The 68597-nt window shown below is 54.8% G+C and overlaps 2 protein-coding genes, 1 long non-coding RNA gene and 1 pseudogene across 4 annotated transcripts; 3 read left to right on the top strand and 1 right to left on the bottom strand.

The window, feature by feature from the left end:
• The first annotated feature begins 2512 nt into the window (after nucleotides 1-2512).
• On the top strand, nucleotides 2513-7434 carry LOC134413779 (uncharacterized). Of its 2 annotated transcripts, none has more exons than XR_010026586.1 (6): nucleotides 2513-2651; nucleotides 3060-3207; nucleotides 4480-4578; nucleotides 6349-6537; nucleotides 6939-6986; nucleotides 7126-7434. It is a non-coding gene; the product is annotated as an uncharacterized LOC134413779 (long non-coding RNA). The 2 variants fall into 2 exon arrangements; XR_010026585.1 differs by having other exon boundaries at nucleotides 6362-6537.
• A 7964-nt stretch (nucleotides 7435-15398) lies between these two features.
• KRT80 (keratin 80) lies at nucleotides 15399-33543 on the bottom strand. Its single transcript, XM_063147777.1, has 9 exons — nucleotides 32992-33543; nucleotides 29769-29983; nucleotides 23316-23376; nucleotides 21816-21911; nucleotides 19189-19353; nucleotides 18566-18691; nucleotides 17298-17518; nucleotides 16822-16877; nucleotides 15399-16747 (listed from the first exon to the last, which is right to left on the bottom strand). The coding sequence occupies exons 1-9, from the start codon at nucleotides 33325-33327 to the stop codon at nucleotides 16593-16595; spliced, it is 1431 nt and encodes a 476-aa protein (XP_063003847.1). The 5' UTR covers nucleotides 33328-33543; the 3' UTR covers nucleotides 15399-16592.
• Nucleotides 33544-54680: 21137 nt separating this feature from the next.
• Nucleotides 54681-65262, top strand: LOC134413747 (keratin, type II cytoskeletal cochleal). Its single transcript, XM_063147776.1, has 9 exons — nucleotides 54681-55323; nucleotides 56038-56246; nucleotides 58875-58935; nucleotides 59560-59655; nucleotides 60311-60475; nucleotides 60936-61061; nucleotides 62439-62659; nucleotides 63179-63213; nucleotides 64088-65262. Exons 1-9 carry the CDS (start codon nucleotides 54940-54942, stop codon nucleotides 64270-64272), a joined length of 1482 nt encoding a protein of 493 aa, XP_063003846.1. The 5' UTR covers nucleotides 54681-54939; the 3' UTR covers nucleotides 64273-65262.
• Nucleotides 56340-58844, top strand: LOC134413745 (uncharacterized; annotated as a pseudogene).
• Nucleotides 65263-68597: the final 3335 nt, after the last annotated feature.

A 68597-nucleotide genomic window follows, 5' to 3' on the forward strand; every position in this document is an offset into this window, starting at 1 on the left:
TCGGGCTCCAGAGGAAGAGTTGTAAAGATTTTTAAGGATTTAGAGAGTTGGAAAGTGAAGGAATGTTTTAGTGAGAGTGGAAATGCCCATAAAGCCTCTGATCAGGTGGGGGTGTGGACACAGGAGCAGAGGATGGGACAGGGCCCCTGGAGGTTCCAGAGAGCTCTGGAAGCTTCCAGGCCCCTCCCAATCCAAATCCTTCTGGATTCCATGGTTCTCCCCCTGTTCCCTGCAAAATACCCCCAGGAGGGCCCCAGTTGGTTGATGCAGAACTTGGTTCCTTTGGACTCTGATTTTGGGTGCAGGGTGGGCCTGAATCCACTGATCCCTGAGGGAACCCCTCGTGCAGGAGCATCCCAAGGGTGTCAAGGCCTGAATCCACTGATCCCTGAGGGAACCCCTCATGCAGGAGCATCCCAAGGGTCTGCAAGGCCTGAATCCACTGATCCCTGAGGGAACACCTTGTGCAGGAGCATCCCAAGGGTCTGCAAGGCCTGAATCCACTGATCCCTGAGGGAACCCCTCGTGCAGGAGCATCCCAAGGCTCTGCAAGGCCTGAATCCCCTGATCCCTGAGGGAACCCCTCGTGCAGGAGCATCCCAAGGGTCTGCAAGGCCTGAATCCACTGATCCCTGAGGGAACCCCTCGTGCAGGAGCATCCCAAGGGTCTGCAAGGCCTGAATCCACTGATCCCTGAGGGAACCCCTCGTGCAGGAGCATCCCAAGGGTCTGCAAGGCCTGAATCCACTGATCCCTGAGGGAACACATTGTGCAGGAGCATCCCAAGGGTGTCAAGGCCTGAATCCACTGATCCCTGAGGGAACCCCTCGTGCAGGAGCATCCCAAGGGTCTGCAAGGCCTGAATCCACTGATCCCTGAGGGAACCCCTCGTGCAGGAGCATCCCAAGGGTGTCAAGGCCTGAATCCACTGATCCCTGAGGGAACCCCTCGTGCAGGAGCATCCCAAGGCTCTGCAAGGCCTGAATCCCCTGATCCCTGAGGGAACATCTTGTGCAGGACCATCCCAAGGGTCTCAAGGCTTGGGAAGCCCAGAGGAGCCATTGTCACTGTAGGACATGAAACAACACGAGCGCACATGTGGAAATCTACAAAATCAGAGGGTTTTGGGAAAGTTGCAAAAGGCAGCAATACGCACACACCGCTGCTCTCAAGGTGAAAAAAGGGAAGTTTATTTTTTGACTCTGACATTTCTAGATTTCCAAAAGTGACAGTGGGTTAGAGGGTGAAAGTGTCAGCTCTCCAATGACACTGGACAAATAGTCTATAAAATTTCTCTTCTTCTATAAAAGAATGCAAAACTCTAAGTTATTTACAGAAAGTGTGTGAGAAAGTTCATTGCAAGAATGTAAACATCAGAAGGCTCATAAAATCTTAAAAAATCAGGGCGACGAGCCATGGGATCCCATGGAGGGAGGTCCTGCAGAGTGGCTCATCCCAGCCCCTCTGTGATGTCCCATCACAGAAATCCAGCTTTGGGTGGTGGCAGAGCAGGGAAAGGTCCCACTCTCCCCATGACAGGAGGATGCTTTCCCTGGGCTCTGAGCTGTGGTTCCAGCATGGTTCCAGGTGGACTCGGGATTGGAGGTTGGCTGGGTCACAGTGAAGGGGTGGGAGATCATGGAATCACAGAATCCCCAAGGTTGGAAGAAAGCCTCGGGATCATCCAGTCCAGCCCCAGCAGCACCACCAAAGGGACCTTGGGAGGGCCAGAAGAGGAGCTCCAGGAGCCCCCCTTGCCTGGCCTTGGCATTTCCGTGCCAGGCTGGCCGGGCAGGCTCCGCTGCTGCCAATGTGCTGATGCGGGAGCTTTGCAGCGCCGAGATTTGCCTCCTGTGCAAAACCCAGCGAAAGTGGGCTGGGGCTGGAGCCGCGGCGTTCCCAGCCCAGGGCAGGGACGCGGGAGGATCAGAGGGATCGCAGCTCGGGAGGCTCCGGGGACGCGCCCACAGCGGCTCCCGAAGCTGCCCCGGGGCCGGGCGGAGCCGCCCCAGCGCCTTTCCCAGCCGGGTGAGGAAAAACGAGAATCCTCGCTGAAAACAGGGATGCGCACCTGGATTTTCAGGGATGCCCGTACGGGGGTGGGATTCAGGGATGATCCCCCTCGGGTGGGATTCAGGGGTGCCCCCACACGGTGGGATTCAGGGGTGCCCCCACACAGGTGGGATTCAGAGGTGCCCCCCAGGTGTGTTTACAGATGCAGGTTTCGCCCCACATGTTCCATTGCCCCACGCAGGTGTCCGTGTGTGTGATCCTGGGCCTGACATCCCTGGGTTCCCCCCTGCTCTGGGCAGGGTTTGCTCTCTGAGTCTGTTTTCTCTCAAATTCCAGTCTCTTGACACTCGGAGCTGAGCCCGTCGGGCAGCAGGGAGAGGTGAGAGGAGGGAGCTGGGTGGGATCTGGACGTGATCCAGGACTCCCTGTCAAAACATCCCCACCCCATTCCTGGCATGGTTGGGATGGTTGGTAAAAAACCTCCCAGTTCAGAGTAAAACACACAGGAATTGGCACAAAGAGACTGTTAAAGGGGCCCAGCTCCCAAAAATTCCACAGGGATTCATCCCATTTGTGCTGGAGCTGGAATCCTGGGTTTAAGCTGGCAGGGAAGGCAACTCTGTCAATGCCTCCTTCAGGTATACCTGGATTATCCCAGAATCCCAGGATGGTTTGGGTGGGAAGGGACCTTAAACCCCAAACCATTCCTGACACCTTCCACAACCCAAGGTGTTCCAAGCCCCGACCAGCCTGGCCTGGGATGGGGCAGCAGGATTTGGGGATGGGGCAGCAGGATTTGGGCATGGAGCAGCAGGATTTGGGCATGGGGCAGCAGGATTTGGGCATGGAGCAGCAGGATTTGGGGATGGGGCAGCAGGATTTGGGGATGGGGCAGCAGGATTTGGGCATGGGGCAGCAGGATTTGGGCATGGGGCAGCAGGATTTGGGGATGGGGCAGCAGGATTTGGGCATGGGGCAGCAGGATTTTGGGGGACTGGGAAGCACCATGAGGATGTCTGAGCTGACCCTGCCTTTTCCACGTGCAGCTGCAGCACCAGGATGGCCGAGCACAGGGAGCAGCTGAGGGGGGTCTGAGTGGAGAATTTGGGGCTCTTTCCTGGTTGGAACAGCTCAGCCTCTTTGGGAAGAAGAGGTGGGAATGCTGCCCCTTTCCAGGATGAAGCGAGCAACAGGGTGAGCAGTCCAAAGGCAATTCCCAGTTGTGGACTGGGATTTCATGCAGAGCAGGGGCTGGAGCCACTCGAGGCCTGTTTTATAAAGCCAAATACAAGGCCCTGAGCTGCTCCTTCCTCCACTCAAGGTGGGCTGGGGAGCTTCCAGCAAGGTGGGAATTCCTGTTCCTGGGGGACACTTGGGCAGTTTGTGTTGGAATTCGGTCCCACCAACCCCTGGATCCCCTGCCCTGCTCCAGGTGGGATCCCCTGCTGGGGTCCAGGTGGGATCCCTGCCCTGCTCCAGGTGGGACCCCCTGTTCCTGCCCAAGCTTTCCCTGCCCTGCTCCAGGTGGGACCCCTGCCCTGCTCCTGCCGCAGCTCTCCCTGCCTTGTGTAAGTGCAGAGCTGCTGCCAGCGCCGGGCGTGGGCCCATCCCAATCCCAGCTCAGGTCAGAGCGTGTCCTGTGGGTGTGGGCCATGGCAGGAGCTGCTGCTGGGAGCTGCCAGGAGCAGCTCCCATCCAGAGGCTCCATCGGTGCTCCCCAAAAGCAGCTGGGGGAGTTTGGACAGGGCTGATCCCGCGGGGGCTCTGAAGAGGGGAAACCTCGCATGCTCCTGAGTTTCAGATTCCCCATGGAAAATGCAAGGCTAGATGAACTCTGGGGTTTTTTGAGTGTCTTGTGATCCAGATATTTGGATTTATTCCCCCTGGCTTAGTCGGGGTTTGGGGTCTCAGTTTTTGAGGGTTTTCCATTGTTGGTTTGAACCAAGAGAGCAGCTGCAATTCCGTGAGGTCCTCACTTCAGAACTGGGATTAACACTGGTGTCACCACTGGGAATGCTGGGGGTGAACTGGTGCAGATCCCTCATTCTGGTGAATTAGCCAGGGAATGCTGAGGGAATGCTGGATTTACCCGTTGTGGAGGACAGGGGGTTTAAATCCAGAGTGGAGCTGGGGCTGTTTCACTCCTGTCCTTGCAATTCCAAACCCCCAGAGCTCCAAGAGCTTCCCAGTCTCCCCAAATCCTGCTGTCCCATCCCAGGCCAGGCTGGTCAGGGCTTGGAACACCTTGGGCTGTGGAAAGTGTCAAGAATGGTTTGGGGCTTAAGGTCCCTTCCCACCCAAACCATCCTGGGATTCTGGGACTCATCCAGGAGCTCAGTGCTGGGGTCCTCATCCCTACTTCCCTCCTCCCGCCCAGAGGAAGTGACAGACCCCTTTGGCTGCATGATGACGCTCTGTAAGCATGGGAAACAAAGCTCCAGGTGTTTCATATTCCCTTTTATCAAGGGTGAATTGCCTCTCTTGGTGCTGCACGGGGATTTCACCAGCCTGAGAAGCGCTGGGATGGAGGAGATTTGGGGACCCTTGGAGCTGGTTCTGAGCCAGGTAAAGGTGGGTGTTAAAGTGGGAGGTGCTTGGAGCAGCTTTGCTGCAGCTGGAAACATCCCATGAGCTCTGGGATGTTCCAAACCTCCCTGGCCCCCCGCATCCCTCCCGGGGCTGCCCGACCCTGTCCCCCCATCCCCAGCCCTGTTTGCTTCCTGCGTCAGGGCTGACTCACCCTGGGATTCCTCAGCTCTGAAGTGGTTCCTGCCGGCCCTGCCCCTCCCCTGCCCAGGTGCTGAGGGTTTTTTTCCGAAGCTCTGACTCTCTGGGTGTGCCCGAGCCTCGGCAGGTCCCGGCAGGAGCGGCTCCGCTCCGCTCCCACCGCGCGTTCCTGGCGGGGCTCCAGGGGCTGGGCAGGAGCGGCCCCGGCAGCTCCGTGCCCTGCTGAGCTGGGGCTTTTCTGCTCCTGCTGGGTCCGTCTGTGGACACAGGCACAGAACTGCAGCCCCAGAGCCCAATGGCTGCTCCAAACTCCTCCATGGACACAGGGCACTGTCCCAGATCCCGGTGGCTGTTCCAAACTCCTCCATGGACACAGGGCACTGTCCCAGATCCCGGTGGCTGTTCCAAACTCCTCCATGGACACAGGGCACTGTCCCAGATCCCGGTGGCTGTTCCAAACTCCTCCATGGACACAGGGCACTGTCCCAGATCCCGGTGGCTGTTCCAAACTCCTCCATGGACACAGGGCACTGTCCCAAATCCCGGTGGCTGTTCCAAACTCCTCCATGGACACAGGGCACTGTACCAGATCCCCCAGAGCCCTCTGTGGATCCCAATTCCCTGAGGTTTTGAGAGTTCCGGGTGAATTCGTGCTCAGAGAGATCCGTGGGGCTGGGAGGGAGCAGGCTGGGAGAAGAGAAGGCTCTGGAGACACCTTGAAGCCTTTTCCAGTGCCCAAAGGGGCTCCAGGAGAGCTGGAGAGGGACTAGGGGCAAGGCCTGGAGTGCCAGGACACAGAGAATGGCTTCCACTGCCAGAGGGAGGGATGGGTGGATGGATGGGTGGATGGGTGGATGGATGGATGGATGGATGGATGGATGGATGGATGGATGGATGGATGGATGGATGGATGGATGGATGGATGGATGGATGGATGGGATATTGGGAAGGAATTCCTCCCTGTGAGGGTGGGCAGGCCCTGGGATGGATTTCCCAGAGGATTCCCCATCCCTGGCAGTGCCCAAGGCCAGGTTGGAGCAGCCTGGGAGAGTGGAAGGTGTCCCTGCCCATGGTAGGGGTTTGGGATGGACTGAACTTTAAGATCCCCCACCCCAGAGTGTTCCATGATCCCTCTCCCCAGCCCATTCCATGATCCCTCACCCCAGAGAATTCCATGATGAGAATTCCATGATCCCTCACCCCATTCCATGATCCCTCACCCCAGAGAATTCCATGATCCCTCACCCCAGCCCATTCCATGATCCCTCACCCCAGAGCATTCCATGATCCCTCACCCCAGCCCATTCCATGATCCCTCAATCCAGACCACTGCGTGATCCCTCACCCCAGCCCATTCCATGATCCCTCACCCCATTGCGTGATCCCTCACCCCAGCCCATTCCATGATCCCTCAGAGCATTCCATGATCCCTCACCCCAGCCCATTCCATGATCCCTCACCCCATTCCATGATCCCTCACCCCAGCCCATTCCATGATCCCTCAGAGCATTCCATGATCCCTCACCCCATTGCGTGATCCCTCACCCCAGCCCATTCCATGGTCCCTCACCCCATTCCATTCCCTGGCTTCAGGGAGTCCAGGCCCAGCTGTGTCCCACAGGGAACTCGTGCTGTGCTTGGGGCTCCCTTCACCTCCTCCAGCACCGTGGTCTCCAGCTGATCCCGGGCAGGAAGTTCTGGGATGGTGCTCAGTGCCTGAAGGGAGCGGGGAGGACGAGCTGCAGACCCAGGATCCATCTCTGATCGCTGCTGTGCACAAACCATGGAATTGCTCAGGTTGGAAAAGCCCTCAGAGAGCATCAGGTCCAACCCAGCACCACCCAGCCACCCCCTGAGTGTGTCCCCAGGTGCCACAGCCACACATTTCTGGACACTTCCAGGGTTGGGCACTCTGCCCAGGGCAGCCCTTCCAGTGCTTCACAACCCTTTCAGTGAGGAATTGCTCCTAAATCCAACTTAAATCAGCCCTGGTGCACCTTGGGGCCGCTCTCACTCAGCAGATACCGACTCCACCCTCGTGCCAGGGGTTGTGAGAGGGAGAAGGTCCCCCCTGAACCTCCTCTTCCTCAGGGAGCAGGTCTGGGTCAGGGGGAAGGGAAGGCCCTGGAGCAGGAGCTAAGCCAGGGCCAAGGGGGAGCTGGAAATGGCTCCTGGAGTGTTAAAATCTCTTTTCCCAGCCCGGGAGTCGAGGAAGGAGTCAGGATTCCTCAGCTGTGCTTTTCAAGGTTGTTTATTGTTCCTTATCTGTCACATTCTTTCTCTGGCCTGCTGAGGTCCATCCAGCAGGTCAGTCAGAGGCACTCTGCCCACCCTTGGGCTGCTGTCAACATTTTATACTAAAACCCACGTGTACTTTATTTTCAGCTATTTTCCAATACCCATCACCTACGTTAGACAGTGTGTTCCTACCCTAAACCAATCCAAAAGTGCCACCATCACACAGAAGATGGAGGCTGGGAAGAAGGAGAAAGAAGGACAAGGCACGCCCAAATTCCTCCATCTTGGCTTCTGAACCCCTATTCAAAAAAACCCTAAAAACCCTAAACCCCCCCCAAAAAAACCCTAGAAAACTCCACCCTCCCCCAAAAAAAACCCTAAAAACTCCCCCCAAAAAACCCTAAAAACCCCAAAATTCTACTTTTCACCCTGTGATAAACTATCATTCTACTTAAACTCTTCTTGACTTGTAATTCTTCATACAAAGGTGGTAATTTTTTCCATGGTTCAAAATCAAAGGCACCGGGGTCTTGAGCTCTGTGCCAGGGTCTCTGAGCTGGGGCTGGAGCCATCCAGAGATGTCCTGGGTTCTGACACTGGAGGTGTCCCAGGCCAGGCTGCTCCCCCGTTGTGGGCTGTGCTCAGGTGTAAATCAGAAAAACCCCAAACTGCCCGTGTGCCCCAGGCAGGGCTGGTGCTCCCCTGGCTGGAACTGGGGCAGGAATTGGGGCAGGGCGGGGCTGCAGCTGCTGCTCTGCAGTGCCCGGCCCGGGGGTGGCACAGGGGGCACTCCCAGCCCCGGGGCTGGGCTGGCCGGGGCAGCACAGCCAGGCAGCTCCTCGGGTTCCTGGGCTTCACATTTGGGGTATTAGAAAGTCTCTTTTTTTTTTTTTTTTTTTCCCCAGAAGAAGTCGAGATTTGTTGGTTTTGCTTTTCAGGATTGTTTATTTTCTCTTATCTGGTACATTCCTTCTCTGACCTGCTGAGGTCTGTCCAGCAGGTCGGGTTATGGCACAGCCACTGCCCTTGGGGTGGTGTTAACTTTTTCTACTAAAAAGTTTATATATATACTTTATTTACAATAATTTTCTCATACATATCAACTATATTAGACAGTCTGTCTCTAAACGAACTAAAAAGTGTCACCATCTTAGCAGAAGATGGATGACAAGAAGAAGGAGAAGAAGGGCAGGACACGCTTAGATTCTTCTGTCTTGCTTCTTGAACCCTCATTCTAGAACCTTAAAATTCACGTTGTGCCCTTGGGGTGGTGTTATCTTTTTATACTAAAAACTACGTGTACTTTATTTACAATAACTTTCTAATACCTATCACCTATGTTAGACAGTCTGTCTCTACTCTAAACTAACTAAAAAGTGCCACCATCTTAGCAGAAGATGGAGGACAAGAAGAAGGGCAGGACATGCTTAGATTCTTCTATCTTGCTTCTTGAACCCTCATTCTAAAACCTTAAAATTCGGGTTGTGGCACAGCCACCGCCCTTAGGGTGGTGTTACCTTTTTATACTAAAAACTACGTGTACTTTATTTACAATAATTCTCTACAGCTATCACCTATGTTAGACAGTTTGTCTCTAAACTAATTAAAAAGTGTCACCATCACAGCAGGAGATGGAGGACAAGAAGAGGGACAGGACACACTTAGATTCTTCTATCTTGCTTCTTGAACCATCATTCTAAAACCTTAAAATTCTACTTTTCCACTTCGTGACAAATTCACTATCATTCCACTCAAACTTTTGTGCCTTGTAAATTTTCACACAGAGCTGGTCATTGTTTCTATGGACTAAAATGGAAGGCCCAGCTGTTTTTGACTCTGCGCTAAGCTCTCTGAGCTCTTTGCTGGGGTCTCGAATCACTCACGGCAGCCAGAGGAATGTCTTGGGTCTCGACAGCAACTCTGCTTTTCCCAAATTCTGGGGCTGGCAAGGACAGGACAGACACAGGGACAGTGCCCTGGGGTCCCTCCCATGTCCCCCCTGGGGTCCCTCCCGTGTCCCCCCAACCTGGTGGCACCTCAGGGCTGGGATCCAGGTGATGTCCCCGGATCCCAGAACCCCTGGGGCTGCGAGGGACCTGTGGAGGTCACCTGGGCCAATCCCCCTGCCCAGACAGGGCCCCCCGATCCCGGTGTCATGGCTGGAGCCCCAGGGCTGGTGCTGGCACTTCCCGGGGCTGGCACATCCCAGGGCTGGCACATCCATCCCAGGGCTGCTGCAATTCCTGGTCCCGGAGCCCCCAGATCCTGCTGGGGTCAGAGAGTGGGGCTGGGGACACCAGGGAGGGGAATCCTGGTCCTGGATGGGCTCAGGGGGTGAATCCCAGTCCTGGCCGGGTACTGGGGATGAATCCCGGTCCCAGGCAGGTTTAGGGGGATGAACACCAAACCCTGGTGGCACAAAGAGGGTGAATCACAATTCCAGCCGGGCTCAGGGGGTGAATCCCAATCCCAGGTGGGTTTAGTGGGATGAATCCCAATCCCAGGTGGGTTTATGGGGACAAATCCCTACCCCAGGTGGGTTTAGAGGGTCGAGTCCCAATCCCAGATGGGTTTAGAGGGGTGTATCCCAATCCCAGGCGGGTTTAGGGGAATGAATCCCAATCCCAGGTGGGTTTATGGGGACAAATCCCTACCCCAGGTGGGTTTAGAGGGACGAGTCCCAATCCCAGATGGGTTTAGAGGGGTGTATCCCAATCCCAGGCGGGTTTAGTGGGATGAATCCCAATCCCAGGTGGGTTTAGTGGGATGAATCCCAATCCCAGGTGGGTTTATGGGGACAAATCCCTACCCCAGGTGGGTTTAGAGGGTCGAGTCCCAATCCCAGATGGGTTTAGAGGGGTGTATCCCAATCCCAGGCGGGTTTAGGGGAATGAATCCCGATCCTAGCCGGGCACAGAGAGGGTGAATTGCAATCCCTGACGCAGGGGGTGCATCTCGGTCCCAGCCGGGTTTAGGGGGGTGAATCCCAATCCCGGGCGGGTTTAGGGGGCTGAATCGCGATCCCAGCCGGGCTCAGGGGGCACACGGGGAGAACTGTTCCACCTCCCGCGTGGGGAATGGCTGGCAGTGGGGGAGGGAACGGTGCCACCCTGCCTTAAAACGGAGCCGGGGCGGCCACCCCGGGGCCTCGGGGCCATCGTTGCCATTGTTCGCAGTGCGGAGTTCCCAGCGGACCCAGCTGGGCAGGCAGGGAGGGGCTGCAGCTCGGCTCACCTGGGCAGGCTCGGCTCCCCGGGGCGGGGCCGGGCTCAGGTGTTCCCCATTCCTGCCCGGATTGGGCCGGGAGAGCCCAACCTGGCCTTATACGGGCACAGAGCAGCGCCAGCCGCTCCCCGGGATGGGCTGATGGGGCCGGGCTCCCTCCTCCTCCTCCTCCTCCTCCTCCTGCACACAATGCAGGGATTTGTTTGCTGCCAGCCCGGGAATTTGGGGCTCCCGGAGGGGTTTGGGCACCCGGGGTGGGGCTGGTGATCCCCTCGAGCCTCGGGACAGGGACAAATCCCTGCTGAGCCCTTCCCCGCTCGCTGAATTCCCTGCTCTGTCCTGGAGCATTTCATCAGGAAAACAAAATTATCCCCCACCAAATCCTCCCCGAGGCTGCTGGTGAAAAAAGCCAGGGGAAACTGAGGCACGGTTTGGGCCAGGATGGTGCAGGAAAGAGAAATCCACCCCTGTCTTTTCCCCAAAGTGAGGGAGCTCCTTTTCCCACTGGCTGATTTCCTGGGGAGAGCCACTTCCATCCCTGCAAACAGCTGTGCCTGGCCAGGAGAGAGCCTGGAGCATCCATCTCCCTCCTCCTGTGCCACTGGAGTCACGCCAGGGGTTGGCTGGAACTGGGGGAGCAGCTGTGGGAGAACTGGGATGGGTGGATTAAACCAGGTTTGGAGCTGCAGTGGGAGCCCCAGGCCATCAGTTCCCCGTGCCAGGACATTTCCAGCTCCCTTCCCACACATTTAACCCCATGGCACACGTCGGGGGGGTTTGGCTCCCCTCTGGGGCTGAGCAGGACTCAGCTGGTGCTGGATTTCTCCAGGCTCTGGGAAGGACTGGGACAAGGCCTGGCTGCTCCCAGACTGAGGGTGCCTCCCTAAACCCACTGGGGAAGGGAGGAGAGGTGGAAGAAAACCAGGAACGCTCCCCCCTGGAGCTGTTTCCTGGGGAGCAGAGGGGCTGTGAGCTGAGAGTCCAGATGGGAAAAGGGGTTTTTCCCTGATAACGATGTTTTGGGTGTGTTCCTGGAGGATTTGGCCCTTAGAGGATAAAAAAGTGGAGTCAGAAAGGATCTGGGGATGTTTCAGCACAGCCAGAGACTGGAGTTACCCCAGCCCAGGGAGGGAAGGTGACAGATCCAGGTGGGATCAGATGCAGGGATGAGTTCCTCACCTTGGGAGCTGTTTCACCTTCCCAGAGTGATTCCAGGAGTGTGGGAGCAATGGAACAGCCAGGCTGGATCCCAGGAGTCATTCCCAGTTGGATCTCAGGAGTCACTCCCAGCTGGATGGGAGCTCCTGGTGGATCAGAAACACCCTTTTGGATCGCAGAACCAGGGAATGGTTCAGGGGGAAGACACCCTAAAGCAGTGGGCAGGGACAGGTCCCACCATCCCAGGGTGCTCCAAGCCCCGTCCAGCCTGGCCAGGGATGGGGCAGCCGCAGCTGCTCTGGGCAGTGGGGTCCCCTGTAGGATCCCCTGTAGGATCCCCTGTAGGATTCCCTGTAGGATTCCCTGTAGGGTCCCACGTAGATCCCCTGTAGGGACCCCTTTAGGATCCCGTGTGGATTCCCCTGTAGGATTCCCTGTAGGATTCCTTGTAGGGTCCCCTGTAGCATCTCAGGTAGGGTCCCATGTAGGATCCCCTGTAGGATCCTGTGTAGATTCTCTGTAGGATTGCCTGTAGGGCCTCCTTTAGATTCCGTGTAGGATTCCCTGTAGGAGGATCCCGTGTGTGATCCCCTGTATGATTCCCTGTAGGATTCCTTGTATGATTCCTGTAGGGTCCGCTTTAGGATCCCCTGTAGGATCCCCTGTTCCTCGCTCCTCAGGAGCCGTTTCCCTTTCTCTGCAGGCCGGGCCTGTGGAAGGAGGCCGGGGATTTTTGGGGATTTGAGGAGGCGCTGCAGCGGCGTCACCTGCCCGGCAGAGGGAGCCCGGAGCTCGCTGCAGGTGTGCACATCCCGGGATGCGCTCTGGGAGCCCGGAGCTCGCTGCAGGTGTGCACATCCCGGGACGCGCTCCCGGAGCCCGGAGCTCGCTGCAGGTGTGCACATCCCGGGACGCGCTCCCGGAGCCCGGAGCTCGTTCCTGGCCGCTCCAGGTGTGCAGATCCCGGGACGCGCTCTGGGAGCCCGGAGCTCGCTCCAGGTGTGCAGATCCAGGGATGCTCTCCCGCAGCCCGGAGCTCGCTGCAGGTGTGCACATCCCGGGATGCGCTCTGGGAGCCCGGAGCTCGCTGCAGGTGTGCAGATCCCGGGATGTTCTCCAGGAGCCCGGAGCTCGCTCCTGACCCGCTCCAGGTGCGCCCATCACGGGATGCGCTCTGGGAGCCCGGAGCTCGCTGCAGGTGTGCACATCCCGGGATGTTCTCCCGGAGCCCGGAGCTCGCTGCAGGTGTGCACATCCCGGGACGCGCTCTGGGAGCCCGGAGCTCGCTGCAGGTGTGCACATCCCGGGATGCGCTCTGGGAGCCCGGAGCTCGCTGCAGGTGTGCACATCCCGGGATGCGCTCTGGGAGCCCGGAGCTCGCTCCTGACCCGCTCCAGGTGCGCCCATCCCGGGATGCGCTCCCGGAGCCCGGAGCTCGCTCCAGGTGTGCAGATCCCGGGATGTTCTCCAGGAGCCCGGAGCTCGCTCCAGGTGTGCAGATCCCGGGATGTTCTCCAGGAGCCCGGAGCTCGCTCCTGACCCGCTCCAGGTGCGCCCATCCCGGGATGCGCTCCCGGAGCCGCTTCCTCCCCGTGCTCCGGCCTCCGGGGCTCATTCCCTGCTACTTATCCCAACATCCCCGCAGCCCAGGATTCGCCCCTGGGATGTCTCACGTCCGAGACCTCCAGGACATCTGACGTGTCCGGTCCTGGAGAGGCTCCAGGCAGGGATGGGATCACCCTTGGCAGCGGCTGGAGCTGATACGGCACGGCCTGGAGGGGGCTGGGCCGTGGATTCCTGAGGGGCCTGGCAGATAAGAGGGAGAATTATCCCCTGATCCTACAGATGCCCTCAGCAGCTCCCAAATCCCTGTGGGGAATGTGCCCTGGCACCGCAGGGGTGAGTGATTAAAGGGGATCCCTGGAACTGGCCATAAAACAACATTATTGTGCCATAAAGGGGGGGAATGCTGTTAATTATCCCATTTATTAGTTAATTACAATCCTTAACTCTGTTTTACAAGCAATCCTCAGGCCCTGATCCGTTTTTTACATGGATCTGAGAAGATGAGCAATGCCTCCACCCCCCCAAGCACCCTCTAACCATCACACAAGCATCCCTTTTTCCATAAAACCTGACCTTTTCCATCAACTTCCCCAACCACCCTCCAACCAAATTCAGGATTCTTTCAGTCCTTAGGAATTTTTAGGAAGCAGCCAGGTGGGATTTTGTGGCATTTTGAGCCAAAACCAGGGACATGACAATGCTGGGGCTGCCCTTCATCACTGCATCCTTCTGTGTTCCCCTTTTTTTCACATTCTATCCCTGAATAAAGGTAAATCCAGTGTGTATTATTCTGGATTGACAGCACTGATCTGGATAACACAGGGGTGCAGCCAGGACCTTTTTTGAAGGCTGGGGTGGGGATTTTTTGGGGAGTCCTGAGCTGATGGTGCTGCCTGGAGCCTGCAGCAATTCCCTGGGGAATTTACAGCTGGAATTGGGGCTGGTTGTGACTCTGGGATGAGAACAGCCACGGGAATTTGCCCTGAGGAAGAGGCTGGGTCCCAGTGAGGGGGGGGGGGGGGCAGGATGGGCCTCCCAAAGCCAAGGATCATCCCAGGCAGAGCTCAGCTCAGCTCCCCTTGATGGAGGGCAGGGATTCTGCTGCACGGAGCCATTCCCTGGTGCCCTCTGAGGGAGCTGGGGCTGGGAGCAGTGGGACAGGGCAATGCTGGCTTGGGTCTGTCCCAGAACGGGGACCTGAGCCCAGGAGTGCGGCCAAAATCCCAAATCTCCAGCCAACCCTTTAACCCCCTGCTGTGGCCTCGGGGATCTCTCCCAATCCCGTGGGTGGAGAAGGCTCAGAAACAGCAAAAAGATCCCCAAAAATCCAAGGTCAGTGAGGAAAAGCAGCATTAAAGTCCCAGCTGAGCCCCAGCCCTCCCTGAGTTCCCCCAGCTGGGGTGTCCCAGGCTGCCATTCCAGCCTCATCCCAGATAGCCCCAGCCCTGGTCCTGCTCCTGTCCTGGCAATGGGGTTGCTCTGAACCCCATTTTTGATCCTCTGCCTAGGAAGGGCTTTTCCCCAAGGACTTTTCCCAAGGGCTCTGCAGGTTCCTGGCTCCGGAGGCAGCCCTGCACCAACCCTGCCCAACTGGGAGCTACTGCAAACTGCTCAGAGCCCCCCATTCCCCATCCTGCCAGGCTGGGAAACTGCATTGAACTCTTTCCTGTGCTCTGGAAGTGCCCTTCCCATCCTCTACCTCCCATCCCCTGCCCTGGACCTGGAGAGCAGCTCCCAAATTTGGGTTCTCCGGCACCTTGGGAGCCCTTTGGATCTCCCAGGGAAGTCCCCCAGGGCAACAGGGAGCACCTGTGATCCAAAAGGGCACCTCTGGAATGAAGGGCTGCAGGAAAATGTGGGTGCCCAGGATGGACCTGCCCAGGTGTGCAGGAATCCCCCTTTGGAGAGGGGCAGGAGGAGTTTGGAAGGGGAAGCTGACCCTGGAAGGGCAGAGGGTGCCCCAGGTGAGCAGCAAACAGCAAAGCTGCTCCCAGATTTGGGTCCTCCAGCACCCCAGGGAACCTGCTCTGGTTTGGATCTCCCTGGGAAATCCCTGTGGGGATAAAGGAGCACCAAAAGGAATGAGGGGCTGCAGGGAAATGGGTGCCCAGGTGTGCAGGAATTCCCCTTTGGAGAGGGGCAGGAGGAATTTGAGAAGGGGAAGCCGAGCAGTGCTGAGTGTGTTCCCCTCATTCCCAAATTTGATCCCAAGGCCTCGGATCCCACCCCGTGTCTGCCCCTCTGGCCCCCTGCCCTTGAATGGTGATTCACCACTTTCTAACTTTGTCTAGAGAGTCTTTGTCCATGATTTTGGGTTTTAAGGATTCACCCTCCCCCTGGAGCTGTGCCATTCACCATTCCAATCCCCGGGAGGCGATTCCAGGACCCAGCCAGGTGAGTCCTGCTGGGAAGGAGCTGCTGCTCCAGGTGCCTGTGGTGGGAGGCTGAGAGAAAACCAAGGACAGGACGGATTCTGAGTGACAGAACTTTATTGTGACAGCCAAACCCTGCGAGCCAGAGCTGTGCTTCCTATCCTACGGGAATGTGGGAATGGGGACCCAGAATCTGGGAATTTGGGGGGCTGAGTGGCAGTGGCTGGGGCCAGGAAGGAAAATACTGCAGGATTGTGGGTGAGGTTGGGAAGAGGCCACAGCATCCCCCACCTGTGGCCACCGGGCCCTTCCAGGGCTGGCTCTGGGAGCTCTGGAGCATCAGGATTGGGATTGGCCCATGGGGGCAGCGGGGTCAGGTACAAGCTGAGGTCAATAAATACGAAGGCAAGGGAGTTTTCCAGCTCCGGGCTGAAAGAGGGAAGATTTGGATTTCATTTTAGGAAAGAAATTCTTCCCTGTGAGGGTGGTGAGATCCTGGAATGGATTTTCCAGAGCAGCTGTGGCTGCCTCTGGATCCCTGGAAGTGCCCAAGGCCAGGATGGATGGAGCTTGGAGCAACCTGGGACAGTGGAAAGTGTCACTGCCCATGGCAGGGGTGGGATGGGATGAGCTTTGAGGTTCCTCCCAACCCCAACCAGGCTGTTCCCAGTGCAGTTTAATAGGAACCAACTTAAATACCCCAACTTTAGGAGCTGGAACTGCTGTGTGGAGCCTGGAGAGAGGGAGGGATTATGGGAATCAAGAGTTTTGAGGCATTTTAGCTTTGGTGAAGGAATGAGGGGCCCCCTGAAGGCAGGGAATGCCCTGAGGTGGCCAAGGGTGCCCCAGGGTGCCACCAGATCTGTCAGTCCTGGTGACAAATCCATCCCTGGGGTTGTTTTCCTCCCTCTGCCCCAGTGTGGAATTTGGATGGTGCTTTCCTTAGAATCCCTGTCAGAGCAAGGAAAGGGTTTGGCAACAGCAGTAAAGGGACCGATGGCAGCTGCTAAAGCTGGGGTAGGGACACTTCCCTCCTGCTGGGCACATTCCAAGGGGTGACTGCAAATCCCCTGGGAAGGGAGCCCTGGAGAGGAAGGAGAAGAGAATGGGAGAGTCCCTAAAGTGCTGGGGTGGTTCCTGCTGTAACTGGGAACGGAGCTGTGAACTGGGATGGTGGAAAGCCGAGGGGCAGCCTGGACAGGACCCCCATCCTTCATCCCTTGCACGTGGGCTGGAGTTGAGGAGGAGGAGGAGGAGCTCCCCAGGCGCTTGGGCTCCGTGTCCATCCATCTCCTAGGAGCACTCCCCGGCGGCCCCGGCACTGAGCTTGGGCCGGGTCCCGGTGTCCGCAGCCCCCGCAGCGTCCGGGTCCCTCCCGGGGCCGCCCCCGCTGGGCTCCCCCGAGCCCCGCGCAAAGAGCCGCGAGTTCCGCAGGGTGCTGGCAGAAACTGACACGGGGCAGAGGTTAAAACCCTCCCGTGCATTCCCCCGTTCCCCGGAGCAGAGGGATCAGAGCACTTACGAGGCCTGGGCCGGGAGTGGACGGCGCTGATGATGGTGGGGATGGGCTGCTCCATGCTGGGAAGGGAAGGACACAGAGTGAGGACAGGGCTGGGGCTCTCCCAGAGGGCTGGGAAGGGCTGGGGTTTGGCCTGGGGGAGTTGGGATGGTGGTAGGACCAGGATGGGCTTCAACAGCCCCTGGGAAAAGCACCTGGAGAGGGTCTGGACCCTCAGCCTGGGGAGTCTGAGGAAGACTTGGGAGCAAGAAATGGGATTGAACTGCTGGGAACCACCAGGATTTGCCCCTTCTTTGACCAAACCTTCAGTACCTGCCTCAGAACTTGGTATTTGGGCAAGCTGGGCTTTGGGAGGAGTCCCTGCCCATGGCAGGGGTGGGACTGGCTTCCAAAGCATTCCATGATTTCATGATGTCTCCATCCCCCCAGGTGTCCTGGTGCATCCCTTCCCCACCTGAGGCAGAGGAATCCTGGCTCACCTGTTCTCCTCCCCTTCCACGAGCTTCCTGTAGGTGAGGATCTCCACATCCAGGGCCAGTTTGATGTTCATGAGCTCCTGGTACTCGCGGACCAGGTGAGCCATGTGCTCCCTGCTGCGCTGCAGGGCCTCCTCCAGCCCGGCCACCTTGGCCTTGGCGTCCCTCAGGGTGCCCTCCCCCTGCTCGCCAGCCTCGCGGATGTGCTCCTCCAGGTACAGGCACTGGGGAGCGGGAGAGGGAGTGAGGGGCCTTGGGAGAGGGAATTCCACCCTGTCCCGTTATCCCCCCAGCACACCCTTGTCCTGTTATCCCACCCAGCACACACCTGTCCCATTATTCCCACCCTAGGATACACCTGTCCCGTTATCCCAGCACACCCCTCTCCTGTTATCCCACCCTAGGACACACCTGTCCCTTCATCCACCCAGCAGACACCTGTCCCTTTATCCCACCTTAGGACACCCCTGTCCCGTTATCCCACCCAGGTCACACCTGTCCCGTTATTCCCACCCCAGCACACACCTGTCCTTTTATCCCCCCCTGGACACACCTGTCCCGTTATTCCATCCCAGAAGACACCTGTCCCATTATCCCAGCACAAACCTCTCCCCTTATTCCCCCTCCAGGTCACACCTGTCCCATTATTCCCACCCCAGCACACACCTGTGCCATTATCCCATGACACAGCTGTCCCGTTATCCCCCCAGCACACACTTGTCCTGTTATCCCACCCAGGACACACCTGTCCCATTATCCCAGGTCACACCTGTCCTGTTATGCCACCCCACACCTGTCCCATTATCCCCTCCAGGACTCACCTGTCCCATTATCCCAGGTCACACCTGTCCTGTTATACCACCCCACAACTGTCCCATTATCCCCCCCCAGCACACACCTGTGCCGTTATCCCCCCCCAGCACACACCTGTCTGGTTGTTTCCCCCAGCACACACCTGTCCTGTTATCCCACCCCACAGCTGTTCCATTATCCCAGCACACACATGTCCCATTATTTCCACCCCAGCATACACCTGTCCTGTTATCCCAGGTCACACCTGTCCTGTTATCCCACCCAGGTCACACCTGTCCCATTATCCCCCCCCAGCACACACCTGTCCCGTTTTCCCTCCCAGCACACACCTGTCCCATTATTTCCATCCCACATCTGTCCCATTATCCCACCCCACACATGTCCCATTATCCCCCCCAGGACTCACCTGTCCCATTATCCCAGGTCACACCTGTCCTTTTATCCCCCCCAGCACTCACCTGGCTCTTCTGGGACACGATGCAGGAGCGCAGTTTCTGGATGCGGATGTTCAGATCTGCGATTTCCCTCCGGCTGTCCAGGAGGTGCCCCCCGAAGGAGCCGGGCTGGGAGCTGCTGTCGGTGAGCTGTGGAGAGAGGGACAGGTGCCCTGGCATCACCTGGGCTACCTGGGCAAGCTCTGGGGCTCGTTCCCATCCTCTCTGGCTGTGGCCCTGGCATCACCTGGGTTACCCGGGCAATGCTCTGGGGCTTGTTCCCATCCCCTCTGGCTGTGCTCTGCATCTGGTGCCCTGGCATTACCTGGGTTACCTGGGCAAAGGTCTGGGGCTCGTTCCCATCCTCTCTGGCTGTGCCAGGCTCACCTGGCTCTGGGACCAGTCACATTCCTGCTCCTTGGAGAGCTGGAAGGACATTTCCATCTCCACTGGGAGATGTGCTGGGTTCCTCCAGTGTGGAAAGCCCAGAGTTAACAAAACTCCAGATTTACTGTCTGGACAGTGATCATGGATAGTGCCTTGTCCCTCCCTCCATTCCCAGCCCATCCCTGCCATCCCAGCTGTCTCCAGGCCAATCTCTCCTGTCCTCTCCCTGCCTCTCCTGGCACGGAGCAGGGATCTGGTACCTTCCTCCGGGTGAGTGCCTCGGCCTCCTCCCAGCTGCGCAGGGCCAGAGCCTCGTACTGGGCCCTGACGTCCTCCACGATCCTGCCCAGGTCCGGCCGGGAGCAGCTGTCGATCCCCAGCACCACGGAGATGTCCTTGATTTCCGTCAGCAGCTCCTCCAGCTCCTGCAGAGCCACGGGACAACAGGGGAGAGAACACAGAGCTGGAGATTCATGGAATGGTTTGGGTGGGAGGAACAGCAAAGCCCATCCCAGCCCTGCCGTGGCAGGGACGCCTCCCACTGTCCCAGGCTGCTCCAAGCTCTGTTCAGCCTGGCCTGGGACACTGCCAGGGCTGGGACAGCCACAGCTTCCCTGGGAAATCCATTCCAAGGCCTCCCCACCCTCACAGGGAAGAACTTCTTCCCAGGAACTGGTCATATCCAAGATTCCTAACAGTCAGAGAGAGCTCCAGGTGGGCTGTGCTTGGCAGAACAGCTTCCATGTGGACAGGGGGACAATTCCCAAGTTTTCACTCTCTGGAGTTTGGAACCTGGTATTATTTCGAAACTCCATAAGATCCAGACTCAGGGTAAGTTGGGGTTTGGGATCTTCAGATACAAACTGGCAAAATCTGACAAAACAGTGCCTTTGGACTAGTCCAGGAGCAGGGAGAATCCTGGGATCCTTAAGGCTGGAAAAGACCTGTAGGATCACTGGATTCCACCTGCTCCTCAGCAGTGCCAAGGCCACCCCTGACCGTGTCCCCAAGTGCCACATCCACACATTCCTTGGGCACTTCCAGGGACGGGCACTTCACCCCAGCTACGCCAGGGCTGGACAGCCCTTTCCAGGAAGGAATTTTCCCCAATATCCAACCTAAACCTCCCCTGGCATTTCCTCTTGTCCAGTCGGTCGTTCCCCAGGAGCAGGGCTGGAGCTGATGATCATGGATCAATACCCACTGATATCCAGGCTGAATGGGAGAGTTTTGGGAAAACAAAGGCAGTGTGGATCACTCCACAGCCTGGGGAGGCTGGAAAATGCCCTCTCCAAGCTCTGCTGTGGGATCCAGCAGGGCTGGGGCTGCTCCCTGTGATGCCAGAGCCTGATTTAGGGCTCCTCAGGGAACCAGGAGCCTTCCCTGTGCACAGCCAGGCTGGCAGAGCTGCTCCACTCCTCTGTCCTGGGAATGGCAGTGTGGAGGGAGGCAGGAGCACCCCTGGGATTACAGCCCACCAGGATTATCTGCTCTGGGTAAAATACAGCTGCAAATTCCCCTCCCTGAGCCTGGAAGGGCCCCTGGACCCAGGTTGGGACCCAGGCTTGGATCCAGGTTTGGACCCAGATTTGGACCCAGGCTTGCTGCTCCCTTATCTCAGGCCCAGCTCCTGCTTTGCACCAGGAATTCCTTCTCCTCCTCCCTCTCCTTTGTTCTTCCCTTCATGCTCAGGTCCCTTCGGAGCAGGAATTGTGTTCCTTGATCCCTTCCCTTCCCTGGCTGGGCTCACAAAGGGCTCTGTGGCTGAGGGATAACACAGACACACCCCAGAAACCAGGATGATTGGGAGATTTTATCCCACTGCTGTTTAATCCCTGAGTTTCTTTGTTAATCTTGGAGCAGGTGAGAAAATTTGTGTTTATTTGGAATATCGGATCATTTGGTGAATAAAACCCCCAAACTAGTCATTTATTAATGAGGATTAATACATTATTTTCTCTTGATCCATCCCAACAAGCAAAGTTTACTTCATTTTCTCTCCCCCTGGGAATGTGCCTGTACCTGATGTCATCGAATCCACAGAGAAGGCGAGACAGGAGAGGTTGGGGATGAGATTTTTACATTAATTAGGGGTTAAAAAAATGCAGCTTTTTATGGGACCCATGGGAAATCAGGTGGAGACCCTGGAGCAGGGCCTGATTTCCAAAAAACTGGGCTAAAATTGCCTTGCATGAGGAATAATCTCATTTTAGAGCAGATCAGGCTCCCTGGGCAGTTTTGCTGGGAGGCAGGTTCCAGCCTCTCCGTGCCTCAGTTTCCCACATGGAATGTTCATACTCCTCCACCAGGCACTGCAATTGTTTGGATTGCTGGAATTTAGATAAATCCTGAGTGTTCCCACACTGCTGATCCTGCTGGGTGACATTTTCCAGGCCTGAGTCAGTGTTCTGAAGGAGGCCCTTCCCCCTGGCTGCAGTCATTCCTGGCTGGGGACCCCTGGTTTTCCTGGGAAAGGAGGAGGCTGGAATGTGTTTCAGAGCACCCAGGTTCTCCAGGTGTCCTGGGCTTTGGGCTCTTCCTGGAGTCTGAACATTTGGCTCACCTGGGCCGAGGTCTGGGACAAACTCCATCCATTCCAACCTCATCCTCATCTGGGGCAAACCCCACTGGAATTCCAACCTCATCCTAAACAGCCAGTTTGGGATGAGGCTGGAATTACAGGCCCCTGCAGAGGCTCTGGGGCAGAAGGAATGTTCTGGTCCCATTCCAATGTTGTTTTTAGGGGAGGGATCAACTCCTCAGGTCCTGCCTGAGCACTGGGATGGCTGTGACACCCTGGCCAGCCCCTATGTGGGTGGAAATCCAGGATCTGTCCCCAAAATGCCATTTCCCATATTGTCCCAGCCCTCTCCAGGTGTGCTCCCACCTGCTCATAGATGGTTTTCTTCAGCTCCAGCAGCTCCTGGAGCCCTTTGAGCTTCACCTCCAGCTCCGTGCGGTGCAAGGTGCTCACATCCAAATCCTGCAGGGGTGGAAAGGGATTCACCAGGGCTGGAAAGGGATTCACCAGTCCACACCTGGATTTACATCCAGTCATTCCCACTGCTCCCCATCCCAGGGAGTTCCAGACCCGCTGGACAGGGCTTAGAGCACCCTGGACAGGGAAGGAGTCTCTGCCCATGGGATGAGCTCCTTCCCACCCAACCCATTCCCAGATTTATTAACAGGGATGTCTGGAGCTGCTCTCCAGCTGGGGAGGCTCCTTTGAGAACCTCTTGCCTTTGTTTTGTGGGACTTGTTGGTGGAAGGCGGGGCTGGGCCACCCCCTCCCAACTTTTGTTCCCCACAAAAGGCTCCACTTATTGCAAACTTGGGAGCCACCCATGGAAGTGTCTGGGAATGCCCTTCCTGGTGAGTGTGCAAAGGCAAACACGGAATTAGCCAGGATGGATATTTGTGGGGAACATTCCCTCTCTCTAACACCCTTATCCTGCCCCCAAATTGGGGGTTTTGATACAAAATCCCAATTCCAGCTGATTCCCACTGGCTCCTGCTGGAGTGGGAGCTTTGCCCGGGGTTTGCCCAGGGCGCGGCCCCTCCGCAGGGAACAAAGGAAATCCTTTAAACCCTTTATCAATTCCAGCCTTTCCCAACTCTAATGGTACCCGGAGGGAACACAGGGAGGAGGGGGCAGCCGGGGAAGGGCTTGGAACCCTCAGGCCAGGGAAATCCCAGGGTGCAGGGATGGGGACAGTGACCAGGGAAATCCCAGGGTGCAGGGATGGGGACAGTGACCAGGAAACCCCAGGGTGCAGGGATGGGGACAGTGACCAGGGAAATCCCAGGGTGCAGGGATGGGGACAGTGACCAGGAATTCCCAGGGTACAGGGATGGGGACAGTGACCAGGAATTCCCAGGGTGCAGGGATGGGGACAATGATCAGGAATTCCCAGGGTGCAGGGATGGGGACAGTGACCAGGGAAATCCCAGGGTGCAGGGATGGGGATGCTCTGACCTGGAAATCCGAGGACAGGGGATGGGGACAGTAACCTGGAAATCCCGGGATAGGGGATGGGGACAATGATCAGGAATTCCCAGGTGAAGGGATGGGGATGGTGACCAGGAAATCCCGGGACAGGGGATGGGGACAATGATCAAGAATTCCCAGGTGAAGGGATGAGGACAGTGACCAGGAAATCCCAGGTGCAGGGATGGGGATGCTCTGATCTCCAGGTGTGCCAGGGGATTTTCAGGAGCCCCTCCAGACTCACCCTCCTGTGGAACTGGGACTCATCCCCTCCCTGTCCTCCTCCAGACCTTGTTATCCCAAACCAGCTGAGCCTGGATCACCTCCAGGCCCTCCCCTGGATGTGCAGGGCTGGGTAGAGCCAATCCAGGGGGAAATTCCCCTTCCCCTCCTGCTGACCTTTTTGAGCTCCATGAAGGTGAATTCCATCCCGCTGCAGAGGCGAATTTCATCCTCGTACCTGCAGAGCACCCACAGCATGGCATCAACCACAGGGACACTCAGGGAGGGACACTCAGAGTTGTCTTCAGACCCCCAAAGTATCCCAACTTTCTGCTTTTCCTGCTTGTGCCCCCTCCTTGAGGCACTGAGTGAGAAGCTGCCCCATTCCAGCTGCCCTGGAACACCAGGAGCACTCTGGGGATGAAGAATCCCAGAGCAGAGAGGAGGGAGCTTTAACTGGGATGTCACCTGGGGGCTGGGCAGCCTCAGGTTCTTCACAAAGGGATGAGGGACAGGGGTGGGGATTGGGCTCTGTCCAAACTCCTCAGTTTCACCCCAAACCTTTTCCATGAGCAGAACAGAAAATGTATGGGGTGAAATTGAGGACTTCCTGTGTCGGAGTCTTCCCAAGGGAGAAAACTTTGGCTTGTTGGCAATTCTGAGAATTCTGGACTGGTGTCATAACTCAGCCCAGGCACACAGGCAAAGGAATTAATGGAAAACTGCCCATGGAGTGGAAGGAAATCAAACCAGGATGGGGTGGAGTCCTGGGTGTCCCTGTGTTTGAATCCAGGTGGGACAGGGCAGGGCCAGGAGCAAAGCCTCAGTCCAGGGGCAAATGGATGTGAGTGGGAATTGGGGAATGCTCCAACCCTCGCTGGCTCCTGGGACAGGGGTGTGGTGGTCCCAAACCCCAGGAGAGGCACAGGGTCCATTTTGGGCCCAGCAGAGCTGGGTCAGAGCAGAACCATGGGAGGGGGTGGGTGTCTCCCCCAGCAGCTGGACAGGGGTGGGAGCACTGGGAGTGATGGATCAGAGCAGGCTGAGCTCTCAGGGAGCTCCAGGCTCCCCTGCTCTTCCCTCAGGCTCCTCAGCCTAAGGGGCACATGACATTCCATGGAATCACTAAGATTGGAAAAGCCCTTGGAGAGCATCGAGTCCAACTGATCCCCCAGCACCACCAGGGCCAGCCCTGACCCTGTCCCCAAGTGCCACACAGCTCTGGCGGCTCCACCCCTGCCCTGAGCAGCTGTGCCAGTGCCTGGACACCTTTCCAGTGAGGAATTTCCCCCAATATCCAACTAAACCTCCCCTGGCACAGCTTGAGGCCACTTCCCTTGTCCTGTTGTTCCCTGGGAGCAGAGCCCGACCCCCCTGTCAGGAGCTGTGCAGAGCCACCAGGTCCCCCCTGAGCCTCCTTTGCTCCAGGCTGAGCCCCCCAGGGCTCTCAGGAGCTCTTCAGACCCTTCCCCAGCTCCATCCCCAGCTCTGGTCACACTGCAGCCCCTCGGGCTCCCTCTTGGTGGAAGGGGCCCCAAAGCACCCCCCATTTCCAGCTGTGAGCTCAGACTTTCAGTGCTGCTGGGACACCAGCAAATGAACCTAATGCGAGTCACTAAATGGGCCTAAGGGGAGCTGAGATCTTTGGGAACGAGAGAAAACGGGAAAATGGGATCTCCCAAGAGACTGAGGAGAGGAACATCAGGAATGCAGCCCTGTGCTGCTGTTTGGGGTCTGGAGCATCGAGTCAGAGGTTCTCAGCAGCCCAGAAGGGTTTTGGGAGCCTTCCCTGCAGTGTACAGAGTGTGGGAATGGGGAGCAGATGTTGGGAAAGGGGGAAAGCTGTGCTCAGGAGCTGAGCTGGGATTATCCAGAGCAGATAATCTGTGTGTGACAGTCACGGCTTTGGGCACCCCTGGGGCTCCTCCCGAGTCCTCCTCGGTGCTGAACTTGCCCTCTCCTTCCCTGCCTTTCCAAGGCTGGGCAGCAGGGCCTGATGGGATTTATCTGTCTGGGCTGTGCTCCTCACCTGGGATGTCGGCCTGGAATGCTGGAATGGCCAAGCTCAGTGTCTGTCTGCAGCACCCCTGTGCCAGGCCATGCTCAGTGCCTGTCTGCAGCCCCTCTGTGCCAAGCTCAGTGTCTGTCTGCAGCCCCCCTTCCTCCTCCTCACACTCAGCTCAGGCCCAGTGCACCCCACGCTGTCCCAGTGTGTCCCAGTCTCTCCCAGTGTATCCCAATCTCTCCCACTCTGCCCCAGTGTGCTCCAGTCTGTCCCAGTGCATCCCAGTGTGCCCTGGTCTGTCCCAGGCTGTGCCAAGTGCCAGTGTATCCCAGTGTGCCCCAGTCTCTCCTACTCTGTCCCAGTGTGTTGCTTTAGTTTTTTGAGATTTTTTAAGCTTTTTGATGTTAACATTCTTGTAGTAAACTTTCTCACACACTTTCTGTAAATAACTCATTGTTTTTCATTCCTTTATGGAAGAAGAGAGAGTTGATGGACTGTTAGTTTGACCTGTGTCATTGCAGAGGTGTCACTGTCACCTTCCAATCCACTGTCACTTTTGTAAAACTATAAATATTGGAGTCAGAGAATAAAACTTCCCTTTTTTTCCTTCACCTTGAAAAACGTAGTGTACTTGTGTTCTTTCATGTCCGTCAGCAACACCAGTGTGCCCCAGAGTGTCCCAGTCTCTCCCAGTGTATCCCACTCTGTCCCAGTCTCTCCCAAAGTTTCCCAGTCTCTCCCACTCTGTCCCAGCGTGCCCCAGTCTCTCCCAGTCTATCCCAGTCTCTCCCAGTGTGCCCCAGTCTCTCCCAGTCTATCCCAGTCTCTCCCAGGCTGTCCCAGGCTGTCCCAGTCTCTCCCCACCCCGGGCCCTGGCAGAACCCCGCTCCCAGCAGAGCAGAGCCGCCCCAGCCGGCCCAGCGCGCTCCTGCCACGCTCCAGGCCCGTGACTCACCCCAGGCTGGGGCTGGAGCATTCCACAGGCACATCCCAGCCTTTATTTGTGGCAGATGATCCCGGGGCACTGCGGGAGGGCAAACCCAGCCCTTGCTGCACTTGGCACACTTGAGACGGCGTCTGCTTGCCCCAGGCTCCTTCCATGGAGCAAAACCCAGGGAAGCAGCTCTCAGGCGGGCTGTGCTCCCTCCTGGATGTGCCTGTCCCCTCTCCATCCATCCATCCATCCATCCATCCATCCATCCATCCATCCATCCATCCATCCATCCATCCATCGCAGACATCTTTTATGGAAAATCCTTTCCTTAGGATTTTTCCTCCTGAGAAGCTGAGAGGCCTCAGGAACAAAATGTAAACATTGATTATCTGCTGCTGTGGAATGCAACAGGTGGATCTGTGATTGGTCTCATGTGGTTGTTTCTAATTAATGGCCAATCATAGCCCAGCTGGCTTGGACTCTCTGTCCGAGACAGAGCCTTTGTTATCATTCTTTGCTTTTCTATTCTTAGCTTGCCTTCTGATGAAATCCTTTCTTCTATTCTTTCAGTGCAGTTTTAATATAATATATATCATAAAATAATAAATCAAGCCTTCTGAAACATGGAGTCAGATCCTCATCTCTTCCCTCATCCTTAGACTCCTGTGAACACGGTCACAATCCATCCATCCATCCATGATTCCAACCATCCATCCATCCATGATTCCATCCATCCATCCATCATCCATCCATGATTCCATCCATCCATCCATCCATCCCTCTGGAATTGCTGCTCCATGGCAGACTCCTTTGACGAGAAGGTGGGAGTGTTCCAGGGGGTCCCATCCAGGTGGGTTTGGAAAGCAGCCCCTGACTCAGGGTGAATTCAGAGCCTCATGGGGGGACTCCCCCAGGCACATTTCCCATCCTGGAGGATTTGGGGTATTCCATCCAGAATGCCACAGCCTGGCTGAGGGCACCACTCCAGGGGAAATCCAGCTCATTCTGTGTTTTTCCTCCCCCAGAATTCCCTGGGGAAAAGAAACCTCCTGGATTTGCCTGGTTTGTGCAGAGATTTGCTCCAGAAATGCCCGTGGGCTGGGCCAGGGCTGGATGGGGCCTGGGAATTCTCTCCCTGTGAATCAGTTCCGAGGGATGAAGCACCCCAATTGTGTCCTATCCCATTGTCCAAGTCACTGGGAAAGTCACAAGAAATCCAACAGGGAGAACCCTTGGGCAGCACCTTTATCCCTAAGAAATCAGGTTGGAAAACCCTGGAGTGTCAGGAGCTGGGAATCCTGCAATTCCTGAGTGCAGATCTGAGCACAGACTGGGGCTGCCCCATCCCTGAAGTGTCCTAGGGCTGGGGACACCCTGGGAGAGTGGAAGTGTCCCTGTCTGTGCCAGGGTCCCTTCCCACCCAAAATCCCATCCCAGGGATTCTGCCTCCTCAGGGAAGGGCCAGGTGCTCCCTGCAGGGATGGCAGCTCCTGACCTTTGCATTCCCTAAATGAACAGCAGGCAGGCACGTCCCAGGAGGAATTTAGGACTTTTTAGGCAATTCAGGGTGTCATTTGAAGAACTCCTGGGAGGATGATTTCAGTGTAAGGTGAAGAATCAAACTCCTGTCAAATTCCTCACAACACTCCCTGTCCTTGGCACTGCTGAGGCCGTGGAATCCTGGGCTTTGGGTACCTCACAAGAAAGACCCTGAGGGTCTGGAGAGAGTCCAGGGATGGGAATGGAGCTGGGGAAGGGCTGGAGCAGCAGGGAAGGGTCTGGAGAACTCCTGAGGGACCTGGGAGGGCTGAGCCTGGAGAACAGGAGGCTCAGGGGGACCTTCTGGCTCTGCACAAGTCCCTGACAGGAGGGGACAGCCAGGTGGGATTCAGGATCCACTCCCAGGGAACAAGGGAAAAACAGCTTTAAATTCCATCAGAGGAGTTTTAAGTTGGATATTTGGAAAAAATTCCCATGGAAAGGGTTGTCCAGCCCTGGCACAGCTGCCCAGGGAGTCCCCACCCCTGGAAGTGCCCAAAACCCTGTGGATGTGACACCTGGGGACATGGGGTCAGTAGTGACCACAGTGGTAGGGGGTTGATGGATGGACCTGGTGATCTCCAAGGGCTTTTCCAAGCTGAGTGATCCCACGATTCCGACCTGCTCTGAGCTGATTAAGGCATTTCACTGCTGGGTCTCTGTTAGAAGGAGCTGACAGCCCTTCACTAATTTGCAGCCACCTGGAGCAGGGTTTAAGGAGCTGGAGAATCCTTGGACTGAACATCTTGGGGAGTTTGTGCCTCACCTCAGGAGTGGGCTTGGGTCCCAGCAGGGATTTCTGAACCCCCCCCAGTCCCTGGGCACCACTTTGGGTTGGACAGTCCCTGCACAGCCCAGATCCCCATGGGAGCCTCCAGAGCTCCAGGAAGGTGCTGGGTGCCAGTGGGAGGGAAAGGAGCTCATTTGGCATTCTCCTGTGGGATGCAAATGAGCCCCATAATGAGGAAGGCATTGTCTGCTCCCCTGTGACCGGGCATGGCCCAGCTGCTCTCTCTTATCTGCTCATCTCCAGAGATAAGAGGAGCTCCCCAGAGATAAGAGGCAGCTGCAGCTCCCCAACCTTTGGCTGCCTCCCTATTCCTGGTCAGGACCATTTGGGGCACAATTTTGACCTTTTAGTCAAAGCAGAGTTTGGCAGAAGGGGGAAAGGAGGAGATCCCACAGTCATGGAATAGAATATTCCTTCTTTACAAAATAATCCCTCCCTGTGAAGATGGGGAATGGAATGGATTTCCCCATGGCTGCCCCATCCCTGGAAGTGTCCAAGGCCAGGCTGGATGGGGCTTGGAGCAGCCTGGGACAGTGGGAGTGGGATGGGTGGGTGTGAGCCTGGAGAGGAAAGAGCTCCAGGAAGAACTTTGAGCCCCCTCCAGTGTCTCAAGGGACACCAGGGCAGCTGGAGAGGAACCTGGGACAAGGGATGGAGGCAGAGGACGAGGGGAAATGGCTTCCCAGAGGGCAGGGATAGGTGGGATATTGGGAAGGAATTTCTCCCTGTGAGGGTGGGGAGGCCCTGGAATGGAATTCCCCGTGGCTGCCCCTGGATCCCTGGAAGTGCCCAAGGCTGGACAGGGCTTTGAGTGGAAGGTGTCCCTGCCCATGGCAAGGGTAGCACTGGGTGATTCTAAAGGTCCCTCCTAACCCATTGAACATGGGTTATGAACATGAATATCCTGAGTTGGAAGACACCACAGGGATCATCAAATCCAACTCCTGGCCCTGCCCAGAACACCCCAAAATTCCCACCATGTAACCAGGAGCGTTGTTTCTTGTACAGAGCAGCCTGGTCCAGAAATCACTTTGGGGACAAAGTTCTGGCTTGTGCTAATTTTGTGGAGAATAAACATTCTCTGTTTTCATGGCTGTCACTCCAGCAATGCCATTCCCCGAGTTGTTCTCTGGCAGAGGCTCCTCTCAGACCCTGCTCTCCTTGGAATATCACTATTCCAGCTTTCCTTTCACCTCTCATTACCAGCTGTGATCCTAAATTCCCAAATCCATCCTTCTGTGCACACCAAAGCTGGAATACGTTCCTGGGCCTCTCAGGCTGGCTGAGTTAACTCAATCCCACAGGGCTGCTCCCATCTGAATGCCCCTGGCTATGGACAGACAGAGGGACAGCGACACCTACTTGCTCCGGAAGGCGTCCATGGTGCTCAGCACCTTCGCCAGCTCTGACTCCAGGTTCTCCTGCTCGAAGTTGAGCGCCTTCATCTCCTGGTTCATTTTGCTCACATACTGCTCATAGATGGCCTTGATGTCCGAGTCAGAGTGGGAATTGTCCTGGTCCTTCAGGAAGTTCCACCTGGTTGTCAGGATCTTGTTCTGCTGCTCCAAGCTCTGGACCTACGGGAGAGGTTTCAGAGGCGTCAGTGACACTGAGGGCCACAATCAAAGCATGGCAGGGCAGGAGATGTTGGAGACCTTCAGAACCAGCAGATTTCCAGGGAAGAATGAGAAATCCCTTCAAACTAGGCCTGAGGATGGAGAGTTACGGAATCATGGAATGGTTTGGGTTTGGAAGGGACTTTAAAGATCACCCAGGTCCATCCCTTGGCATAGGCAGGGACACCTTCCTCTTTTAGGGGGCTTCTAGGGGTTTTACACAGTACCCACTAATTATTTCTCAATAGAACACGGTGACATCAAAATAAACACAGTGACATCGGAATAAACATAGTGACATCAAAATAAACATGGTGACATCAAAATAAACCCATTCACATTGGGCTAAACACAGTGACATCAGAATAAAGGAGTCACTGACAATAGGAACGGTCAGTTCTGTCCCTTTTGTGTGTGTCAATGGGCTACTTTAAGCACCTCCAGCATCACCAGATCGGGTGTTGAGTCCAGCTTGGTGAGGCCAAGGCTGCAGATCCACCCCAGGTCATGCAGGGATGTCCAGGGTCAGGGAAGGGCAGATTTCCTACTCCAGAGAGCACAAAGAGAGGAAACCCTCTGAACTGCCAGGGATTACAGCATGGAGAGGTTCAGGGAAATGAATCAGGTTTATTGCAGAGCAGCTCAGACAAAGCTCTGGAGAACATCCCAGGTAATTACAGACTCCAGGTGAGCTCCCTGTGCTGGCTCTGAGAGGACAACGCTGCCCTTCCACCACCCGCCTTTGAGGAACCTGCTCCTCTTTCCCAATATTCCCAATCTCACCAGTAACACTCCAAGTTTAACAGTTCTCATCTTCAAAGCTCTTGGCCAACTCCAATTAATTGGCTAATTGCTACCTCTGGGAGCAGCCCCAGTCACGTTTTGGCTGGAGATGCCTGAGTTGCCTCCAAGTTTCCTGTGTTGCATTCCGGGATGACTCAGGGCCAATGCCATACTGGGAGCACTGGGAGCAGGAGCCATCAGACCTCCAGCCTTGGCCTGGGGTCCAAAGAAGAGGCAGAATTCCAGCTGCTGACCCAGATGTGGCACCATCTTTCTCCAAATGCTTCCTGTCTGAACAGAGAGAGCAGCCAAGCAAAGCAGAACCATTCCAGTGCTTGGGAGCTTCCAGCAGAAGGGATGGGAGTGTGGGGATGTTCCAGGTCTCACTCTTAGAGACTTCATCCTTCCCTCCTGGGATGAGAATGGGTTGCGTTGGCTGTTGCTCCAGGTCCATCTTCGACCTTAATTAATTCCTGACCTCCTTCCTAATCCTCAGCTGCTCCTTTTATCTCTCACAGTCCTGTTAGCAAATCATCCCTGCACTCAACTGGTTCCCTCTTGGCTTCCAACATCTGCTTGGAACCGGACGATCCTAAAGGTTCCTCCTGACCCAAACCATTCCATGATTCTGTGACTCCTGCAATGTCCCCCTCAGTGGAAATCCCCCCTTGCTGAGCCTTTGCAGGAGCTTTGCAGAGGGATCACTCAGATTTGTCCTCATTCCCTGGAATTTCATGCCTGAACACACAAGTGGCCAAAGTTTGGTCCCCACAGACCCTCCCCTCTGGGGCTCAAACAGGGGCTCCAGGGCTTGGCTTTTCCATCTGTCTGGAAAATAAAAACCAGCAGATCTGTAACAGCTGGAGAAGCTCCAGCACCAGACTCCTGTAGCTGTGTGGTCAATTATCCCTGGAATCACCCGCTGGGGATCGGGAGCATCTGAATCCCTGATTATAAAGCCAGGTTCTCTTTGACAAGGAAGTGCCATTCCCTTCCTCTGGAATGAGGGCCTGGGGCAGGTGCCTGAAGCTGCCACTTGATGCAGCTCTTGAAGCCTTGATGCAGCTCTTGAAGCCTTCAAAGGAGCTCAGGAGCTACAGTCAGAGACCTGGGCCCAAGGGGTGTTGGTGTCCCTGAGCCCCTGGCCCAGGGGGTGTCCCTATGCCAGGACCCACATGGATCAGGATCAGGAGGCCACTGGGTTGGCTTTGTTGGGAAACCCAGAACTCTCAGCTCTTCCCTCCCTGATGCCAGGGAACAGGCCTGGCTCAGGCACGTAGGGTTTTGTGCCTTTCCCTTCCTCCCATCCCTGCTCTGAGGGCCCAGCAAACCCCAACCTCTCCACCTGGACAGTCCAAATTCCAGCCTCTACTGTCTGGGTGCTTCCCAATGCTCCCCAAATTCCCAATGCCACAGTCTTGGAAAGGCTCACAGGAGGAGGCTGTGCCCATCCACCAGAGCCAGGCTGGGCCCTGCTGACCCTGCCAGGTGTGACTGGCCACAACTGTCCCTCTGCAGATGTTCCTATGGCCTTCTCCTTCCCAGTGTGAATTCAGGTCCTCGCAGAGCTGAAATGAATCAATCCCAGGCTGCTGGAGGCTGGCAGGGAGAGCTGCATGAAGCAATCCCAGAGATTACATCTGTTTACGGAGCAGGGCTCTGCAGGAACCTGCCTGCTCTGGGAGTTGTTTTCCTTGGAGAAACTTCTGCTTCTCCCAGCTCTGCAGAGATGAAAGCAGCTCTTTCTTGGCCTCTCTCCTCAGAAACTCTGAGGCAGTGGCTGGGGGGTCCCCCGGCTCCCCGCACTGCCCAGGTGGAGGTGGGGATGAGTTTGCAGGGATGAGTTCCCAGCTCTCTTCAGCAGCCAGAACTGGAGCTGCTGCCATACTCAGTGTCACTGCCCGTGGCTGTTTGGCCACTCCGGGAGCCAAGGCCTCCCGTCCATGGTGTCTCCTGCCCACGGTGCCCCCAGGACCCTGCCGGGGCTGCTCTGGGGGTCCCCAGGAGCTGTCCGGGGTGACAGCACAGCCTCGGCCGTGCCTCCCCCAGGGATGCTCCCCAACGCCCGTCAGACAGAGAGCTCGGGAGGAATAACTAATTGGGCTAATAACTAATTGGCCGGATGTGCCAGCCTCGCCGCGGTGGTCCCCGAGCCCCTCCCCACCCTAGCCAAGAGCCGTCCCTACCTTCTCGATGAGGGTCACGAACTGGTTGTTGAGCACTTTGATGTCCTCCTTCTCCTGCTGCCGCACGGCCTGGAACTCGGTGTCGATGTCCAGGCGCACGGGGGGCGGCAGCCGGCCCAGGCCGGGGAAGGGCGAGCAGCGCAGGCTGCCCGGGGAGCCGCTGCCCAGCGAGCCGGGCCCGTCGCTGCCCAGCGAGCCGGGCCCGTCGCTGGTGCCGCCGTCGGGGCTGCGGCGCTCCGGGCTCGGGCTCCCGGCGGCCCGGCCCCGGCTCATCCTCGCCGCCGCCTCCCCGGAGCACAGCGAGCCGCTGGAGAAGGCAGAGCTGGGGTTGGTCATGGCCGGGCTGGCTCCGGGGGAGGGAGAGGCGGGGAAGGGCTCAAGGTTTGTGGCTGCTGCTGCCTCCGAGAGAGGAGCGGCGGGGCCGGCGCGGTTCCGTCTGCTGCGCTTGTGGCTGCTAATGAATTCCAAGCACCTGTTCTGCGATGTTCATTAAACGGAGGAGGGTGGAACCCTTGATGGAAATCCAGATCAACCTGTTGGCTTTTTTTTTCTTTCTATGTTGTTTTGTTTTTTTTTTTTTTTTTTTTCTTCTTATTCCCTCCTCTGTCCGCTCCCTCTTTTCTTCAGGAGCTTGTTTGTGTGAGGAGGACTCAGGCCCTGACAGCAAAAACAAACCCTCCCAGGTAATGCCAGCCCCCAGCAGCTGCCTCCCTCATCCTTAAAAGGTGAGGAAAGGAATTGGAGGTGCCGGGCTTGGGAAGGACTGCTCCAGGCACAGCTCTGTACAGAGACTTGGCACACGGAGCCGGCATCAGCCCCTGGCTGCTTTCCAGCCCAAATTTTCAGAAAGGAGCAGTGATACTTTCTTTTTCTTTTTCTTTTTCTTTTTCTTTTTCTTTTTCTTTTTCTTTTTCTTTTTCCTTTTTCTTTTTTCTTTTCTTCCATAAAGAGTCTGAATTGGCTAAAGAAGAACTTGGGAAATGCATCCCAAGCTTGGTGTGGCTGGAGCTGCTCCTGCTCCACATGGGCAGAGCAGGGAAGAGTCTGGTGCTTGGGTGCTTTAGAGAGGATAGGTCTGGTTTTTAGAGATGTCAGGTCTAGTTTATGGATAATAGTTCTGTTTTTAGGGATGTTAGGTCTAGTTTATGGATAATAGTTCAGGTTTTAGGGATGTCAGGTCTAGTTTATGGATAATAGTTCTGGTTTTAGGGATGTCAGGTCTAGTTTATGGGTAATAGGCCTGGTTTTAGGGATGTCAGGTCTAGTTTATGGATAATAGGTCTGGGTTCGGGGAGGATAAATCTGTTTTCAGAAATGGTAGGTCTGGCTTTAGGCAAGATAGGTCTGGTTTAGGGAGGATAGGCTTGGTTTTGAGACCCCTGGGAGTGGGCCAAGAGTGCTGAGGTTATTCATTCATCTGCTCTGGCAGCACCAGAGACCCAAGGCAGATCTCAGGTGCCCAAGTCCATCTTTGACTGCCCCATTCCCATTGCTCAAAAGCCCTATAAAATCTGGAGATACAAAACCCCTCTGAATTTCAATGAGCTCTGGTGTCCCACCCTTAAATCCCTGTTTGGTACAAACCCTGGACGTGGTTTCCTGCTTTGGCTCCGTTTCTCCCGCAAAGCCTGGGAAAGAAGAGCTCCCATCTGTGCCTTGCTTTGTGGCATCCTTGGGAAGGGGGACTGGGATGTTCTTCTCTGGCCATCCCAATTTCCATTCTGTGGGAAAGCTGCTGCTCCATGCTGGAGTTTCCCTTCCAAGGGAGGTGAGGGAAGGAGAGGTTGGATCTGTGCTCTGACAAGAACCTTCTGCTGAGGAGCAGCTCTAGTTTGGGAAGGATTCCCAGGGAAGGGGACCTGCTCCAGTGGGGCTGACTGTTCCTTCAGGTGGAATTGCAATATATTGCCAGGAACGGGGTGTTTTCCCCTGTCCACCTTCCCCAAACATCCTCTCCAGGGAAAATGCATTTGAACACCAGGTCACTCACTCAGTGGGTCCTTGGCAGAACTTCTCACAGTAATCCTGATGGTTTATTTTAATGATTAAGCCCAAATTCCTGGCGGGGAGCAGCCATAGCTCGTGGGTGATATGATCCCTTCCTGGTGGGTTTCTGTGGTGGCTCTGTGGCTGCAGGCATGGATGGGATCCCAATGGGCACCAGGTCAGGGTCACCTTGCCCTTGGGGCTGCTGGAGGCGCTGAAGGCACTCAATGCAGCCCTGGGAAGGCTCAGTCCCTCTAAGGGAAGCAGGGGCAGGTGGAGTGAGGGCACTTTGGTGCAGCAGAGCCTGGGAGCAGTGTCTGCTCTGATCCTGGTGGGATCTCTCATGGTGCCAGCTCATCCCACCTGTCTGAGCACCAATCCCTGCTCCTTTCTCCTCCAAGGATCAATTCTTTCCCTCCTTTTTCTTCCATGAAATGAAGTTTCCAAGCCTAGGTCCAGCCCATGGGAACAACAAGTTTGGCTCCAAGAGCATCTCCCAGTGCACAGTGGCCCAGGAAGCCTCTCCAGGTGATAGGATCCAAATGGATCTGAATGATTCCTGCACAGCATCGTGTCCCGTGTCCCACATCCTCCCCATCCCTGGAAGTGTCCAAGGATAGGGTTCAGAGCACCATGAATAGTGGAAGGGTGTGGAATGGGATGAGCTTTGAGGTCCCTTCCCAGCCAAACCCTTCTATAATTCCATGATTAGACACCGGAGATGGGCCCAAACTCCCTCTGCCACAGAAAGGTGCAGCAGGATGATGATTCAGGATGAAAACTGCCTTTCATTCTTGGGACAAGCAGCATGGAACCCTTTTTTCACTGGGATCACTGGAGCCACTCTGCTCTGAGATGGATGAGGGTTTTCCAAGTGCTGTGTCCTTCCAGCAGGATGGATTTGACTTGCAGGTGACATGGGATGTGTTGGAAGAGGATTCAGCCTCTCCTTTCAAGGCTGAAGCTGCTGTTGGCCCACGGGGTGAGCAGAGGGCCCAGGTGGAAGGGGGATACTCTGGGGGACCCTGGTTTCAGTGCCCGTGTTGCTGCTCCTGGGCATTCTGGTGTTTGTAGGGAAGGATCCTGTGGCTCCCAAAGAAGGGGGGATGTCGACGGAAGGAGACCAGGACATCAATTTGATCATCACAGGCCCAATTTTATTGATCAGTACGGCGGGTTAAATACAGTTAATAATGAGCTTCATACATATTGCAAAAGTTGAGCTCAGGATTGGTCAGTTACATATCAGCACCTACGCCTACTTCTGCATTCCTATGGTTCTACTTTTGATACTTTCTACATATTCTCAGAATATATTCAGGAATAATCTCTACTCCCTATCCTCATGTTGCAGCAAGGTCACTGCTGACCTTTCCTTTCAGCTTGCTGACTACTGACTTTCCTCCTTCAGCTTAACCAGCGGCATTATATCAGTGTGGCCTTTCTCAGCTAACCAATTATTAATAAATCTCTCCACAGGGGGATCTGTCCCCAGCTCAGCATCTGCCCCTCCTTCCTGCCCCTGCCCCGGGAGAGGCTGAACTGACTCAGGCAGGTCCTGCCCTTCCTGATGTTCTCAGTGCTCCTCCTCGGCCAGGTATTTGGTTCCATTTGGGATGGGCTGCTCCCCAAACCAGGAAGCCTTCCTGGCTGCACAGAAATCCTGCTGGAAAGGTGTTGGAACTCAGTTCATCCCTCTGAGTGTCCAGAGTTGCCAGGACCCCTCCACAGGGCTCAGAGACCCTGGCACACAGCCCAGAGCACCTGGGGATTTGATTTTGACCCCTGGAGCAAGTTACCAGCTTTGAATGAGGACCTGAAAGTCACAGAAGTTAAAATAGTATAATAATAAAAGTATCACAGGGTGAAAATGTAGATTTTAGGATTTTTGGTGTGGGGGTTATGGGGACAAGATGGAGGAATCCAGGCGTGTCCAGCCTTTCTTCTTCTTGTTCTTGGTCTCCATTTTCTGCTGTGATGGCGGCACTTTGGGATTGGTTTAGAGTAGAAGTGCACTGTCTAACACAGGTGATAGGTATTGGGCATTAAGTGTAAATATTGTACACGTAGCTTTTAGTATAAAAAACTGACACCACCCCAAGGGCTGGAAACAATCACCAGCTTTGTGTGAGGAGTTACAAGCCACAAGAGTTTGAGTAGAATGATAGTGAATTAGTCACAGGGTGAAAATGTAGAATTTTGGGGGTTCAGGAGGCAAGATGGAGGAATGTGGGCATGTCCTGTCCTTCTTCTCCTTCTTCTTCTTGGTCTCCATTTTCTGATGTTGGTACTTTGGAACTGGTTTAGAGTAGAAGCTCACTGTCTAACACAGGTGATAGGTATTGGGAATTAAGTGTAAATATGTTATATGTAGTTTGTAGTATAAAAGGACAACACCACATCAGGGGTGGTCAGAGTTCCTGTGGCTGCCCTGCTGAGCAGATCTCGGCTGGGCAGAAAGAAAATTTTATAGGTACGAATTAATAAACAACCTCAAGACCGAAGAGTCCAGACTCGTTCTTCAGTTCCGAAACAGAGACATCCTGCACATCTCGGGGCAGCAATTACCAAAGAGAAAGGGACAGGGACAAGGAAGGTGGGGAGAAGGTGGAGAAGGGGATGAAGGATCCAGTCATATCCAGCTGAGCTGCTGTGTGCCCCCTGTGCCATTGGGAGTGTTCACAGCCTGGTGGGTGAATCCTGAATCCTGCTGTGGCTGGGTGCAGAGTGAGCCCAGGATCTCCCATCCAGATGTGTCCAGATGTGTATGTGGTTTTTTGGGGAGCTGAGGCTCGGGGCTGGGCACAGGGTGATTTAAACCATCACAGGGAGCCCTGAAGGTGCTTCAACCCCCTTGGACAAACCTGGGAAATCTGCAACCCTTCCCTGGACACTGCTGGGGGTTATTGCCAGCACCTGGAGCTCCCAGGGTTATTGGCTCAATGTGTTCAGGCAGAGTAGAATAATTTCTTAATCAAGGCTCCCCAAGTAATTGGTGTTTATTAATGAGGAGTAAACTGGGAATCAGCCCCAAGGGATGTGAGTGAGGAGGGAAAGCAGGACTGAAGGAGCTCTGGAGGGAATGAGAGGGTGAGAGGGAGCCAGGTAAGGGAGCTGCCCCTGGAATGGGAATTGCCCCTGGAGTGGGACTGGGTCAGGCTGGTCACACAGGGCTGGGAATGGTCAGTGCTGTGGCCATGGGTAGGACAGGGAATGGCCAGTGTTGTGGTCACACATGGGACAGGAAATGGTCAGAGCTGTGGAACAGGGAATGGTCAGTGCTGTGGTGACACATGGGACAGGAAATGGTCAGAGCTGTGGCCACAATAGGACAGGGAATGGTCAGTGCTGTGGGACAGGGAATGGTCAGTGCTGTAGGACAGGGAATGGTCAGTGCTGTGGTGACACATGGGACAGGGAATGGTCAGTGCTGTAGGACAGGGAATGGTCAGTGCTGTGGCCATGGGTAGGACAGGGAATGGCCAGTGCTGTGGTCACACATGGGACAGGAAATGGTCAGAGCTGTGGGACAGGGAATGGCCAGTGCTGTGGTCACACATGGGACAGGAAATGGTTAGAGCTGTGGCCACAATAGGACAGGGAATGGTCAGTGCTGTGGGACAGGGAATGGTCAGAGCTGTGGTCACACATGGGACAGGAAATGGTCAGAGCTGTGGCCACAATGGGACAGGGAATGGTCAGTGCTGTGGCCATGGGTAGGACAGGGAATGGCCAGTGCTGTGGTCACACATGGGACAGGAAATGGTCAGAGCTGTGGGACAGGGAATGGTCAGTGCTGTGGTGACACATGGGACAGGGAATGGTCAGTGCTGTAGGACAGGGAATGGTCAGTGCTGTGGCCACAACAGGACAGGGCAGAGCAGCTCCTGGTTCTGCTGCTGGAGCCTCCCCGAGGTCAGCTCAGGTTTAAAGAAACAGAAGGAGGAGAGGATTTATTTTGTGAAATGTGTGGTTTGGTTTGTTTGATTCAGTTTGGCTGGGCAGGGCAGGTGTTTCCTGCTCTGCCAGGGGCTGGGCTTGGAGGTTCCAGTTTGGGACTGGGCACTGCCCAGTTTGGGCTGGGGGCTTTGAGAGCCCCTTCCTCCAGCTCTGCTCTGTTCCCTCTGTGCAGGTCCCTCTGGGGAAGGGCAGGGGCCAGGCCAGGGACATGTCCAGGCCATGCCAGGGTGGGACAGAGGGGCTGAGGGAGCTCCATGGCCCTCGAAGGACAGGGCCCAGCCCCAGGTGGGCACAGAGGGGGAACACTGCAGGGACAGGAGTGGGGGACACTGCAGGGACAGGAGGTGGGCATGGAGGGGACACTGCAGGGACACTGAAGGGACAGGGGTGGGCACGGAGGGGACACTGCAGGGACACTGAAGGGACAGGGGTGGGCACGGAGGGGACACTGCAGCCCTGCCTCCCCTTCTCCCGCACCCCGTGCTGGGATCGGGCTCTGGGGGCTGGGAAGGGGAGAATTCGATGCCAGACTGGGGGTATTTGTGTACCCGGGTTTGGGGGATGCCTGGGGGAGCTCTGCCACCTTCCCAGGCTCCTTTCCATCCCTGCTCCTTCTCTCGCTTCTTTATTCCTTCTCTTACCTTCACTCCTCCCTTCTCCTCTCCCTTCCCGTGTCCCATTCCCACTCCCACCTCCCCTTTTCCTTGCTTTCTGCACCAGCCTAGAGCCGTCCACATCTCTTCCCTGCCTTCTCCTGGAATCCCAAGCCCGGCTCTTTCTGATTTCTGGGTGAAACCGAGCCCCAAGCAGGCGTCAGAGCGCAGGAATGTCCCCGGGGGCCGGGCCGGGCCGGCCGGGACCTGCCCAGGGCAGCAGCAGCAGCAGCGTTTGGTTCCTCTCAGCCGAGCTCCGGCTCACGGGGCTTCCAGGAAATGTCAGGGATTGAAAGAAAAATCACTGAACAGGGCTAAAGGCGGGGTGTGACATCCCCCGTTCCTGCTGGATGCTGGTTTGGGTGGTTCTGGCTGTGCTGCGGGGTGGGGAGTGGATCCAGCTCTGGGTGCTGGGGGTGCCCCAGCAGCGTCTCCTGATGGGATCAAACAGTGGAGTCCTGGGATAGGAAGGGACATTAAAGCCCATCCAGTGCCACCCCTGCCCTGGGAGCAGCTCTGCAGGTGGGGCCTCCCCTGAGCAGCAGGGGCAGAACCCCCCTCCTCTGCTGCTGGGGGTGCCGAGGGGGCTCTGCTTCATCTCCAAACCCTGAAATGACCCCAAAGTCCGGGAATGGTCTTCCCAGAGCAGCTGGGGCTGCCCCTGGATCCCTGGCAGTGCACAAGGCCAGGGTGGACAGGGCTTGGGGCAGCCTGGCACAGTAGGACGTGTCCCTGCCCATGGCAGGGGTGGCGCTGGATGAGCTTTAATGTCCCTTCCCACCCAAACCATTCCATGAATCTCCAGCTTTTTCTGGTGCCCATCCTCTTCACTCTGGGCTGTGCTGGGAGCCTGGAGGTTCCCAGTTCCCCCTGCAACAACCAGTCCTGTTACTTTGGCAAATGGCTTCTCCTTTCCCAAGATCCCGCTAATAAAACAGCAGGAATGAGAGGCACAGGGAGCATTTCCAGCTCGGTGTTTCCCAATCCCCACCGGAGTCAATGACTTCATTCTCTTCAACTGCAGCCAGATCCAGCCCCCGTCTCGATGGGCTCTTGTGTCACCTTAATGAGGCTTTTGTTTGCTCTGGGTGTCACTCCCAGGTGCTGCAGCACAAAGAAGGAGCTGCTGCTGTGGCTTCTGGCTCCTCTGGAGCTGTGGGAGGTCTAGGAGCCAGCTCCCTGTTTTGCAACAGGTTCTGTGCATTAAATACACTGTGATCAGGTGTTTATTTGGGATTTAAAAGGGCCTGTGACATCCCAGTGACAGCTAGAGGAGGATGTTTGCAGCTGGGATTGCAGGAACATCCTTTTGCCCCAGTTTGGGGATTTGTGGTCAGAGAAATCCCAGCCTGCAGCGGCTCATCTCTCAAAATCTGTGTAGCAGCAGGAACTTTAGGGGTGGGATATCTCTGGGTATGTTTTTGTTTTTCCCATGTGAGGATTTGGGCTCGCCCACAAGCTGGGATGGTGGGAGTGGGAGAGGGGATGGTGCCACTGCTGGAGACAGGAGCTGTGTGGGGACAAACTGAGGGACAATTTCTGGTGAGCTCATGGTGGCAGCGCCTCAGCTGCAGAACCAGGGCCTTGTGCCTGCAGTTTCCAGGGCCACATGCCCAAATAACCAGGACAAAAGTCTATTTTTTCCAATTTTTTCCTGGCCACTTATGGGAATTGGATCCATCTCCCACTTTTCCCCTTTCTGGTTGTGTAAACCAGGTGTTTGGCCATGGCCAAAGCTCACCACAGCATCCCTGCTTTGTGCTGCTTCCTAAATCATGGACTCATGGAATTGTTGTGGTTGGAAAGATCAGTCTTGAACCCAGAGCCCACAAACTGTGTCCCCAAGTGCCACATCACCTCTCTCTTTGAATAGTGCCCAGGATGGGGCCTCCCCCACTGCCCTGGGCAGCTGTGCCAGGCCTGGAGAGCTTTTCCATGGAGACATTTTCCCAAATCTCCAGTGCTGTGGTGCTGAGCAGAGAGAGGCTGTGCTGGGGTGATGTTGTACCCCATTCCTGTGTTCTGTTTATGCTGGATAACATGTTCTGTGCCTTCAACACTGGCTCTGAAGAGAGAATGGTTTGTTTTGGTTTTGCTATCAGCCGCTCCCCCGCAGCTGGCAGGACACAGAGACAGGACAGTACATGGTGCTGCTCTTGCTCCTGCTTTGCTCTTACTTTTGCTCATTAGTTAGTTTAGCTAAGTAGTCCAAATTTTCCCTGGACTGTTTTTCTTTCCCTTTCTTAGAACCACTCGAGCCTGCTCCAGACTGGGACCTGGGAAACACCGAGAGTTTGCGCTTTGTGGCCTAGTGGGGCCTGCTCTGGGCCACAGCCTTTCCCAGTGCCTGAGGGATTGATAACAGAGTGAGCATCCACAGGAGAGACTTTCTGAATTTGTCATCTTTTTCAGAGCGGTGACAGAATGGTGTCACCTGGTATTGTTCATTTTGTGTGCTGGGGGGTGTTTTGCCTGTTAAAGAAACAGGTTCTTTCCACTTGTGTCCAAGGAATCCTTCCCAAACTGGTTGAGGGGAGTGGCCGTGTGGGTTTGCTTGCTGGAGGGGCCCCTTTTCTCCCAAATTTGCCCTGAACCAGGATGTCACAGACGTCTTTTATGAAAAATCCTTTCTTTAGGATTTTTCTTCTTGAGAAGCTGAGAGGCTTCAAGAAAAAAAAAAAAAAAAGTAACCATTTACTATCTGCTGCTGTAGAATGCAGCAAGTGGATCTTTGATTAGCCCATGTTGGTTGTTTCTAATTAATGGCAAATCACAGCCCAGCTGGCTCAGACAGTCCGAGACAGCTGCCTTTGTTATAATTCTTTCCTATTCTATTCTTAGCTAGCCTTCTGATGAAATCCTTTCTTCTATTCTTTTAGTACAGTTTTAATATAATATATATAACAAAATAATAAATCAAGCCTTCTGAAACATGGAGTCAGATCCTCGTCTCTTCCCTCAGCCTGAGACCACTGTGAACACGGTCACACCAGGACAAGGGCCGAGCCCCAGCTCTGGGATCCCTGCAGAGGGGCACTCCTGGGGCTGGGGCATTCCTGGAGCTGCCACCCATCCCAGAGGGGAATGCGGCACTGATCTGTGCCCTCGGTGGGTCTGGAGCCCGGGATGGGGGCTCAGGGCCTGGCCAGCACCAGCGGCAGAGGCAGGAGCCTCCTCTGCTCCTGGCCCAGAGCTGGGCTGACGTGGCCCCGGGCCTGTGGCTGTCCCCACGTGTGTGACGTGTGCCAGGGCCACCCTGTAATCCCTGTAAAGTCAGAGACCAGCGCTGAGTCACCCTGAGTTTTCACTCCTGGGCTCAGATTCTGAGGAGCTGAGTCACAGCCAGAGCACTCAGGGAGCTCGTCCTGCCTTGGAGGGGCTGTTTCGCCCTGGGTTTTGGGTGGCAGGAGCTCTTCCCTGCACTGAGGAGCTCTGGAGCTCACGGAGTGCAGGAAGGAAACATGCTCAGTGTGATAAATGCATCCTTTTTATGACTGGCTTTTTGTAAATATTAAAATTAGTATTATATGTGTTGTGTAATGCTGGATTAATTCTCTTAAGTACTGTGTTAAATATAGTTTTAGGTTATAAAAATTGTTAAAATAGAAACGATGCTATGTAGGATACTTTTTTTAAAGAAAGGGCTTGCAGTGAGATAGCAGCCACAGGACACCTGAATCTTCCAAAGAAAAATAGTTTATTGCTCTCTTATCAGAAGAAATGAACTTCTTCCCGCCTCGAAGGTGCTGTCAGGATTCAGAGGAAGAAGCTGGCACTGCCCAGACAGAATCCTGTGTTTGAATGGAATTTATGCATCATGTATGAGGTATATGAATATGCAACGGGCTATTGCTTTTAAGGGTTAATCCTTTATTAATGCGGGTCCTTTTTCAGGCTCGTGCTGCCCAGAAAAAGGTACCCGGACATCGTAACTCTTTGAATTTGTTGTCTCATATTGTCTTAATTCAAATTGTCCAAATTGTTATTACTCTAATTGTATTACTGGTTTTATAACCATTTTATTACTATTAAACTTTATAAATTTTTTTAAAAAGTGATTGTCGTTTTTCACACTGAGCATGGAATTATGGAGAGGTTCAGGTGGGAAGAACACTAAAGTGTTATAGTAACCTCCATGTATTATAATAACCTCCTCAAGCCAAATTTAATAAACTCTAAAAAGCCTATAACACACCCAAAATAGCTCAACTACCTTTAAAGACATAAAAATCAACAAAATAGCTTCTGTTACAGTGTTAGAAACAAAAAAGTTTAATAAAAAACAAAATAACAAACAAAATACCAAGCTAAGTGCTAAACATTCTTACTCCTAATAAAAACACTTTACAAAAACAATTACTTTTTTTGTTTTCTTCTTTCTCTACTAAATTGCCCAAACAAAACTTTTTAACTTCTGTCCAATTAACTATCCTTAAATTTAAAGTTCTTTAAATCCTATAAAATATCTTTTCACTTAATCAAAAAAAGAAAACCAACTTCTAAACTTCTTTCCTTTTAAAGAGACAAAAAATAATTTTGTCACTCCATCAACAAGAAACACACTCGTACACTAACGTCCACCCAGTGCCACCTGTGCCATGGCAGGGACACCTCCCACTGTCCCAGGCTGCTCCAAGCCCTGTCCAGCCTGGCCTGGGCACTGCCAGGGATCCAGGGGCGTCATGGAGAGCTGTTCTTTTACCTGGCACTTTTTCCCTGTCTCCTTTTCCCTGTTCTTTTTCCCTCTCTCCTTTCCCCTGTTCTTTTTCCTGGTGCCCTTTTCCCTTGTCTCCTTTTTCCTGGCGCCGTTTTTCCCTGTCTCCTTTTCTCTGTCTCCTTTCCCAGTTCTTTTTCCTAGCACCATTTTTCCCTGTCTCCTTTTCCCTGTCTCCTTTTCCCTGTTCTTTTTCCTGGCGCCATTTTTCCCTGTCTCCTTTTCCCTGTTCTCTTTCCTAGCACTGTTTTTCCCTGTCTCCTTTTCCTGGCACCATTTTTCCCTGTCTCCTTTCCCGGTTCTTTTTCCTGGCACCATTTTTCCCTGTCTCCTTTTCCCTGTTCTTTTGCCCTGTTCTCTTTCCTAGCACTCTTTTTCCCCATCTCCTTTCCCAGTTCTTTTTCCTGGCACTTTTCCCCTGTCTCCTTTTCCCTGTCTCCTTTTCCCCGTTCTCTTTTCCAGCACCGTTTTCCCCTGTCTCCTTTCCCGGTTCTTTTTCCTAGCACTCTTTTTCCCCGTCTCCTTTCCCGGTTCTTTTTCCTGGCACCGTTTTTCCCTGTCTCCTTTCCCGGTTCTTTTTCCTGGCACTTTTCCCCTGTCTCCTTTTCCCCTGTCTCCTTTTCCCTGTCTCCTTTTCCCTGTTCTTTTTCCTGGCACTGTTTTACCCTGTCTCCTTTCCCTGTTTTCTTTCCTAGCACCGTTTTTCCCTGTCTCCTTTTCCCAGTTCTTTTTCCTGGCACTATTTTTCCCTATCTCCTTTTCCCTGTCTCCTTTTCCCTGTTCTTTTTCCTGGCACCGTTTTCCCCTGTCTCCTTTCCCTGTTCTCTTTCCTAGCACCGTTTTCCCCTGTCTCTGTTCCCGGTTCTTTTTCCTGGCACTATTTTTCCCTATCTCCTTTTCCCTGTCTCCTTTTCCCTGTTCTTTTTCCTGGCACCGTTTTCCCCCGTCTCCTTTCCCGGTTCTCTTTCCTAGCACCGTTTTCCCCTGTCTCCTTTCCCTGTTCTCTTTCCTAGCACTGTTTTCCCCTGTCTCCGTTCCCGGTTCTTTTTCCTGGCACCGTTTTTCCCTGTCTCCTTTTCCTGCTGATCCTCTCTCCTCCCGTGGAGGTGGGAAGTGCCGCAGGTGGAGCTGGAGGCTGGGGCTGGCTTTGGGGTGCAGGTGGCTGTGGGTGTGAGAGGCTGGGGCTGGAGGAGGGTTCCAGGTGTGGCTCCATGGAATGCCGGACCTGCTCATCCCTCCCCTCCCAGGGCGGCATCGATGTCCTCGGCAGTGTGGGCGGCTCCAGGACAATTATCGTTACAATTATAATTGTAATTATTGTTGTCAGCGCTGAGTGCATTGATTAGGAGGGGCCTGAGACAGACAGACAGACAGACAGACGGGCCCCACCCTCTGCTCCATCAGCACCAGGGCTGGGCTGCAGCAGCTCCAAGACTGCAATCCTGCCCTTTGCTCCCACTGTCCTTCCTGCTCCCAGGGCTCCACCCCGGAGAACGCCAAAGCAGAGGAGGGAATGGCACCTTCCTTCTGGAAGCTTCTGTCATCTCTTCTCAGGTTTTGGTTGTTAATTGCTGCTCCGAGATGTGCAGGATGTCTCTGTTTCGGAACTGAAGAACGAGTCTGGACTCTTCACTTTTTGGTCTTGAGGTTGTTTATTAATTCTTATCTATAAAATTTTCTTTCTGCCCAGCCGAGATCTGCTCAGCAGGGCAGCCACAGGCACTCTGTGTTGTCCTTTTATATTGCAAACTACGTATAACACATTTACACTTAATTCCCAATATCTATCACCTATGTTAGACAGTGCACTTCTACTCTAAACCAATCCCAAAGTGCCACCATCACAGCAGAAAATGGAGAACAAGAAGAAGAGGGAGAAGGACAGGACATGCCCACATTCCTCCATCTTGCCTCCTGAACCCCCATTCTAAAAACCCCAAAATTCTACATTTTCACCCTGTGACAAATTCACTATCATTCTACTCAAACCCTCGTGGCTTGTAACTCCTCACACGAAGCTGGTAATTGTTTCCAGCCCTTGAGGCAGTGTTAGTTTTTTATGCTAAAATATATGTGGACAATATTTACACTTAATTCCCAGTACTCATCATCTATGTTAGACAGTGCATTTCTGTTCTAAGCCAATCCCAAAGTGCCAACATCATTGCAGAAAATGGAGAACAAGAAGAAGAAGAAAGGCTGGACACGCCCAAGTTTCCATTTTGTCCTCATAACCCCCACACCAAAAATCCTAAAATCTACATTTTCACCCTGTGATAATTTTATTATTATACTATTTTAACTTCTGTGACTTTCAGATCCACATTCAAAGCTGGTAACTTGCTCCAGGGGTCAAAATCAAATCCCCAGGTGTTCTGGGCTGTGTGCCAGGGTCTCTGGCCCCCCAGAATTCTGGACACCCGGAGGGATGTGCTGAGTTCCGACAATCTCTGGGCTCAATCTGGCCCTGGAGCAGCTCCTGCTGCTGAGATTAAAATGCTGAGATAAAATCCCTGACTGGGGTGACAGGTGGGAAGGCCAAAATCCCAGATTTGGGAGCTCTGTTCTCCCTAGCTGGGAGCACCCCCTGCGAGCTGGGCTGGCCCCTCGGAGGCAGGGATAACTCAGGGGTTACAGCAGCTGTAAAACCCTTGTAAAATGTTCTTTGTTTGCTCTGTCCCATCCCTCCAGTGCAGCCAGTGACTCACGGGGTGGAGGCGTCGCTCCTTCCCCCAGCCCCTCTGCCCTCCCGCTCCTTCTCCTGCCCCATAGTGGGCTCTGGGTTCTCAGTTTGGGGCTGCTTTGGGAAGGTCCTTCAGCCTCCCGTCGTGACCAGTCAAATCTCCTAAATTCCTGAGGTGCTTAAGAAATACATAGAAATACAAGAAAGACGTGGAAATCATCTGAGGTGAACAAACCCTTGGTCATCCCTCATCCCTATGGAGATGGGGGTGCCACCTATGGAATTCTGGCTGATCCTGTCCACCCTCTGGAGCAGGAGGACAGTTTGCCCTGAAAATGATGGAGTTTTTCCAAGATTCCAAGGAATTTTCAGAGCCACATGTTGGACACATGTCCCTTGGTGTTTGGGGAGTGAGGGAGATGACACCAGTTCTACTCCTGCCTTTCCCATGTCCTTCGTGAAGCACAGTTTACCTCTGAGTTCCTTTTCCACGGGCAACAAGACCTGTTTCATTTTGCCAAAGACCCTGGAATTCCCTCCAGGTGGCAGAGGGGGAGGAGCAGCTCCATCCATGGCGCTGGACTCTGTGGGAGATGTTGAGACCCCAGGTCCTTGCCCCCATCCCCTTTGCCAAAGGCTGCACAAAGGGAATTGGGATGGCTGCTGATGGGAACTGAACGATCTGGGGGTAGTGAGACCCTTCCAGGATCCTTCCTGGATTCAGACATGGGATCTGCTGGTGGAAGGTGGCTTTGTGTCATTGACTCTGCCCAAGGAGAGGAAAGAGGGCTTTGATAAGAGCATTTTCTGTTTCCTGGACCATTCCCTCCGACCTGGGCATGACTCAGGCCCCAGACACTGCAATAACCCTGAGCTCTGTCATGCTGGCTTTATTCCAGCTCCCATGAGCTGTGCTCCCTCAGAGTGACCTCACAGTTTCATCTGCTCAGGAAAGGCCCCCTGAACTTGGAGCTGACGGGAGCGGGGACATGGGAGGAGCTGCTGGGGCCATGTGGGATCCCAGGAGGGGCAAATCCAGCCAGGGATCCTCAGTGGGGGCGCGGGACCATCAGGGGTGCTCCAGGAGCATCCTCACCTTGGGAAGGTTACCTGGGGAAATGTGGATGGAGAAAGGAGAATTTCCAAACGATTCTGTGGTTTGGGGCAGATCAGCCTGAATTGTGTCACTTCACAAAGACCCTGAGGGGCTGGGGTGAATTCAGAGAGGGGAACAGGGCTGGGGTGAATTCAGAGAGGGGAACAGGACTAGGGAAGGGCTGGGCAGCAGGGAAGGGTCTGGAGAACCCCCGAGGGACCTGGGGGGCTCAGCCTGGAGCAAAGGAGGCTCAGGGGCCCTTGTGGCTCTGCACAGCTCCTGACAGGAGGGCACAGCCGGGGCAGTGTCAGGCTCTGCTCCCAGGGACAGGGACAGGAGCAGAGGGAACGGCCACAGGCTGGGCCAGGGCAGCTCAGGGTGGGCATCAGGAGGGATTTTCCCATGGGAAGGGTGGTTGCCCATTGTCAGGGGCTGCCCTGGGAGGTTTGGGGTGCCCATCCCTGCAGGTGCCCAAGGAAGGACTGGATGTGGCGCTCAGGGCTCTGGGCTGGGGACAAGGTGGGGATTGGGCACAGCATGGAGTCAGTGGTCTGGGAGGGCTTTTCCCACCCCAGGGATTCTGTGCTTGGAGCTCAGGGTGTCTGGAATCTGCTCTGTCCCTGGGAGGATTCACAGTTTCCACCAGATCAGCCCCTGCAACCTGAGCAGACCAAAGTCAGATGGAATTTTGTGGGGAGAGAACAGGAGTTTTCCCTCCTTTCCTGAGATGTGTGTTTTCCAGAAAAACCAAGTCCAGCATTCCCAGTGCTGGCAGTTTCACCCAGCACTGAGAATTGAAGTTTTAATTTGTTTGTTTGTTTTTCCTTAAGGCTTTGGCTGTGGGAGGGACTCTCAACTTTCATGTCAAAATTATCCAGGTGATGATGATTATCCATAATTATAACTATATTTATCCGTATTCCTTCAGGTTTTCTTGTAATCACAAGGTCTTATAATTTGGGGGAAAGGGGAAAAAAACAGCTTTTGGCTCTTGTCCAGTGAGCTGGAGAGGGGGAAAGTGCATAGCTGGGATGTTGGTGTTGCTGGCTGGGGGTCTGTGTACAAATCACAAACAGGATGGGATTGCTGAGTAAAGCATCTCCAGCTGTTTAGTTTTATTTCTTTCATCAGTCTCATTACACGGTGATGGCAATGGGAAGCTGCCAGCAGCTCACATCCCCAGCAATGAACTCAATGTTACAACTTCCTTTAAAAGTTTTTTGACCAGTCACACAAAGCAAAAGCACACTGACAGCAGTTCTATCCAATCACCATAAGCACGCGTACCTTTGGTTAAAACAATGCTTGCTTATTTCCAATACAATACCTGCTTGTGAGCCTTAAAACACAATGCACAGAGCTCCATTATTAAGCTGAGAACTTCCTAATATCTCACTAGATAAACTTTTCTGTAGCTTGAGGAGTTATTCTAGCCAAGGGTTAATACACAGACCATTGTTCTATTTCTCCTCACTTTTCTAATTCTTATATAATTTTTTTGTGGACAAATCTCCTGGCTACTGCTTTGCTCTAATCACAGTTCTGCTATCTCTGAGCCTGCCTTTTGCAGCTTTCCCAAAATCCCTCTGATTTTAAGGACTCCCACACCTGGGACACTTTCCCCATGTGTCAGGCCAGGTTCCCTGTCCCTGGGAGGGATCCAGGTCTGGGCTGGCTTCCCTGGGGCGTCCAGGAGCTCCTGGCAGTGAGCAGAGCCATGTGGGTGGAAAAGCTCCTCTGTCACAGACATCTTTCGTGAAAAATCCTTTCTTGGGATTTTTCTCCTTTCTGAGAAGCTGTGGCCTCAGCAACAAAATGTAAACAGTGTTTATCTGCTGCTGTGGAATGCAACAGGTGGATCCGTGATTGGTCTCGGGTGGATGTTTGGATTTACTGACCACTCACGGCAGAGCTGGCTCTCGCTCTCTGCTGAGACACAGATCTTTGTTATTCATTCTTTTCTATTCTTAGCTTAGCTAGCTTCTGAGAACTTTTCCTTCTATTTCTTTTTATTATAATCATAATGTAATATATATCACAAAATAATAAATCAAGCCTTCTGAACACGAAGTCAACATTCTCGCCTCTCTCCATCCTGCAGCCCTCATGACCACTGTCACAGTCCTCTGCAAAGAGGGCAGGAGGAATGTGGGGCTCCATCCATAGGGGAAGGGCAGCCCCAAGGCTGCACTGAGCACCTGGAAGGGACTGGAGGGAGGAACTCCTTGGGGGGGTCCAAGTTGTTCATAGAATCATGGAAAAACCGGAGATAGAAGAGACCCATGAGGATCACAGATTCCAACTCCTGGCTCTGCACAGGGTGCCCCAAAATCACCCCAGTCCCAAAATCCCAATGCTGAGCACGTTGTCCAAAGGCTCCTGGAGCTCGGGGAGCCTGGGCAGTGCTCAGCCCCTCTGGGTGAGGAACCTTCCCCAATACCCAACCTGGCCCTCCTTGGCACAGCTCCAGCTGCCCCCTGGGTCCTGTCCCTGGTCCCAGTTCATGGTGGTGCTGGTGACTGGTTTTGTGCTATATCCAAACATTTAGGATTTTGGCTGATAGCCCTTTTGGGCTGCAGCAAACAGGACAAGGGTGGGCAACTCTGAGCTTCAAGAGCTGTTTCCCAGGGATGGATTTCATGGCCAGCAGCTTCCAGGAGTGGCCAAGAGCCGAGCCAAGAACTTCCCAGCCTCAGCAGGGTGGGCAGAGCCAGAGGAGAGGCGAAATGCAGCTCCTACAGGGAATTAGGAGCTTGTGGGAAGCCTTGGGAACACAGAGCTGGATCTGTCCCCCTGGGCAAGCTGAGACGTTGCCCTGGGCACCCTGAGGGGCCTTGGGGCTCATGGAGAATGATGATTTAGGAAAATTTCCTCCCTATGAGGGTGGAGAGGCCTTGGAATGGATTCCCCAGAGCAGCTGTGACTGTCCCATCCCTGGCAGTGCCCAAGGCCAGGCTGGACAGGGCTTGGAGCAGCCTGGGACAGTGGGAGGTGTCCCTGCCCATGGCAGGGGTGTCACTGGATGAGCTTTAAGGACCCTTCCCACCTGAACCATTCTATGATTCCACGATCCCATGATTCTGTTCCTACTGGTCCCTGTGATAATTCATATTTGGGTTTTGCTGTGTTGCAGCGGGAGGAATGCCTGGATGAGTTCCTGGATGAGGAATGCCTGGATGAGCAGTGCCTGGATGAGGAGCACCTGGATGAGGAATGCCTGGATGAGCAGTGCCTGGATGAGGAGCACCTGGATGAGGAGTGCCTGGATGAGGAGTTCCTGGATGAGGAGCTCCTGGAAGCCTTGGAGCTGTTTGGGTGAGCCCAGACCTGGCCACCTCTGGCAAAGCCCTGATTCCTGTCCCGGTGCAGGGCTGGAAAAATGGGGAGGAAAATGCACTCTCTGTGTGTAAATCCATGTGACGTTGCAGCCTGAACAATCCACTGGCCTCTGCCAAAGGCTCTGGAGCAGGGAGAGGCCATGGCAGGGAATTCGGGTCCTTGGAAAAGCCACTTCATGGAATGTGAGGATTTTGGCCCATTCCATCTGTGTGGGATAAAGCTGGTGGGTGGAGGCTGTAACTGGGATGGTGGAAGGTGTCCCTGTCCAGGCCAGGGGATTGCACTGGATAAACCCTGGGGACCCTTCCACCCCAAACCATTCCCTGATTCCCATCAATGGGGGAATCCCATTGGGCTCACAGGAATCCCTGAGTGCTTGGGCAGGGGCAGAAAGCGAAAGCAGGCAGTGTTTAAGGGACATCCAATGGGACACAGGGCCCAAATGCTGCCGGGAGGGAGGCACCAACCTTTGGAACAGACCATCCCTGTGGATCAGCAGCTCTTGCTGGAAAGAGCACTCCTTGTCACCGGGCTCTGCGCTGGAGCTGCGTCATTCCATTGATTTTATGGTCCAGTGACACAGGAAATGGGCCTGGAATCCATAAAATCCTGATAAACCCGATGAACCTCATCCTGATAATCCTCCAGCTGTGGCACATCCTGAGCTGGATCCCCAGGATCATCGAGGCCAAATCCTGCCTGGTGACATCCCACACCTGCCTTTGGGATGCAGGAGAACAATTTCCCTCTGACCTGCTCGCAGGAATTATGATCAGCTGGAAATTTTGGTTAATGAGGCTGCTTTGATCCTGGAAGGGGATCTGGGTTCGCAGTGTGAGGAGATCTTCAGGATCTTGGGGAAGGTGGTGCTGTGTTCCCATTGATTTTGGGTGGGTTTAGGAGGAATAGGAGCTTGCCAGTGCCACTGGACGTCAGGAGAATTTCTTGGGACGTCATGAGGAATTTTTCCAGGGAGACGCTGGTCAGGCACTCCTGTCGTGCAGTCCCCATCCCTCAAGGTATCCAAAGAATGTGGCACTCAGGGCTCTGGTGGGGATTGGTCACAGCTTGGACTCCGTGATCTGGGAGGGCATTTCCAGCCTCAGTGATCCTGGGATTCTCACAGCCCCATCCTGGAGGTTTCCATCCCCCAGAGCCTCCGGCTCCCTGAGCCTGGAGATTGATCCCAATATCCCAAATCCATCCCCCAGCCACGAGCCCACGCAGGCACTGGGAGGTGTTGGAGCAATAGATTTGGGATCCAGGGCCAGAGCCGAGCCCTTTGGATCAGGAACCACCAGCAGGGCCTGTGCAAACAGAACCTATGGACGCTCCTGCTCCCAAAATCTTTCAATCCAAACACAGAAATCCAGGCAGGCAGCAGGAGGGATCCCCTGGGATAACACAGGAGACACACTCCCAACACATAATTTCACTCACCTGCAAAGGTTTTCCTCTTCCATTACTATATTTGAGTTTGGTTTTTTGATTTTTTGGGGTTTTTTGGGGTTTTTTTGGGGGTTTTTTTTTGGCACTTTTCATCTGGAATTGCAGCCTGGCTTGTTTTCCCAAGGGTTCATGGATGGGTTGGTTGTTTGTGGGGGTTTTGCTGCTCTAGGAGTGTCAGAGCCAGCCCTAGGTGTGCAGGGCCAGGGCGAATGTGACTCCCAGCATGACAGGCAGGGAAATCATTTCCCCAAAAAGGCAAAAGTGAGCTCGGTGTCGCCAAACCGCGGTCCCTGGGGTCACTCACTGGGGCTGCAGGAATTTACCGGTTGGAGCAGTTGTGGAACAGCCCCGGGTTGCCATGGAACAACAACACAACAAACCCTGGGACACCTCTGGTGGCCACGTGGCTTCAGCCTGGCTCAGACGGGGAATATCGACCTGGCAGGGGGGAAGGGAGCAAACCTGGGCACAGCAAGCAGGGGATGAGGCTCCTGCTCCCGCCTGGATTGCCCGTGGTGCAGGGAACGAGCGTGGGAGCTGGGCTGAAGATGGGCTCACCCTCACCCAAATCCAGGGTGAAGTCCAGGTCCCCAGTGCCAAACTGGGATTCCTGGAGGCCGCTGGGAGCAGCTTTGCCTTTGTGGCCAAAGGTTGGGATTCACCTGCCTGGGTTGCTCCTCCTGTGGCTCTCGTGTTGTGCAGAAGTCTCTGTGTGGTGATCCGGGCTGGAATCCAGCCTGCTAACAGCCAGAGCTGGGTGGGAATTGCTGCCTGACTGTCAATCCCACACTCAGCTTCCAGCCCTGCCCTCTCAGGACATGCCAGCGCTGTTCCAGCCTGGCTGTGTGAGGCTGGCACTGCCCTGCTCCCAGCTGTGCATGGATGGGTGCACGGAGGGATCCCTGTCCTGGCCTCCAGCCCCAGGGGAGCTGCAGGGCATGTCTGTTACACTCCACTTCGTTCACACACAATGGATTTTTTTTATAATCCCAGGATCAATTAGGCTGGAAAAGACCTCTGAGATCATCGAGTCCAACCTGTGATGGTGGGAGCCCAGCCAGGTGCAGGGCTGGCAGGAATCCTGCAGGAATCTTGCCCCGTCTCTCTCTTCCTGGATCGAATTCCCCCTTTTCTCTCTTTAAAAAGAGACTTTCCCTGCAGCAGCCAGGCTTCTCCTCTGCCCCCAGAGCAGGACGGGTGGATTTTGAGCAGGCTGAGTTTGCAACCAGCCTTATCTCCCTGTCCTGGGGACAGAAAAGCTGAAGGGTGACACTTTCAGGCCAGACTTTGAAATCTCCTGGGGAATTTATGACCTGATAGTGAAGGGTTGAGGCCCTCTGGGACTATTTGGAAATGGTGAAAACCCTGAAACCCATTTTTTTTTTTTCTCTGCTTTTTCTTTGTAGAACTCCAAAAATTCAAGCAGGGACCCAGAATGTTCAGCCAGGATTTTAATCCTGTCGCCTTTTGAGTGTGGACTAAATGTTGGGTGGGATGCAACCCTCCTAGCCCACCTCGGTTTTAAGTATTTATTTGAGGGATTAGCAGGAGAGGGAAGGGCAAACACGTCCCCCTGGGCAGCAGGCTCTGGGCGCTGCTGGCAGTGCCCTGGTTTATATTAAACAGCCAGGACCTGGCGCAGGGGCCCCTTTATCAGCTTTGCACCGTGCCCAGGGGAGAACCCGCCTGCAGCGCTTCCAAATCCTCCCCAGTGTGTATTCCCTGCGTCCCTCCCGGGGCACAGGATCGGGGGATCCTCCCAGCAGGATCGGGGAGCAGGGCTGGGCTCGGCGCACACGCAGGTGCCGCAGGAGCGCAGCGGGGACAGCGCCAGGTGTGTCCTGTCCCTTCCCCGGCCCTTCCCTGCCGCCGGAGGGTGGGAATGCAGCCAGGCACACCCAGCTCCGAGCCGTAAAACGATCCCCGCGGTGCCCTTGGGCCAAGCCCAGCTTTTCTAACGGATAAAAGGGGAAGGCGGCGGCAGCGCTCTCACTCCGCTGGCCTCCAGCGCAGCCTCTCGAGCTTCGCAGCATCCAAGAGGCACCCCCGGAGCGCCGCTCGCAGCAGCATGTCCCGCTCGGTGACCTTCAGCTCCCGCTCGGCCGCCGGGCCCGCGCTCAGCCAGGTGCGGGTCAGCTCCGTGTCCTCCGGGCGCAGCTCCGCGCTCGGCCGCGCCGGCGGCTTCGGCAGCGCCAGCCTCTACAGCCTGGGCTCGGCCGGCAAGAGGGTCAGCCTGGCCGGGGGCAGCTCCTTCAGCGTCCGCTCGGGCTACGGCTATGGGGGAGCCGCCTTGGGCGGCCTCAGCCCCGGCGGCATCCAGGAGGTCACCGTCAACCAGAGCCTCCTGACGCCCCTCAACCTGGAGATCGACCCCACTATCCAGAGGGTCCGCAAGGAGGAGAAGGAGCAGATCAAGACCCTCAACAACAAATTCGCCTCCTTCATTGACAAGGTGAGGGCTTGGGCTGGCTTGGAGCTCTGGGGGTGCTGAACGGTTGGTGGGACCCAGAACTGGTTTGCTCACAAATGGGGTGAGGATCAGTCCTGGAGAACGTGGTGGGATTTGCCCACTGCAATCAAATAATTCTTATTATTCGATGTAAAGTCCTGCTGGCATTGCCAACAGAACAGGTTGCCTTGCTCGGGCTACCTTTGCAGCCCTGATTTACCTGGGATTGCTCAAATGGGGGTGCAGGCTGTGCACCCCCACCCCAGCACCAAATCTGGGGAGGGAGAGGCTCCTGGAGGGAGCTGTCCCAGGAGAGCAGATGGAACCAGAGCCTGCCCTGGGTGTTCATGCTGCCCTGCACATCTTGGCTCTCTTGCACTAACTAACCTTGTGTAAATCCCGCTCTGGAATTCCCGAAATGTGAGGAATCCAGCCCTGGAGTTGGAGCAGCTGGAGGATTTGATGTCTGGGGCAGGTTTCTGTCAAGTGTCAGCCCAGCAGAATCTGCTTTTCTTTAATTCCTCAAAGTCACAAACCAGGTCCCAGAGCAGCCAAGCTCCTCAGCGTGGTCTCCATGACCCTCCTCTGGTGCTTCTATAAACACCCAAATTCCTGGGTGCTACCCAAATTCCCACCTGCAGCCCAGCCCTTCCATGCCCTGCAGTGTCAGCTCCCCTCTCTCCCACCATCCCGAGTGACCCCTGTGCTCCCTCCCAGGTGCGGTTCCTGGAGCAGCAGAACAAGATGCTGGAGACCAAGTGGAGCCTGCTCCAGGAGCAGAAGACGACGCGGAGCAACATCGCTCCCATGTTCGAGACCTACATCAGCAACCTGCGGCGGCAGCTGGACGGGCTCCTGGCCGACAAGGGGCGCCTCGAGGGAGAGCTCAAGAACATGCAGGACCTCGTGGAGGACTTCAAGACCAAGTAAAGTATCGGTGTCCCCCTGATAACGAACGGGGTGGTGGAGCTGCTGGCTGGGCCAGTGGCTGGGCACGGATGTCCCTGGCTCCCCTGCTAGGGAGATGTTTTCTGGCCAGGAATGAGGTGTTTAGCTGGGCACAGATGTCCCCAGCTCTCCTGACAAGGAGAAGATATTTTCTGGCCTGGAATGAGGTGTTCAGTACAGGTGTTTAGCTGGGCTCAATGTCCCCCAGCTCTCCTGCTAGGGAGGAGATGTTTTCTGGCCTGCAATGAGGTGTTTAGTCCAGGAAAGCTGCCTGGATTCTTCCTGCTCCTTTCTGGCACCTTGTTCCTACATGGGCTGGTGCCTCCATCCTCTTGGCTTTGCTTTGGGGCCTCCTCAGGCTTGGACGTGGCATTCTGGGGCCTCCCTGGGTTGGAGGTGGTGCTTTGGGGCCTCCTCAGGGTCAAAGTGGCTCTTTGGGGTGGCTGGAGCCCCGAGAGTTCCGCAGGAGCTCCGGGCTGATTCCCTGGGCAGGGAATGGAGCAGCTGCCCTGCAGTTCTTCAGTGACTTTTCAGTGTCACCTGGGAGGAGCCCCAGAAGAAAGGTGGCCTTTGTCCCAGCCCGGCCCAGCCCAGCCGGGAAATGCCTCTGAAAAGGGAAGAATAGGACGGAGCTGGCAAACTGGATCAGGCAGGAACTGCAAACAAACAGAGCTGATAATCCCCAGGGTGTGTTTAGGGAGGGTCAATACCCAGAGATTCCCAAAGAGCTGCCTGGGAATGATGCTGCCCCCAGCCCTGCCCGGTTATTCCATCCACAGCTGGCCTTGGAATCTCTGCAAGGAGCTGGTTTGCAGCCAGAGGGATTAAACCCCAAAGTTTAGTTACATTTCCCATGGATTCAGTCCTAATCTCATGGATTTATTCCTTTAGGCTACAGATCCATGGAAAGCCAAACTCTCTGTGTGCTAATGGAAGGGAAGCAGGAATTAGGAGCTGAGTGATGAGGATGCAGTAACTGGAATGCAGCACCTGCTGCTCCCCGTTTGTATGGAGAAAATCTCAGTTATAGATGGAAAACCTAAACCATGATGTGCTCTGGGGGTGCCTGTGGCCTTTTTCCCATAGGTTTGGTTTCCACAGGAATTCCCAGGTGATGTTTAGGGGAGGAAAGGCTCCAGGAATGACACCAGCCCCTAACTCAGGAATTGCAGCGGGAGAGGGTGTGGGGCCAGCTGGGGCCATGCTGCCCACAGGGCTCAGTTCCAAGGAGTGTCCTGGCCTTTCAGAGGGATGTTGGGACAGTATTGGACGATTTAGGGAGAAGTTCTTCCCTGTGGGGGTGGGCAGGCCCTGGAATGGATTTCCCAAAGCAGCTGTGGCTGCCCCTGGATCCCTGGCAGTGCCCAGGGCCAGGCTGGAAAGGGCTGGAGCAGCCTGGGATAGCAGAAGGTGTCCCTGTCGTGGCAGGGGTAGGAATGGGATGGGCTTTATGGTCTCTACAAACCCAGATCATTCCAAGATTCCATGCTTTACCAGCTCATTGACCAGCTTGGTGGAGCTGCCCCAAGGAGAGGAGGAATTTGGTGATCCATTCTGGAGAAATTCACTGTTTTTATACCTCTCTCTGCTGATCCCTGGTGTGCAGAGGTGGCGCCTCTGCGTCACTTCCCAGGATTTATTCCTCTGGAATTGCGCTGGCAGCTCAGTGACCTCCAGAGGGGCAACGTCCATTGATCCTGGTGTGAATGGGCAGCATTCCAGGTCGGAGCAGGACGGGGAGGCTGGGCAGGTGAAGCAGCTCCTGCTTTGGAAGGCAAATTCCAGCTCTGGCCATGCAGGGCCCATGTAAATAAAGAGCCTTAACCTGGCAACAGTTCCCGAACAGCCAAAGTGCTTCCTGCTCTGTTCCTTGGATGGCTTTCAGGATTCCCAGATGCCCAGAGCAGGTTGGGGCTGGATGTTTGGGCAGGTTGGGAGTGCACAGACCGGTCCAGGTGGGCTCCAAGATCCGGGTTTGCAAATCAGTGGTGGTCCTGTACAATCTGTGGAGAGGGATTTTTGTCTGCTGGAGACCTTTAGGAGAACCCCTGGAGATTTCCAGGTGAGCCCCTCATCTGAGGGTGAACACCTAAAGAATGGCAGTCACCAAGACTGGAATTTAGTGAGGCTTTGGAGGAGAATGAGGGTAATTAATTACCTTTGGCTCTTCCCAGAACAGTGCCACGTGTTCAACACCTGCAAAGTGTTGCCAGCAGTCTGGAGTAGGGAAGTGCAGAGTGGAAGCAGCTCCAGCAAGTGCTGGGATCAGCCCAGAGGAGTTTGTGGGATCTGTTTGTGTCTCTCCCTGCAGGGTTGGTGGCAAAGTGGGGGCACAGCCTGGGTCCTCCCCAGAGGAGGAGCAGGGATCTTCTGGAGCACGGGGAATTTTAAGGATTCTGGGGGAGCAGGGAGGGGACGGTTTCAGGTGGTGGTGATGGAGCAGCTCATCCAGAGCAGACACCACTGGTGCACCAGCCCTGGGGAGGTGCTGGGCTGGCTCCCAAGAAAGGGAGGGATAGAGAAGAGAACTGGGACAACCTTTCACTGAGATGTTTTTCCTTTAATACAGGCTCTAATTTCACAGAAATCCCTTTTTCTTTTGGCAGGTATGAAGATGAGATCAACAAGCGCACGGCGGCCGAGAATGAGTTTGTGGTGCTCAAGAAGGTGAATATCCTCGTAGATCAGAGAATCCACATGGGTTGGGTGGGAAGGGACCTTACAGTCCATCCCATTCCCACCCCTGCCACGGGCAGGGACACCTTCCATGGGCCCAGGGTGCTCCAAGCCCCGTCCAGCTCTGCACACTTCCAGGCATGGGGCAGGCACGGCTCTTCCCTGGGACTGATCAGCAGTGTGGGCAGCCCTTCCCCGTGTTTGCCCCTACTCACAGTTTACTCTCTGCCCCGCTCACAGTGTACTCCAGCTCTGATGAAGCTCTGAGGGGCAGAATTCCAGCCAAAGGCAGCTCAGGGGAGGCCTGGAGGTCTCCACACATGCAGGGGAGAGCTGCTGGGTCCCAGGGGCATTGGAGATGATGCCGGATCTTTCCTGAGGTCTCTGTGTCCAACCTGACACTGAACTTCCAAACAGGGATCCAAGGGATCCCCGGGACTCTCAGGATCTGCACTCCAGCAGCGTTCAGTGCCCTGGGAGATGATTTGCAGGCCCTGGGGTGCCACTGGGACACCTGGAGCTGGTTTGGGGAACTCCTTTGGAAGCCACCAGAGGCTGAGTGGGCTCAGACATCAAAGCTCCACAATCTCCATGGTTTATTCCTCGTTTTTCCAGGATGTGGATGCTGCCTACATGAACAAAGTGGAGCTGGAGGCCAAGGTGGATGCTCTGACAGATGAGATCAACTTCCTCAGGGCTTTCCATGAGGCGGTGAGGATCCTTCTGTCCTTCAGAGGGGGAGAACAGGGAATGCTGGCTGGGAAATGAACGTGGGGAAGGTGATGGATTCATGGAGTCATTCCTTCCATAAGCAAAACTGTGCCTGCAAGTGAAGTGATTCCTCTGAATTCTGTGGATTGTCACACAGATTTCTCCCTGTGTGGGATGTGGGATGGATGGATTGCAGGCATTGTATTTGGGATGCTGTTTGTATGAAAACAAGGAAAATGAGTGGCTGGGGGAGGTGGTGCTGTGTGACAGAAATGAAGGAAAGCTGCTTGTTCCAGGCTCCTTCCTCCTCCCCATTGTTTGCAAGAGGAGGGATTACCTGAGCTGGACACAAATCCTTGAGAGAGGTGCTGGAATTTGGCCCCTGCAGGTTCTGCAGCTAGCTGGGTTGTTGTCTAAGGAATGGGATAACAGTGAAACAAGCAGCCCTGCTGCCAAAGTAGGGATAAACAGTTCCAGCTCTGCTGTTGGTTGTTGCTCTGTGCTTTGCAAGGTTGCTTCCCTCCTCATTAATAATTATTTTGATGGAATCCTTACCCACCTCCCTCTCCCTTCTCTCCTTGGATTCTCTCTTCAATTGGCTTCCAAAAGAGGGACCCTGAAACCTCACTGATGAACGGGCTTGGTTTTCCTGCAGGAGCTGAACGAGCTGCAGGCCCAGATCTCGGACACCTCGGTGATTCTGTCCATGGACAACAGCCGGAACCTGGACCTGGACAGCATCATCGCCGAGGTGAAGGCGCAGTACGAGGAGATCGCCAACCGCAGCCGCGCCGAGGCCGAGTCCTGGTACCAGAGCAAGGTGAGCTCTGCCAGGGGAGGAGGACCCAGGGACACCTTGGAGCCCTTCCAGTGCCCAAAGGGGCTCCAGGAGAGCTGGAGAGGGCCTGAAGTGATGGGACACAGGGAATGGCTTCCCTGTGCACAAAGGGCAGGGATGGGTGGGATATTGGGAAGGAATTCCTCCCTGTGAGGGTGGGGGGGCCCTGGAATGGATTTCCCAGGGAAGCTGTGGCTGCCCCACCCCTGGAAGGGTCCAAGGCTGGGTTGGATGGGGCTTGGAGTGCCCTGGCACAGTGGAAGGTGTCCCTGCCCATGGCACTGAATGGGCTTTAATGTCCCTTCCAAGCCAAACCATTCCATGATTTCATGATCTCCAGCTCTGTCAGCACCTGTATCCCCTGTGCCATGAGGGGGGGGCTCTATCCTGCTCATTCCCTGCCATCCTCACCCCATCACTCTGTCCCACTACTCTGTCCCAGTATGAGGCGCTGCAGGTGACAGCTGGGAAACACGGGGATGACCTGAGGAACACCAAGAATGAGATCACGGAGATCAACAGGGTCATCCAGAGGATCCAGGGCGAGATCGAGAATGCCAAGGCCCAGGTGAGGAGCTGCCCCTCTCCTGCCCTTCTCTGGCCTCGGAGCTGGGATGTGGCTCTGAGCCCTCTGGGGACAGCATTGAGGGAGTGGCTGGAGCTGGGTCTGGGGAGGGTCACTTTGGACATTGGGAAAAGCTTCTTCCCCCAGAGGATGTCTGGCACGGAACAGGGGCTCCCCAGGGAATGGTCACAGCCCCAAGGCTGCCACAGCTCCAGGAACTTTTGGACCACACTCTCAAGTGTTGAATTTCGGGGTTAGTGGGGTTTTTAGGGTTGTCATGTGCTGAGCCATGATGGTCCTTGTGGGTCCCTTCCAGCTCTGGCCAAGAGGGAATGTTCGCTCTCCCCTAACATTCTGTGATGGTAGGGATGTTTCAGGGGTCTGGGTGTCACACAACCCCTTGAACTTGGTGATTTTGGAGATCTTTTCCAACCTTCACAGCTCTGTGGTCTGTAAGAACCATTCTGGGGGGCCTACACTGCTCATCCTGAAGGATTTTAGTTCTGCAGGTGGAGGGAGAGCACTGGGAGCAGGGTGATCCTGCCAGAAAGGTTGGATTTGGGAGAAGACGAGTGAAAATCGCCCCTGGGACACAGAGGGGCCCCCACACAACCCTCGTGGCCTCCTGTTCCTGGGATCATTGCCCACTCCCTTTCACAGCAGGGAACACCATGTTTGGGCACACACACAGAGATTTGGGGAGCTCTGCTCGCTTTCACTGAGGTCTTATCGCTTTATCAGGGCCGTGGCTTAGGCCTGGCCTGGAGCTCCCAAGGCTCCAGATAAACCTGGTGATTCATCCCGGATTATTTGGTTTCAGGGCAGGGAGGCTCTGGCACCAGCCAAGAGCTGTTCTGGTGGGGCTCCCTTGGACAAAGGATGGGAGCACAAAGCCTCTAGGGAGCCCGTCATGCCAAACATGGGGGTTTGGGAGGTGTGGGGGCACAGCTGAGGGTTCCTGGGCCCCACAGGACTGGTCTTGGGGTGGGTGTGGGTGTTTGGAGCACCAGGTGTGCTCCAGTCCTGCCCACATCTCAGCCAGAGCCTGCCCAGCTCTGAAATAACTGGGGAAATTAGCAGAGAAAACCTGAGCTTTCCTGAACCCCAAGGGATCTGTGGGATGTGGGGGACTGGGAAGCTGAGGATCACCTGAAAAAAGTGTAGCCAGAGAGAAACTTGGTCTTCTTCTGGGAGACCTTGGAAGGAGATGAGTTTCCATCTCCATCCAGTGCCCAAGAAACCAGGTAGGGATGAAGTCGCAGGGATCCAGTTGAGCTCCAGATCCACAAAGGGTTCTGGGCAGCAGAGCCCGAGGTTTGGAGCCCAGGATCCTCCCCCAGGGATCAGGAGCCCCCTGATGTGGCCGCTCTGTCCCTGCAGCGAGCGAAGCTGGAGGCGGCCGTGGCCGAGGCTGAGGAGCGCGGGGAGATGGCCCTCAAGGACGCCAGGGCCAAGCTGGCCGAGCTGGAGGACGCCCTGCAGAAAGCCAAGGCTGACATGGCCCGGCAGCTCCGGGAGTACCAGGAGCTCATGAACGTCAAGCTGGCCCTGGACATCGAGATCGCGACCTACAGGAAGCTGCTGGAGGGCGAGGAGAGCAGGTGAGCACACCTGGGGGGATTGGTGAGCAAAGACTCCCTGGGTCCCCTCTGGGAAGGGTCTGGGAGCCCTTTGCTCCCTTTGCCTGGGAACGCTGTGAGAGCCCAGTTCTGATTTCCACAAGGAAATGCAGACAGGGAAACCTTTGAAAAACTGGGTTCTGGTCCTGGAAGTGCTTTGGCTGAAGAGGCAAACTGGCAGATTCTGGGGGAGGAAAAAACCTGGGGAAAATAAGTGAAGAATGAAAAAATTGGTTTCCATCATGTTTGATGCTGTGGCAGAACATTTCCAAGTGGAAATCCCTGTGGGATTAGGACAGAACCTCTGTGCTCTGTCCTCCCCCCAATGGTGATAACAGAGCTGGGAAAGGCAGGGCTGGAACAAAGCCCTGGAGGGCCCAGGGATCCTCCCTGGATCAGGTACAGCTGGAGCAGTAACTCCCTGCCTCTGTCCTCCTCCTCCTCAAGCCCAGGGCCAAGGAAAGCTGAGTTTAATCCCTCCCCTTGCCTTTGTCTTTTCAGGCTGGCTGGCGATGGAGTTGGCAACGTCAACATCTGTGAGTGGATTTTGTTGTTTATCACGGCTCCACCTCACTCTAAACCCTTGGAAAAGAGAGCCCAGAGTGTCCCAGTTCACCCAGTTCAGCCCCTCCTTAGTGGGAGCACCCTGAGGCTGGGGGTGGTGCTGGGGCTCCATCCCAAGCTCAGCTCCAACTCACCCGGATGCAATTGGACTTGGGGCCAAGGGATCTTCCTTTCCTCCCATTTTTGTGTGGATAGAAAAGCTCTAATGGGAAATGCATTCCCTGGGTTGGGAATTGCTGCACAGGTGATGGCAGAGGGTGTTTTTCCAGCTTGGGAAGTGCTGGATCCTCACCTGGCCCGGACCTTGGGCAGGAGCTGCTCTCTCAGGGATGCTCCAAACCAGTGGCTCTGATTTTCAGCCACTTCATTCCTGCTGGGAATTGGGGAACCACATTCCCACAACTTTGGGGCACCGGGAGATGAGCTGGGTGTGTTTTGAAATGGGATTCTCCATGGATTTTCTAGGGGTTCTCCATGAGTTCTCCAAGCTCAGGGAATCCTGAGCCAGGTTGGGTGATGGAGTGACAGGACAAGAAGGAAGGACTTCAAACTGAAAAAGGGGAGGTTTAGATGGTATATCGGGAAGGGAATAGATGGGATTTAGATGGGAATATTGGGATATTCCCCACCTGTGAGGGTGGGGAGGGCCTGGAATGGATTTTCAAGAAGATGCCCCATCCCTGGCAGTGCCCAAGGCCAGGCTGGACAGGGCTTGGAGCAGCCTGGGACAGTGGGAGGTGTCCCTGCCGTGGCAGGAGGGGCACTGGGTGTGATTTAGTGTTCTTCCCAGCCAATGGATTCCGTGGCTGGGGGTTCCAGGTGCTCACGCTGCTCCTCTCCCCGCAGCCGTGGTCAGCTCCAGCGGTGGCGGTGGATATTCCAGCTCCAGCGGGCTCCTGGCAGCAGGGATCGGAGGCCTCAGCCTGGGATCAGGAATGGGCAGCGGAGCCCTTGGCTTCTCCTCTGGGGGCTCCTCCAAGTCCTACACCATCACCACCACCTCGTCCACCCGCAGAAGCGTCAGGAAGTAACTCCAGGAATGGAGCTCGGCATTCCCAGCACCTGAGGGAAACCATGGAAAGAAAAGCCTTGGAGCCTTTTGCAGGACGAATTGGCTGCAAAACGCCTGCAGTGCTGAGGCCCTGCCCGTGCCCTGCCGGGGCTTGATCCTGCACTCTTGGAGTTCAGCCATTCCTCTGGGAGCAGGATCAAGCCTGAGGGGTGAAATTTACCCCGGGATGCAGGTGGGGTATCCCTGCTGTTACCCTTGTGCTTGGTACCCCCTGCTCCGAGCTGGGTTTCACCCTTGGAAAGGCAAATCCCACATTTCTGCTGTGCTTCTGCAAAAGACCAGAAGATTCTAAATCCCTTCTAACAGGATTTGGAAGACTCCAATCCCTCAGGCTCCTCGGCCCCTGCTGAGGGCTCACCCTGGGTTGGGTTTTTTAAATATACCAGGAAGAAAACAGGTTTTGGTCTCCCCTTATTTTCTTTGGAAATGGGCTCAGGGTTGGGGTTCAACATTCTTCTGTGACTGAAGCTGTTTCTGACCAAAGGCAGCACTGACAAATTGATTTCAGGCTCCTTGTAGCAAAATAACTCCTCAAGAACCTCCTAAACCTTTTCCCTCTCTTTAAATGAAGCCCAAAGCTTGAGGGATCTAAAGCTACTTCAAATTCCATGGGTCACACTGAATTGGGAGAAAAATTCCCTATTTTTGGGTGTCTCTGTTTACCACTCCCTATTTAAGGGTATTTAGTGATATCTGGAGTCTCCTGCAGTGAGGATTCAGTTGATGCCTCGTTCCAAAAACTCCTTGTTCCTGCCAAAATGGGTCTTCAACATACCAGGGAAATTGTTGTTACTGCAGTAGGAAGAGTTTTTAGGGACCTAACTCCAAGGACCTGCTCCCAGTTCTTGTGCTGATGTTCAGCCCTGCCCTGGCATTGTGGTTTGGGTTGGATTTTTATGCTTTTTATGTCTTTCATGAGTCGTTTATTAAAGTTTCCCTTTTAGCTGCATGTCCGGTCTCAGCCAAGTTCTTTGTGCTGCCCTGGGTGCTCAGGAGCTCTGGGAAATACGCAGGAATCACCTTCCTGCCAGGTCTGGAGCCTGCCCTGGCTCTGGGGGCAGGCTTTGGGGTTTGCTGCCTGCACAGCTCCATCCTGGCTGGATTTTGCAGTCTGGGCAGAGGGATGGGGGAACTTTTGTTCGGAGTCATGGTTTGAGCTCAGGACTGAAATGGAATCTGGCTTTAATGGGAGGGATGAGTGGGATTTTAGCCCTTCTTCCTCCTGGATTACAAGTTGCTCCAGTATCAGGAAGGGTGGCTGTGGAATTCTCAGGACCAGCAAATCCGCCCTCCCTACAGCAATTCCCACTCATGGCTGTGCTCACGGGGCCCATTGTGTTCCCAACTTCTCACGTGGTCCTTGGTGCTCACAATTTCTCACCTGGCCCTGGTGATCCTGATTTCTCCCTCCAGCCTCTGGACCATCTGTGCCAGCCCAGCTGTCCCGGGTTGCTGCCTGCAGTGACTCTCATCTCCTCCAAATAAAATCACAGCCATGGAACAGTTTGGGTTGGAAGCCCATCCAATCCCACCCCTGCCAAGGCAGGGACACCTCCCACTGTCCCAGGTGCTCCAAGCCCTGTCCAGCCTGGCCTTGGGCACTGCCAGGGATCCAGGAGCAGCCACAGCTGCTCTGGGAAATCCATCCCAGCCCCTGCCCACCCTCACAGGAAGGAATTTCATCCCAATATCCCATCTAAACCTTCCCTCCTTCTACTTAAGGCAGTTCCATATCCCATAGACAGCTCAAAAGGTGTTGTTGCACATCCCCAAACACATCTTGAGTTACACCAGAGCAGATCAGGGAGTGGGGGGTGTTTCCGTGCAGTTGAAGTTGGCCTGAAGAGAGCTGGGCCCCACCCCACCCTTTCCAGGTGCTCTCACTTTGTTTTGCTGCCAGGCCTGAGCTCGTGCCCAGCTCCTGCAGACAATGTCCCTGTGCCAGGCCCTGATGCCCACAACGGCTCCATCCAGGTGTGGATTTGGCTGCTGACCCTCACAGAAGTGTCTGGGGCTGCAGCCAATGGAGCTCTGGTGGGGACAGGGGCTGTGCCTGCTGTGCTGCCAGTCCAGCCCCAGACTGGTGCCACCCTCGATGTCCAGCTGGGTCCCCTTTGTGGTGACCATTTCACAATCAAACACCATGAGCCCTGGGCCACACCCTGCTCCCCCAGGATAACCAGCTTCTGAATCCAGCTGGGAAATGGGAATAACTGCTGGAACACTGAGGAAAACCTCTCACCTCTCTGCAGAACGTTCTCAGGAATTGGGAAACTCTGCCGGGTGTGCCAAGAACAGGAACACATCCCACTGCCAGGGCATCAGCACCTTGCCATGGGATACCTGAGAAAAAACCCACAGGGATCATCCAGTCCAGCCCCTGGTGAGGGGTTTGGGAAAGCTGCAAAAGGCAGGCTCAGAGACAGCAGAACTGTGATTAGAGCTGACCAATAGCCATGAGATAGGTCAGCAGAAAAGTTATGTAAAAAGTAGAAAAGTAAGGACAAACAGAACAATGGTCTGTGTATTAAGGTTGGCTAGAATAACTCCCCAAGCTACAGAAAAGAATATCTAGCGAGATATTAGGAAGTTTGAAGCTTAATAATGGAGATCTGTGCATTGTGTTTTAAGGCTTGCAAGCAGGTATTGTATTTGAAATAAGCAAGCATTGTTTTAACCACAGGTACATGTGCCTACAGTGATTGGATAGAACTGCTGTCAGTGTGCTTTTTCTTTGTGTGATTGGTCAAAAAACTTTTAAAGGAAGTTGTAACATTGAGTTCTTTGTCTGCTGCTGAGGATGTGAGCTGCTGGCAGCTTCCCATTGCCATCACCGTGTAATGAGACTGATGCTGGAAAATAAAACAGCTTGAGACGCGTTCCTCAGCAATCCCGTCCTGTTCGTGATTTGTACAGAGATCCCAGCCAGCGATACCCTGGCACTGCGCAGGCTCCTCAAAATCCCACCCCGTGCCCAAAAGCATTGTCCAAACATTCCTGGAGCTCTGGCAGCCTTGGGGCTGTGACCATTCCCTGGGGAGCCTGTTCAGAGCCCCACCACCCTCTGGGGAAGAGCCTTTTCCTGATATCCAGCTTGATACCCACCCTCTTCTTTCAGCCCTTCCACCTTGGCTTCCAGCTCGGCTTTGGCCAAGAGAACTCCCTCCGTGTTCTGGAGATGCTTTGGGGATGGAAAGAGGAATTTGAGGAGGGGGAGCAAACTCGGGGCTGCCCTCAGGGTTGGCGCCATGACCGTGCTCTGGCTCCTGGGATCTGGGGTCTGACTGGAGCCTGAACAAACCCAGCTTCTGCTTGTACTTGTTTCCTGTGCTGCCTTGGGGAAAGAAGCCACCACAACCACCCAAAAACCCAAACCAGGTGGGGAAAGTTCAGCTGGTGAGTCCCTTGCTCACCTTCCTTAGGACAAGTAGCTCCTCCTGGGCATGTGTGTGCAGGCCCTACTCATCCCTGGACCTGTGTGGGAAAATGGGAGGTTTTGCTGGATTTCAGCACAATTCCCTCATTCTTTGAGTTCCTTCAGGCCACAAGTGAAACAAATGAAACTCTGATTTTTTTCCCTCTCCCCAGACAGTGTTTTGGGATACCTTACTCTTGTTTTGTAGCCCGTGGGAAAACAAATGTGTTTTCAGAGAGGTTTCTGCTGCAGAACTGCTTTTGTGTGACCTTAAATAGCTGCTGAACACTTGGAAATCTGAATTTCTGAGTCAGAAGGAAGGGAAAGAAAATGTGGAATAGGGATATTCTGCTTCGTCCATGTGTCTGTAAATGTGGATGTTATTTTCTGTACTGAGATCTTTCCATCTTCTTCACCTCCACCATGGGGATCTACTGGAGGTGAATCTCTTTAATCTTCACCTACGAGTTTTCTGGGAACCATTTGCTACCCCAAAAGGTCCAGTGTTTCTGTCTGTTCACTAATTTCAAGCAACATTTTGATCTCTGAAGTTGCATTTCTTTGTTTTTTACTCACATTTTCCTGTTGGTTTCCCAATCCTGCTTTGCTGCTCTCAGGCCTGTTTGTAACTGGGCTCTGCTGCGGCTGAAGGCTCCCAATTTCTCCCTCAAATTCCAGATAAACGCCCTGAGCATGGCCTTGATGCTGCTCTGTCATTCTGCAGGAAGCTCCACTCGGTCTCCAGCACCTTCTCCTGCTGCTCCAGGATCCAAACCTGAATGCCAGAAAGGAAAATGGGATGAGGATTGTCACGATGGTGGTGAAGGGTCTGGAGGGCCCCCATGAGGAGCAGCTGGGGTCATTTGGTT

Source organism: Melospiza melodia, unplaced genomic scaffold, assembly GCF_035770615.1.
Source record: "Melospiza melodia melodia isolate bMelMel2 unplaced genomic scaffold, bMelMel2.pri scaffold_51, whole genome shotgun sequence".
NCBI lineage: Eukaryota > Metazoa > Chordata > Aves > Passeriformes > Passerellidae > Melospiza > Melospiza melodia.

Bases quoted from the DNA above. Each gene is read 5' to 3' on its own strand.
- KRT80 (XM_063147777.1), bottom strand. From the start codon at position 33,327: ATGACCAACCCCAGCTCTGCCTTCTCCAGCGGCTCGCTGTGCTCCGGG. The intron at 23,377-29,768 runs GTAGGTGTCGCT...GGTGCTCTGCAG, and splicing joins ATGGACGCCTTCCGGAGCAA to GTACGAGGATGAAATTCGCC. The intron at 16,878-17,297 runs GTGAGCCAGGAT...TTCCCTTCCCAG, and splicing joins GTGGAAGGGGAGGAGAACAG to CATGGAGCAGCCCATCCCCA.
- LOC134413747 (XM_063147776.1), top strand. From the start codon at position 54,940: ATGTCCCGCTCGGTGACCTTCAGCTCCCGCTCGGCCGCCGGGCCCGCG. The intron at 58,936-59,559 runs GTGAATATCCTC...TCGTTTTTCCAG, and splicing joins AGTTTGTGGTGCTCAAGAAG to GATGTGGATGCTGCCTACAT. The intron at 59,656-60,310 runs GTGAGGATCCTT...GTTTTCCTGCAG, and splicing joins TCAGGGCTTTCCATGAGGCG to GAGCTGAACGAGCTGCAGGC.